Source organism: Cornus florida, unplaced genomic scaffold (genome assembly GCF_030987335.1).
Source record: "Cornus florida cultivar Cherokee Brave unplaced genomic scaffold, ASM3098733v1 CherokeeBrave_3.0.0_Hap2_Chr11, whole genome shotgun sequence".
NCBI classification, from domain to species: domain Eukaryota; kingdom Viridiplantae; phylum Streptophyta; class Magnoliopsida; order Cornales; family Cornaceae; genus Cornus; species Cornus florida.
This window is the reverse complement of record NW_026775581.1, coordinates 78,245,587-78,317,675: the sequence shown is the minus strand read 5'-3', so window position 1 is coordinate 78,317,675 and position 72,089 is coordinate 78,245,587. Positions and strand designations below refer to the sequence as shown.

At 37.0% G+C, this 72,089-nt stretch overlaps 2 protein-coding genes across 2 annotated transcripts; one reads left to right on the top strand and one right to left on the bottom strand.

Annotated features, from left to right (window-relative positions):
• The first annotated feature begins 27,871 nt into the window (after positions 1-27,871).
• LOC132284287 (histone acetyltransferase HAC1-like) lies at positions 27,872-40,329 on the top strand. Its single transcript, XM_059786379.1, has 14 exons — positions 27,872-28,026; positions 29,467-29,749; positions 30,398-31,497; positions 32,223-32,522; positions 32,601-32,879; positions 33,689-33,817; positions 34,292-34,492; positions 34,642-34,784; positions 35,144-35,450; positions 36,999-37,147; positions 37,951-38,029; positions 38,186-38,578; positions 39,509-39,741; positions 39,857-40,329. The coding sequence occupies exons 2-14, from the start codon at positions 29,494-29,496 to the stop codon at positions 39,885-39,887; spliced, it is 3,600 nt and encodes a 1,199-aa protein (XP_059642362.1). The 5' UTR covers positions 27,872-28,026; positions 29,467-29,493; the 3' UTR covers positions 39,888-40,329.
• An 18,597-nt stretch (positions 40,330-58,926) lies between these two features.
• On the bottom strand, positions 58,927-62,553 carry LOC132281353 (E3 ubiquitin ligase PQT3-like). The gene is made up of 10 exons (XM_059783067.1): positions 62,479-62,553; positions 62,131-62,363; positions 61,943-62,016; positions 61,599-61,658; positions 61,340-61,496; positions 61,102-61,250; positions 60,255-60,719; positions 59,961-60,002; positions 59,549-59,795; positions 58,927-59,093 (listed from the first exon to the last, which is right to left on the bottom strand). The coding sequence occupies exons 1-10, from the start codon at positions 62,551-62,553 to the stop codon at positions 58,955-58,957; spliced, it is 1,641 nt and encodes a 546-aa protein (XP_059639050.1). The 3' UTR covers positions 58,927-58,954.
• Positions 62,554-72,089: the final 9,536 nt, after the last annotated feature.

The following is a 72,089-nucleotide window of genomic DNA, read 5'->3' as shown; positions in this document are numbered from 1 at the left end:
GAAAAGAAAAAATGACATTCCTTGACACGAGTATAAACTATTTGCCCCAAAACAAAATTTCGATGATACTCCCTGACACGAGTATAAACTGTTAACTTAAAAAAAAAAAAAATGACACTCCTTGACACGAGTTTAAACTGTCTACCTGATGGAAAAAAACTGACACTCCTTGATATGAGCTTAAACTGTCTACCTGAAACAAAAAAAAAAATGACACTTCTTGACACGAGTATAAATTGTTTTCGGAAAAAAAAAAATGTGTCTTTATTAAACTACATGATGACTTGATCCCTTTCTCTTTTGAGGGTACGTAGGCAGCTTAGGATGTTATTCTAAGTTCAGTTCGACAAAAAAAAAAAAACTCCTTAAAGTTGCAAAATGGCAAAGTGTGCTCGTCACATGATATCAAAAGCGCTCGTCACAAATTTTCAACTTGGCTCGCTACCAAGATGTTGTCACTCATCATGTGATATCAAAAGTGCTCGTCGCACCCTGTCAACTTGGCACGTCACCGAATTGTAGCTGTAAAAGAAATTTTAGTCTGTCGCCAAATTGTAGTTGCAAGAAAGAAATTAGGTCCGCCGCCAAAGTGTAACTGCAAACAATAATTTTGATTCGTCGCCGAATTGTAGTTGCAAATGAAAATTTGATCCATCTGCAAAGTATAGCTGCGAAGAAATAAATTGGTTCGTCGCCAGACTGTAGCTACCTAGAAAATTCTACTCACCGTCAAGGTATTTCTGAAAGAGAAATTTGGCTATCCACTGAGGTGTCATTGAAGAAAACAATTTTGCTCACCACTGAAGGGTTGTTGAAAGAGAAATCTGGTTTTCCATTCAGGCACTGCGTCAAGGAAAATTCATTATTGTCTGATCCATGGTTGATGAAGACGTTCTAACGATGGCTAAGAATGCTGGTGGTATGACCTCTTGGAGTTTGTTCTTACTCTCTGAATGGTTCATCTGTGGGTAATGAAGTCTGCATTTGTCGTCGCTTTTTGGATTGATTCATGGCTGTTGACGACATTGTCTGTGCTGATCGCATGACCTCTCGGAGTCTGGTCTCGCTCTACCAATGGCTGCTGATCTCTGAATGGTTGATGTCTGATCTGTGGCTAATGAAGTCTACATCTGTCGTTGCTCTCTGGATTGATTTATGGCTGCTGACGACACTGTCTGTGTTGGTGGCATGACCTCTCAGAGTCTGTTTTTGCTCCAAAATAGTGATAGTACTAGATGTTTTCCAAAGGAACAAAGGGTCCTTATGGACTAGATGCGTTCTAAAGGAATAAAGGGTCCTTACGGACTAGATGCGTTCCAAATGAACAAAGGGTCCTTACGGACTAGATGCGTTCCAAAGGAACAAAGGGTCCTTACGGACTAGTTGCGTTCCAACGGAACAAAGGGTCCTTACGGACTAGCTGCGTTCCAAAGGAACAAAGGGTCCTTACGGACTAGATGCGTTCCAAAGGAACAAAGGGTCCTTGCGGACTAGCTGCGTTCCAAAGGAACAAAGGGTCCTTACGGACTAGTTGCGTTTTAACGGAACAAATGGTCCTTATGGACTAGATGTGTTCTAAAGGAATAAAGGGTCCTTACGGACTAGTTGCGTTCCAACAGAACAAAGGGTCCTTACGGACTAGTTGCGTTCTAAAGGAACAAAAGGTCCTTACGGACTAGTTGGGTTCTAAAGGAACAAAGGGTCCTTACAGATTAGGTGCGTTCCAAAGGAACAAAGGGTCCTTACGGACTAGTTGCGTTCCAAAGGAACAATGGGTCCTGACGGACTAAGTGTGTTCCAAAGGAACAATGGGTCCAGACGGACTACAAAAAAAAAAAAAAAAAAAAAAAAAAAAAGAAGAAAAAAGTTTATGGAAAAAAAAAAAAAAAGAAAGTAAAAAAAAAACGTGGAAAAAAAGGAAGAAAAAAAAAAACGAAAAGAGAGAGAAAAAAAAAAAATCAATTTCCAACAAGCGTGGAAAAAAAAAAAAAAAAAATTCAACTTCCAACAAGCGTGAAAAAAAAGTAAAAAAAAAAAAGACATACCAATTATTTGTGTGTGTTCAAGCAAAGGCTGCAATCTAACACAGTTTTCAGAAGTTGCAATCTGACAAGTCTTCAGAGGCTCTTAAAATTGATGTCAAACCCTATAATATTGGTGGTATATATAGGCAACCAAATATCTCCTATTTGTACTGGGATTTGTATAATTCAATTCAAATAGGAAAGTAAAATTTCAATCCAAAGTTGGATAGAAAAGCAAAAAAAAGAGAAACTTTACAATCTTATTTTACAATCCAAAGTTAGATAGGAAACCGAAAAAAAAAAAAAAAGAAGGAAAGTTGGATACTTCAAGTCCCACTTGAGAAAGGAGACAAGTCCTATCAAACTTGGGACTCGAAGTGGGGCAATTTGTAGACACTAAAATTTAGTAGGTTTTGGTTTTAATAAATGAACCTAGTAAATTTAGGCCTAATGTTTAATTAAGTTATTTAATTGGTTCAGACTTGGTCCACTTAAATTATTTACTTAGCCCAACCCAGATGATTAAATGAAAAGATAATTATTCCTAATAAAACATATTTGGAATAATTAATTTTAATAAAACCGGCCCGGCCCAGTTATTATTTTATCCTTATCAGGAGATGGCACATATTACCATCCTATGGATCCAAAAAGCCTATAAATAGAGGCCAGTCAGGGACAAAAAGTGAGGGTCCAGAAATCCAGAGACTCAGAAATTCAGAAGTTCCAGAAATTGAGAGAATCAGAAATCCAGAGGGCCAGAAATCCAGAGGGCAAACCTGAAGGCAAAGAATACCAAGCACATCCAAAGTCGTGCCATTCTTCACCAAATTCAACAAATTCTCTCCTCTCTAAAGACGAAGAACAACAAGCACATCCAAAGACGTGTCGTTCTTCCTCAAACAAAGGACACAAATTCAGAATTCAGAAGTCCAGAAATCTAGAGACTCAAAAGTCAGAGACACAAATTCAGAATCCAAACCCAAAAGCGAAGAACATCAAGCGCATCCAAAGTCGTGTCGTTCTTCATCAAATTCCATGGTGATCAACAACAAGCACATCCAACGACGTGCTGTTCTTCATCAAATTCCATGGTGATTCAAGAACAAGCTTGTGCAGCCCTTGGAATATTATTACAAAGGATTGTACTCCAAATTCACAAATTAATAAAAGTTTTATTTGCCCATATTTTGTTTCTATATGCTGACTTACAAAATTTGTGTGTACAAGCGCAAACTAATTCTACACATCTCTGTCAAACTAACATTCCCTATCTAACACATAGCTACACCATCACATATCGGTACAAGCAACCTCCAACCGCACCATTCGGCAATCATTACACTTAACAATCTCAAGATAGCTAAATAATGAATCTTTTAACAACTTTACAATCATGAGTCACCAATCAATAAAGCGTACTATCCTGTACCTAGGACTCAAATCCTCAAAACAAGATCTTCAATAATCAATGATTGTATCGCAAACTCCTTATCGGACACTTGGTCATACCTAACACACCATCACCTAAGACAAACCATCTAAATCCACCCTATCACACCGACACATTGCGCAATACTGTACTCTCACTATTTCTGACAAAGTAAAACAACCATGGACCTTTGACCTGACATCGTGCTAAAGATGGACTGACTCAGGAGAAATGATTGGCCAGGCCATTCTCATCATCGACCCGATCTTAACACAGATGTCGTTCCTGTCCTCAGGTCCAAACCTCAAACACAACCCCATACAGTCCACAAAACAACCACGAGATCCTTTCTTTAATCAATCCGCCACTTTATATAACCTCAACAACTATATAGTCACATACCTATCCTTATAATCTCAATCATACCTCAACTATATAACTATAACAAACAAAATGACAAGGTACCAAATGTCTCAATCATAGATCAACATCCAAGCTTCCTAATCTTCTCATAAAACCCATATCAGGTAAACAGCTCCATAACACCATTCGATTCAATTCTGACCTCGTTAAAATACACAATATGACTATCTCACGCCTGAAACCTCAAAACCACAGTCAACTATTCCTATTATTCTTCAATGAAACCCCAAAATCATTTTCTAGCTGCATGACACCCAAACAATACTAACACTTGTCCTCAAGATACTAGTCAAATCAAACATCTATAAAAACACTCGAGATATGATTCACATCACATTACCTAATCATCCTCAAACTTACAATTCACGGCACATCCCTAGCCATCACCGGTTTTACCAGACACCGGAAACACAATTCCTATTCGGTATCTCGTGCCGTCAAAACCACTCTTAAAATAAGCATTACAAAAACCAAAGACTATACCTTCCTTCGTGGGTGTGAGTTAACCCAGATAACCAAACCTTTACCAATGAACCCCAACAGCATAACAACCCACATACAGGTCCGTCAATCCGCGGTTGCGCACAACTCCTCAAAGGAGAATAAGACTCATGACAACGACGTCCTTGCTAGGACTAAAACAAATGGAAATGGTAACAAACCCCGCTCTCCCAAGAGACCAACGACTCACACCTAAGTGTACCCGACCACCTGTCACACGCTATTCATCAATCGTCCAACCATGGACACCCAATCTCTTATGATATGAATTGAACTCCTTATATATGAGGAGAAGAACCAACTTGAAAACACATACGAGACCATGAACATCGATTTGAGCAACCTCGCCATTAACGGACCATCCTATACAATTAACACAGAAACCTCGCACATACTTCTCCGCAACACTATGCTAACCGAAACTAATCAGATAAATGCACCAACACCCTCAACATACTAACACTAGGAACCATCATTATACGTTGGACACTGCATCCCATCCTACCCAATAATCTCCCAATGAGAAACTCTATACAATACAATGACACATGATCACCCGTTTCACCTCTACCCTTTGAAAGCGACACTACCTCGACCACCATGCACACAAGACCCGTGACCTCAGTCACAACAACCCACTGTGTAATGACCCGGATTTTCATGGATAATTTTTTCCGTTGTCTTTCCTTTCTGAGTTCGGTTTGTTGTCACTTAGTGTCATCTCGAGTGCTCTGGAATGATTTCTGAGACTTTTTTCTTTGGATTGAAAACTTCCTTTGAGGACCGAGTCATTTCCATACTTTCACTTTTTTGACACTATTCACTTTTCGTCCTTTTCCTTATTTCGTCCTTTTCCCTATTTTGTCTTTTTCCCGTTTGTCACTTTGTTGGCATAACCTCACTTCTTGTATTTGGAGTTAGTTTTTGACTTCACATATCTTCATTCTAAGTGGTTTCCACGAAATACGTATCTTTACTTTTATAAAAATATACTCTAATTACTCCAAGTGTCTATAGGGGTATGAATGCATAGTTCTTTGGAATTATTTTCTTCTCTTGGGGTATTTTTCATAAATATCTTTTGAAGATATTTTATTTCAGCGGTTTTTAAGAAAATATTTTTGGAAGATATTTTCGTTATGGGCCAGTTGTGCAGTTTTCACTTTTTGGAGGGGCCATTGTGCAATTAATGAAAGTTATTGCTAAATGCCTTGTTTTGGGCCTGGATCCTCGTACGTGATTCATTTTCACTTTTTGTCGAGTTGTGTACCCTTGAGATTTCCTCCTGGTCTTTGTTTTCCAGTTTTAGGGTTTTTGGCCCTAGTTAGTGCCAAACTTGTTTGGGGCATAACATTCTGCTCGGGATTCAGTTTTTGACGCCGTTTCTTCCGTTATTCATATTTTCTTATTTTGAAACTTTTTTGTTCATAGAGTTTTGCCATTTGAGAGAGTCTGCTCAAATTTTACTTTTTCGGACCCGGAGGGGCCCGTTCGGGGCACTTTTTGAGATTTCTATAAAAGGGTGATCGGTTGATCAACTATACATCAACCTTCGCAATAGCACGAATCATTGTAAAATAGGGCTATTGGTCGGGTAAGTCGAACCACTGGGACTGCGCTAATCTGTGGCAACCTAAGTGTCTAGAGTCATTTTAGAGTGATAAGGGGTGTTCATAGAGGGTTTGTTTTGGTTGTCACTAAACTACAAATTCAGAATGCATAAAACAATAAATTGAAGGAGATTAAAAGAGAAGATTTAGAGAAGGAAGTCTAGGGAAGTGAGTCCACTCCAAACCTCTACACAAGCTAATTATATGATTAATTTGGAGAATTAATGTAGAAATGACCTTGATATATAATAATACATGACTACTATAATATCTTCAAGAAATTCAATTAATTAAAGAGTAAGAACAACCTATCAAAGCTTCACATGGTTGAGTTACCTAAACTAAGATGCAACGCTAGACATGCTCACTAAGCTAGAGATTGTCAAACAGTTAATCAATTGGTGGAAGCACATGATATCAAGTCACAAGATTAACTCATCAAAAGAAATTCTTAAGCTATGGATTAACAAGCTACTCAAAACCATGCCATTAAAACCGTTCCATAATCTTAGTTCCACTGTCACTATGAAACTATAAGCTATACAACTATGTGATTAAATAATCTAAGACAAGAGTATGTAAATCAACATAGTCATTCAAACATTCAAAATCTTCATTACAATTTGTAACATGCTCTAGACCATGGAACTAGCCAAATATACATTTCATTCCCCAAAATAAATCAAAAACTAGACATGCTTACAAGGTAGAGCTTCATCACCTCCCTAGATGGAGGTTTAGTTACCCATAGGAGCAATGGAAGAAGGAAGAAGCTTGAAGACCTCCTCCATTTTCGTGCTCCCTTCTTCAACCTTGAAGAACTCTATCTCCTTGCTCTCTTCCCTCCCCAAAATCTGATCAAAACTTGCTTAATGATATGTGTGGCCTTGCTTCCCTTCTCTTGTATAGATAAGGCTCTAAAAACCCCCACCAACCAACATCTCCAACCAACCATTAAAGAGGGAAATTAGAATTGAGGAACCCAAGATGCAAGTGGCTGAAAATGGGCCATTCCCGAGTGCAATTCTGCCCTAATTTCGAGCACTCGAAATAAGGGCTCGAGCACTCGAAATTGGAGCAGAATGCTCCATTCTTGCCTTGCTCTGCCCGGACCTACTTTGATGAAATGGCCATAACTTTGTGCTCCGAACTCCGAATGACAAACTGTTTGAAGATTTGGAGAGCTAATTCAGAGCTTTAAATACTTCATGTTTTGGTGGAGATCCAATTATCAAGGATGGTTGGTCGAAAATGAAGATCAAGGCAGAATTGCATTGCTGCCAGGCAGTTCTGCGCACCTCTGGTAACAAGGCCATAACTCTCTGCTCCGAGCTCCGAATGACAAACTGTTTGAATATTTCAAAAGCTGATTCAGAGATCTAAATCTTTCATGTTATAAGGGAAGTCCAGTTCCCAAGTTTTCAAGGTCAAAATGGCAAGCAAAGTTCAGGATCCACTGCTGCCAGAAATTCAGCCTTGTGCCTTTTGATGGCCAAAACTCCACAAAGCCTTGATTTTGCTCCTTTTTTGGCAAATGGACCTGAAAATATATACATACACACAAATGAAGATAATCTACTTAATTAAACAAACGATGGACTTAACTAATGCAATTTAGGGCGCTTGAATATACAATATTCGGCGCTTATCAAAGGGGGATGAGATATTTCATTTTTCATCTTCCCCACTCCTCTTGCATGACCTGAAGCTCCCATGGCAGCCCAAGGGAGGCTGCCACCTTCTCTCTCCTCTTTTGAGCTTCATTCATTTGTCAAAACATAGTAGTGCCTTAGTGTTTGTTGCTCGTCTTGGCGGTGCGTATCTTTCATCCTTATTGGAACCCATTTCTGACCATTTTTGAAGTTTAGATTTAAATTCAAGTTGTGATTTTGATGGGGCTTCCTTGGGGGTTATGATCATCGTGTTGTCCCCGACAAAACCTAGTAGTTTCGTCGGATTCGGAGCTGTTCCATTTTGATGGCTTTTGAGATTTTCATCTCAAATTGAGGTAGGGAATGTTTTAGGATTATTTGTGTGTTGTATTGTGTATTTGCCATGATTATACAATATATATGTATGCCTTGTATCAAATCTAAAAAGTTAGTAATTTTTATTTCTTTGTATAAGATTTAAAATTCATGATGATATATAACTTTGATTTGAATTGTGGCATGTTAGAAAGTTTAGTTTTAATATGTTTGTTAACATATATTAAATTGGGATTAATTAAATAAGAATTGCACTTTCTATTTAAAATTTATCTTTTGTGAAAGATTAAATCCCATGGCCGTACCTTGCATGAAATTGACTTGTGATATGCTTTTAAGTTATGTCTTGGCATGTTGTTTAACATACTTTAATTTGAGAGCATTTTGACAAGTATGAAAATCTAGAGATTTTAGTTAAAATGATTAATTAAAATCTAATTAAGGGTTTCATTGGCCTAATTAAGTGTTTCACTTGATATTTGTGATAACTATGACTTATATTCTAGCATATGTTAATTTGGAACCATTTTATGTTGTTTTAGAAGTTAGGAATTTGATTATCATGATTTAATTAAATTCTACTTTATTGTTCTTATGGCCTAATTGAGTTTTGATGTGGTATATGTAATGATCGTGCTATATTGTTATTATGTATTAATTGGAGGCCACTTGATTGAGATTTGAAACCTAGGGAATTTAATTAGTTTATTGATTAAATTCCGTTTTTATTGTATTATTGATTAACTCATGTATTAGACATTGATAGTATGTTTAAAGCATGACTTTTGACTTATAATGAATTTATGAGTTTATATTTTCAATATTGGATTATATTGTTATAGCGTGTAATGAATCACACTTTAAAGATTCGACATTGTCATCCTCTAGTAGTTGTGGATTTAGAACATGTATTGTGTGGATACAATTTACTTGTGCATGGAAGGTGACTTAGTGCATTATATAAATTATGTATAAGTTGTGAACTTATTTGATTATTTTGGAGTCTTGGGACATTGTTACTGTGATGTGGCTAAAGTTCGGCTTTAGTGCGGGAGGTATGAGTTCTCCCTAATTGAGATAGTGCGCACTAGGGTGGTCTTTCCAGCAGGTTAATGCCCGAAATAACCATTTTGTTCTTGATTTAGTCCAAGACATGATGTCTAAGTCTTCCACTATTTGTTTTTGCATTCAATTCCAAGTTGACAACCAATGATTAATTGTGACTTGTGGTTTTGGTTATTGGCGATTTGATGTTGTTAAGTACATCCATACTAAATTGTTATATTTAGTTGTTTTCAAAATTTTAGATTTTAAGTTGATAACTTAGAGAATCTATGTCTTGATGTGTTGTATTAGAAATTCTATTTGTACTAAATTGTTATATTTAGTTATTATTGCATTTTAGATTTCAAGATGGTAACCTTGAGAATCTATATCTTGATACTTGTGTAGTATGCTTCTATGTTGGTTAATTGAGTAGATATTGTGATTTGTGCCTTGTTGTTCAAATGTAGCTTAGGAATGATCCTATAGATTCATTTGGAACATAGACGTTAGGTGGTATGACCACTTTTGTCGCTTTCGCATTTTAGATTTCAAATTGATGACTTTGAGAATCTATGTTTTGTTACTTTGAATAGCATGCACTTATTTTGTTTGAAAAGCATGAATGATGTGATTTATGCTAGAAATGATCTTAGGTAGCTTAGGATGCTCCCTGAGTCTCCCATTGACATAGACGTTAGGTGGAATGAACCACAATGATTAAATCATGCAAACTTGTAAAACGTAGATCGATGCATGCTTATTTCCTACGAGTAACTTTATGTTGCTCACCCCTACGTTACTGGGGCATATTTCAAGTACAGGATTCGAGATTGGAGTTTTGCACTCGCTTTGGGTGAATTACAGAGTTGAAGTCTCTTTAGAAGTATTCTTGCTTACATGCAAGGGTTAGCATGTTTAGTTTTGCTTATGAAATGTAATTTTTCTAACTTTGAGGTTTGACATGTCAAATATTGTAAATGAATTGTAATAAGGCCTTGGGCCATTGTAACATGTTTAAAATGTTATTTTTCACTTGTGTAGATGTTCACATCATCACACACTTGCATATAATGTAAATTGATCATGCTGTGGGGGATTCAAATGAAAACATAAGATCCATTTTCAGAAATTGTGCATAGCAGGTTCATTCTCAGTATTTCAACCTATTTCGGTCGACTGGTGGGTTGTTTCGGTCGACCGAACCTCCTCGAATTTCAATTGTTCAGTACAAAGTCCAATTCCAGTAGCCTTTTGCACTTCGAAGCTTATTTCGGTCGACCGGTTTGTCATTTCGGTCGACCGAAGTGAAGGTTCATCTCCTTTTTTTCTTGGTCCATTTCGGCAGACCGAAGCTCCATTTTGGTCGACCGAAATGGAACTGTTTTGTGGTTTTTGCTTGGTCGTTTGTTTCGGTTGGTTAGTTTTGTCTGTTGTTCCCATAGAACTTGGTTTATCTTGTTTAAACCATTTAGTGATGTACTTGGTCTAGTTTAAACTAGATCTTGTTCCTTTGGTTGTCATTGGTGCCATAGGGTACCATTTGACCTTTCATTCTAGTTTTGCTTCCGCATTTCGGATCCGCTTTAGGGTCATCTTTCGGTTCATCACTGACGCACTAGCCCAAAAAAATCAGGGTTGTCACACACTGACTATTCATAAGAAAAAGATGCCTACATGGCAACACCGCTTTCACTGGCTCTAAGGACTAAATCGTCTGCAATCGCCTCAACTAGAGCACAATCCCATCACATACCTGTTAGCACACAACAAACAACTCATAATCTTCAAGCCACATTCGGATCATACTTCAAATTGTCTCGCTCATCAGCACTAAACACCACACCATTACACCTTCACTGTCACTCATTCCAACAACAGTTCAAACCTCTTATCCCATCGGATCATCAAGTCACTACTAAAGGATTTTTCCTCGAATATCCTTGTGATAACATCACCGCAACAAAAGAACAAGCATTACTCTCGATACTCCCCACAACGATCACTGCATACCACTAGAAAAGAACCTCAATACGACAATACCATACCGATAAATCCTCAAAACAAAAATGAGCATAAAGCCCAGAATGCTCAACACCCAACTATCACCTCAATACCATCAATGATGCCATCAATCATTAACGCGTAACCGACAACTTAATCTACTTATTCTAAGGCGGTCTACATGTCTAAATGATAAAACCTCATACTCTAGGTTCAACGTCATTACCTCCCTTCATCATTGTTCCTTAGAACACTATTGACCCCGAAAAAATCAAATGGCCTACCAACTAAGCCTATAAGATCAACCTCGTTCCACTCATTCTTATTATCAGTCTACCTTTCCGGATCCTCAAACACCAAGTACTATCTCCTGATACATCAGACATAATTGAAATACAACTCGAATCCACAGCTTTCAAATTCTAAAACATAATTCATTTGATAACACCATACTCACCAGCTATTATTTTATCCATAAACAACCAAGCACTCCAATGACCCTATACTATCTGCCATATAGTGCAATCCTGCTATATACAACTAAAACTAACCACTCTACACCACCTCGAGACTCCCTAGACAGCCGTACCAACCCAAAACTCCGCTCATCGACCGAGCCATGCAATCGATTCATCGAGAGTCAGTCGACTCACCATTTTTTACTACGTTAATACATATTATACGTGTCATTCCGGGTTTATAAAAAAAAATAAGTAATAATAAATAAATAAATAATAATAATAAAATGAGATTATAGATACAAAGTATGTTAAAACGATCTACTAACCCATCGAACCCTGTGGAGGAGTGTCGTCCGCCACTTGCCATCCGTGTCCTGAAAAAATATTAAATATAAGGGATGAGCAAATTGCTCAATAGGTGGTGCCTAAGACACACCACTTGTGACCCCGTGAATCTACACAATGAATAGAAATAGGGAATAGGGATCATACTATGCCAGAAAGGAATACAACTATAATTTCAATTTCATGATAAACAATGTCGTGTCATGATATGCAATGCCATGTATGTCGCTCCCCATACTTAAAATTACTTCCATTCTTCACTTTTTAAACCATTAATGTAACCTCCTTCGGTAACCCCCGGCAACGAGAGAAGGATTGGCTACTGTCCCTGACCCTTGGTACTCCCGTGGCGTCATTTGGGGCCCAGATAGCTCAACCATGCTAGGGTAATCTCCCTAATTCCCTCTAGGCTACATTAACGCCACGAACCCTCGGTACCCCTTTGGCGTCCGGGTTTTCACAAAATTCTTTTCTCAATTTTATTTTATTTTATTTTATTTTATTTTATTTTTTATTTATTTATTTTTTTCCAAAAACCCCTTTTTCGTTTCAAAACATTTCCCTTCCTTCATGCCCAATGACATGCATGTATATCTCATGCCTTCAATACTATGGAAATGGAAAAAAATTATTATTTCACAATTAACATGCTTCTTCATACAAATTTCTAGCAAGTTAAAAAGCATCAAAGGCATGGAGAATTAGCACATAAAGCATGCTCTTTCAAACAATTCAATTAAATACATATACTCACATGCTTCATAAACACAATCAACTCAATTAAGGAGCAATTAACACAATTTAGCAAAATCAAACACAATAGGCATAGAGATTCACCACTTAAACATGCTTTTACATACCACATCAATTAATTCACATATTTGCATGCTTTAAATACACAATTAAGTCAATTAAAGGAATATTCAACACAATTGAGCATACTATATAGCAAAACACATAGAAAATCTCACAAATGAGCAAGAAGTTGTGGATTAAGAACCCCTACCTCTTATGATGCAAAAACCCTCAAAATGGGTCTCAATTTTGGGACTTCCTAGAGTGGCCAAAAACTGAAATTGCTGGTATGGATTTGAAGATCTCGTCGTGGGCTTCGATTTGCAGTAAAAAGAAAAAGAACAATAGAGGGAGAAATCAAAGTTTAAATTTGTAACAAAAAGAAAAAGAAAAATAAAACCAAAAGGGAGAGAGAAAAATCGTAGTAGAGAGAGAGAAAACTGATGGCCCGTAAATAGCCTTTAGGCCTTTTGTGATGGTTTAATGAAATGGTGGGGCCCACTTGTTTTTTTTTTTTTTTTTTTTTTTTTTTTTTTTGGTTTTTTAATTTACACCACACATATTCATATGCACACATTTAATTTACAACCACTTAAAACACAATAAATAAAAATAAATATAATGCAAATGGACCCAACTAGAATACCCGTATGCAACAATTCCGGTAGCGGGTTCCACACGGGACCTTCCGGCCCGAAAAACTAAAAAATACAAAAATTATCACCCTTCCATTTCAAAGAGTCCTGAACTCAATGAAATGCCCCAAACAACTCTCAGGCACAACTAGCACACCCCACAGTGTCCGGTTCGCACAACGTGAAAAGACAAAAATGCCCTCGCATCAACAAAATTTCCGGAAAAAAAATGAAAAATGGAGAAAATTGGAAACATTACAGGACCCGGGAAGGAAGTTGCGGACACTGAACCATCACAAGCTTAATGAGGACTAGAAATTTGTTTTTGCCACCTTTTGCGTAGTTACTAATCTTTTGTAAAGTCTATAACTACAGTAAAGAGTATTTATTTTGTAAACCATGGACATGTGTTGTGACCAAGACACTTGATTGTAATTGATGTAAATTTGAGACTATGGAAATACTTCGTGATGAATGGTGTAAGCTATGTATGTTTAAAATCTTGAATTGTTGTTTATTCTTTTGCCGTGAATTTGGACTTGTTGCAAATCAGGTTTATTATAGGTTTAGCAAGCATAAAGCACAGCCAGAATGAAATTCCAGTGAGTTGGGTTGTGCAGGACCTTGTTTCGGCCGACTGACACTCACCTTCAGCAAACTGAAACCCTAGGTTTGGTCGACCGAACCCCTTGTACTCATAAATTTTGTACTCTGCAATAAAGACAAAATATGGGCAAAATAATAATTTATTAAATCAGAAATATTTAGAGTACAATCCTTTATGACATCTTTTACAAAAAGAATGGTCCTCTGATTCGATCTCCTTTTTGTTATTGGTTGGATCCAAGGGCTGCACGAGCTTGTTCTTGAATCACCGTGGAATTTGATGAAGAACGGCACGTCGTTGGATGTGCTTGTTGTTGATCACCGTGGGATTTGATGAAAAATGGCACGTCGTTGGATGTACTTGTTGTTGATCACCGTGGGATTTGATGAAGAACGGCACGTTGTTGGATGTGCTTGATGTTCTTCATTTTTGAGTTTGGATTCTAAATTTGTGTCTCTGACTTTTGAGTCTCTGGATTTTTGAGTTTCTGGACTTTTGAATTCTGAATTTGTGTCCCCCTCTCCCTTCCTCCAGGCCTCTATTTATAGGCTTCTTGGATCCATAGGATGATGACACGTGTCCTCTCTGATAAGGAAAATATCATAACTGGGCCCGGCCGGTTATATTATGATAATTATTCTTAAAAATAATTATTCCAAATATATTTTATTAGGAATAATTATTCTTTTTTTATTTAACTATCTGGACCGGACTTAATTAAATAATTTAAGTGGACCAAACTTGGGCTAATTAAATAACTTAATTAAACATTAGGCCCATATTTAAAGGGTCCATTTGTCCAAATCAAAGTCCACTAAAATTTTAGTGTCTATAAATTACCCCCACTTCAAGTCCCAAACTTAACAAGACTTGTCTCTTTTTTCAAGTGGGACTTGAAGTATCCAACTTTTTTTTTTTTTTTTTTGCTTTCGCTTTCCAATCCAACTTTGGACTGGAATTTTACTTTCCAATTTATACAAATCCCATGTCTATATATACCACCCAAGTCATAGGGTTTAACATCAATTTTAATCGGCTCTGAAGGACTTGTAAGATTACAGCCTCTGAAGATTGTGTTATATTGCGGGATCTGCTAGAACACATAGGTATGACTGTTCTTTTCTTTTATTTTTCTTCTTCTTTTTTTTTTTTTTTTTTTTTTTTTTTTGACTTTTCTTTTTCTTCTTTTCTTCTTCTTCTTTCTTTTTTTTTTTTTTTTTTTTTTCACGCTTCCTGGACGCTGCTTTTTTTTTTTTTTTTTTTAGTCCCTTTGGGACCCATTGTTCCTTCGGAACGCAACTAGTCCGAAAGGACCCATTGTTCCTTCGGAACACCACTAGTCCGTAAGGACCCATTGTTCCTTCGGAATGCATCTAGTCCGTAAGGACCCATTGTTCCTTCGGAACGCATCTACTCCGTAAGGACCCATTGTTCCTTCGGAACGCAACTAGTCCGAAAGGACCTATTGTTCCTTCGGAACGCATCTAGTCCGAAAGGACCCATTGTTCTTTCGGAACGCAACTAGTCCGAAAGGACCCATTGTTCCTTCGGAACGCAACTAGTCCGTAAGGACCCATTGTTCCTTCGGAACGCATCTAGTCCGTAAGGACCCATTGTTCCTTCGGAACCCAACTAGTCCGTAAGGACCCATTGTTCCTTCGGAACGCATCTAGTCCCTAAGGACCCATTGTTCCTTTGGAACGCAACTAGTCCCTAAGGACCCATTGTTCCTTTGGAACGCAACTAGTCCGTAAGGACCCATTGTTCCTTCGGAACGCATCTAGTCCGTAAGGACCCATTGTTCCTTCGGAACCCAACTAGTCCGTAAAGACCCACTGTTCCTTCGGAACGCATCTAGTCCCTAAGGACCCATTGTTCCTTCGGAACGCAACTAATCCGTAAGGACCCATTGTTCCTTCGGAACTAAAATCTTCCATCCATGCTAATCCACACTTTTGATGATTTTTTTTTTTTAATTTTTATTATTATTATTATTATTATTATTATTTTCAGGTGCTAACCCCTTTTTTTTTTTTTTTTTTTTTCTTCAGGGAGTGCTAGTCAACCATGGTGTTTTTCAAGAGTTTCAAGCCCCATACTATCACCATTTTGGAGCAAGAGAACGACACTATAGAAAAATGAATTACTTTGGATGTCAAAACTTCTCTTGTTGGCCGCTTTGCACTGAAACCGCTTCACTCTGATTCTCTGTACCGTCACTTGCTTGAGTGGTCTCGCATAACATCATGTGAGCTCTCCAACCTTGGCTACAAACATAATAATGAGATAAGCTCAATTTCAAATGTTCTGATTTTACGCTTCGCACTTCACGAGCCAATAAAGGCGCCAGAACATTTTTCACTTTTGGGTCATATGATGCGTGCTAAAGGAACTAAATGGGGAAATTCCTTCAAGATTCCTGATTTATCCTATACTGATGGATATTGAAAATGGTCAGAGGACACCATGGGTCGCCATGCTAAATTCCTTAAAGAAAAAAGACTATATGGTGCAATATTTGCTTCTTTATTCACATATGATCGCCCTGGGCCTGTTTTGAAAGCTTTCCTTGAATCTTGGTGCTCTTCTACAAACACCCTCCATTGTTCAATAGGCGAATTGTCAATTTCTCTTCGTGACTTGTATGTGATAGGAGGTATGAAACTATGGAGATTGTCCACCTGTTTCTATACTGGGTGTAAAGTATTACTTCCTTCGAGCTCCAATCTTAAGAAATTCGGGGTCAAGAAAGCATATGCTGAATGGTGGGCCAAAGTCTATGTTGACCCATTTACACAGGAAGAAACTACCTCAAAGCAACCTAAACGGATGATTTCCCCACCAGAGAAACCAACTAAAATCAGGAAGGTTTTAATTAAGCGATTGAAGTCAAAACTCCCATCTAAGCCAATGCCAAAGGCAACCATCAAATCTCATAATAATTGTGATGTTGTTGGAGGGTCCAGTAGTCATTACCAGACAGCAGAAGATGTCCCACCACTAATCAATAACTGTCGCCGTCGTCAATTATCAATGGATTCAGATGAGGATGTGAAAGCTTGTGATGTCGTAACTGGAAGCATGCCACTGATAAGTTGAGACTTGATCCAGTACAGGAATGTGTTGCCACTTCTCTTGATCGATTTTTTAATGAAGTACCTAGCAATTCACAACCTATACAGGTAATTTTAATTTTAAGTTTAAATTTTTTTTTTTTTTTTTTTTTTTTTACCATCACTTTCTGTTCTTAATAGACAACAGGCAACGAGGGATTTCTCGGGGAAGATGTCGTCTTTGTTGCTAACCCAACATACAGTGAATAATCTATTTATGGACCTTTTGCCTAAGCGTTGGCAACTATGATAGGAATACGGAGGTTTCACTACAAAGAAGCAGAGCTATTCCACACTCGGATGTTTTGGGGGTTGCTGAAGTGACTAGTCAACCTATGGAGGCGGTTGAAAAGGTTGGTATAGATCATATGGCTAACCCTTACTTGCCTATAAGAGAACAGGGTCCACCCTTACATCATATTGCCCGCTCCGAAATGTCAATTTTCAATGCTAAAGAGGTCGTTCTAGATGTTCATTGCCGTGCTACTTTTTTCTTTATTGATTTCATAAAAGGTATCATCCACGATACTCCTATCGACAAAATATCGTCTCGAACACCTAAACTTCAAACACTTTATGAGGGACTCGCAAAACTCCCTGGAGACCATTCAGCTTTGAAGAGGCGAATTGACTCGTATACGAATAATGCGGCCAATTATGTTGCTACATCTTCTTCATTTGCTTGTATGATGACTTCAGACTCTCAATCCCAACGATTGGCCAGTATTGATACACAATTCACCAATGCTAGGTCTATAGAAGATAAGGATGCCAAGCGTATACAATCACTTCGGTCTAGTTTGAGTGAAACCGAAGTTAAAGAAGCCAAGTTAGTAAAGGAGTTGCAAAAAGTCAGGGAAGAGACTTAGGGGTTTAAAGTCCTCACATCGACGGTGGATGCAAAGTTATCTCAGAAGAAGGAAGTTGTCACCAAACTTTGGGAAGATAAAAAATTAGTGGAAAAAGCTAACGTTATCTCTAATAATGATCTTGAAGTAGTGAAGCAACTAGAAGAGACATTACGGCAAGAACGTGACGAAATCATAGCTATGGAATTTTAATATTGATCATCATTTTTTTTATTTTTTTTATAAAAAAAAACCCAAAAGTTGTAACTTTGAATCTCATCAATAAAACAACTTGATTTATTATCTCTATTTGTGTAACACAGATGTTGTCATTGTTTATTGATTTCGCCGTTCACAGTTTATACTCTTGCGAGCCAGGAGTATGCAGATTTTTTTTTTTTTGGGCCGTACACAGTTTTAGCTCATGCGGGCCAGGAGCATAGTGCAGTTTAAGCTCATACGATCAGGAGCATTGCCTTCATGGGTAATAACACTTCAGGAACTTGCCATTAATGGGCCCCACTCTTACTACGTCTTCATCAATAATGAGATAATGCACCGTTAGTATAAACTTCACGAACAACATATGGTCCATCCTATTTGAATACAAATTTATTCCCCTTGCGATTCATGATAATTAGTCTTTGAACAGCTAATACTAAGTCTCGAACTTGGAATGACCAAGGTAGAACTTTCTTATTGAAGGCTTTAGAAAGTCGAGCTTGATAACACTCTAGCTGTTATTGGGCTTCTAATCTCTTCTCATCCAATGCTTCCAGTTTTTGAAAATGTAAGATGGCATTTTCTTCACTTGTAAGACCTTCTTGTATGGCAATCCTTAACGAAGGGATCTGTTGTTCCAATGGAATAACTACTTCTACGCCATAGACCAGAGAATACGGAGTTGCTTGAGTTGGTGTACGATGCGTAGTGCGGTATGCCCACAATGCTTCTTCCATTCGCTCATGCCAATCTCTTTTTGTCTGGTTGACTACTTTCTTCAATAACTCACAAAGAGTTTTATTGAATGCTTCCGCGAGACCATTGGCAGGGGCATTGTACATGGAGGACTTACGTTGTTTGAAACCAAACTTCTCACAAAGGTCAGTTACCCAACTATTTTTTAAATTCGTCCCATTATCAGTCGAAGGACACCATATCGATAGATAATGTTCGACTTGATTAAATCAACCATTGTTTCCTTTTTCATATGTTTATAGGGTGCAGCTTCCGCCCATTTGGAAAAATAATCAGTGGCAGCTAAGATATACAAGTGGCCCTTTGAAGACTTGTCTAAAGGACCAACTACATCTAATCCCAATGCATCAAATGGCCATGATGTCACAGTAGGGTGCAACGGCTCCGGTGATTGGTGTATGAAGTTAGCATAGAATTGACATGCTTGACACCTTTTTGCATACTCCAAGCAATCTTTGACCATGGTGGGCCAATAATAACCCATTCTTTTGACACGAAAGTGAAGTTTTGGTCCAGACTGATAGGCTCCACAAATCCCAGAATGTGCTTCCTTCATTGCATGGGTGGCCTCATCATTTGCGAGGCAGCAAAGGAAAAGACCCTCATATGAACGTCTATACAACGTATCATTGTAATAGATGAATCGAGGTGCTCGTCTTCATATTTCAGTCTTATGGCGTTGATCTTCGGGAAGCTTTCCATGTTCCAGATAATCAATGATAGGGAGTCTCCAGTCTTCTTCCTCTTGTGTCCAACAAGAAACCAAATTACTTTCTTCAAATTTATCTTCCAAGATTTGTGGTAAGACCCATCATTGACATACAGGAACATCAACCAAGTCTTCAGCAGCTAACGCCAATGTTGTAGCTAAATTTGCCAAAACATCAGCTATCCAATTTTCTTTCCTCGGAATGTGTTCTAGCATGACGCTATCAAATCGTTCCAACAAACGAGAGGCATAACTTTGGTACGGCACTAGATCATCTTTCTTAACTTCATATTCTTTAAGAAGTTGGTTGATCACCAACTCAGAGTCTCCATATACTTCGAGATCCATGATCTTCATCTCATTTGCCATTTGAAAGCCGATAATCAAGGCTTGATATTCAGCTACATTATTTGAGCAGTTTTCAGTGAGTGCAAAAGAGTACGGAATAACATGTCTTTTTGGAGAGACAAACACTACTCCTGCTCCGACCCCGTCTGCTTGTGCTGCCCCATCGAAAAACATCATCCATGGAGGGAGGATGTCCACAAGGAAGACTTCTTCATTAGGAAAATCTTCAAAAATTTCCCAATCGGCTAGAATAGGATGGTCAGCCAAGAAATCTGCCAGGACTTGTCCTTTCACTGCTTTTCGTGGCACATAAACAATTTCAAATTCGTTGAACAAAATTGACCACCTCGCCAAGCGTCCGAAAAGGACCGGTTTAGACATGACATATTTGAGAGGATTAACCCTTGCAACAAGATATATCGTATGAGCCAAGAAATAATGCCTCAATTTCTTAGAGGCGAAGATAAGTGCCAGGCATGTTTTTTCAATTGGAGGATAATTTCGCTCCGTTGGAGTGAGTCTGCGACTTAAGTAATACAATGCATTTTCTTTATATTCTTCATTATTCTAAGCAAGTAAGACAACCAACGATTCTTCTTGCGCAGCAATGTAAAGTATGAGCGGCTTTCCAGGTACGGGTGCTCCCTATACCGAAGAATTGAGAAGGTACTTTTTGATGCTATCAAAAACATTTTGGCAAGATTATTCCCAGATGAATAGGGCGTCTTTCTTCATGAGTCGGTTAAAAGGTTGCCAACGGCCAGCTAAATTTAAGATGAACCTACGAATGAACGCAAGTTGACCTTGTAAACTTCGAAGCTCATGTAAATTCTTCGGCGGCGGCATATTTTGAATGGCCTCCACTTTATTAGGATCAATCTCAATACCACGATGACGTACAACGTATCCCAGGAATTTCCCTGAAGTTACACCAAATACACAGTTAAGAGGATTCATCTTGAGCTGAAATTTTCGGAGGCGATTAAAACCTGTACGTAGATCCTATAAATGATTCCTTCATTCTTTTGTCTTAACCACCAAGTCATCAATATAACATTCAATAATCTTGTGGAGTATATCGTCGAAGATCCTTTGCATGGCACGCTGGTATGTTGCTCCCGTATTTTTGAGTCCGAAGGGCATAACTTTATAGCAATATATGCCTTTAGGAGTGCAAAAGGCATTTAGTTCCTCTTCTTTTGGAGTCATTCTTATATGATTGTACCCGGAGTAACAATCCATGAACAAGAGAGCTTCATGCCCTGTGGTTGCATCTATAGTGAGTTCGGGGATGGGAAGAAGAAAATCATCTTTTAGGCATGCCTCATTTAAATCACGAAAATCCATACAAATTCGAATCTGTCCATTTTTCTTCTTCACTGGAACAATGCTCGAAATCCATGTTGGATATTTGACCTCACGAATGAACCCTACTTCAATCAATTTGTTAAGTTCTTCCTCTATCCTCGAAACTAGCTCTGGACGGAAGAAACGTTGAGACTGCTTAATCGGACGTGTCCCATGTTTGACAGCAAGATTGTGCACTGCAATTTTAGGATCAAGATCGGGCATCTCTTTGTATGTCCATGCGAAGACATCCTTGTACTCAGACAACAATTGAAAGTAATCAATTTCTTCTGAGGGGCTTAGGAATACACTAATGAAAACTGGTCTGGGTTGATCATCAGTCCCTAAGTTGATTTCTTTGAGTTGATCAACGGTAGCCTGCCCCCCGTCTTCTAGTGTTGGTGGAGCTTTCTCGATGTCATCTGGTTGTTCAGCATCAGGTTCCTCTTCAATAGTGATGTGGTATGAAGTAACACAAGATGATTCGCCAATGTCTTCCACTTCTTTTGCTTGATTAGTGAATACAACGGTTCACCTTCTATCTTTTAATGTAACATCATTGGTGACATCTACCTCTGTCTTACGTTTCATTCGCGAGGGCACTAGGCTCTGAACTTCACTATTGTTCACCACATCAATGCTTGTTTCCTTTGACTTCCCACTCTTGCTACTTTTTAGCGGTGCATCATTGATAGTACCAATTCGAGAAAATACTGACTTTCGAGGTTGAGGTTGTGGAGATTTTCTTCCTTGGTGATGAAAGCTCATTCTATTAAAAACAGAGGCACGAGGCAAACTGCTGACATGAGAACTTGAAACATTTGATTCTTGGCTTGACAACCTGTTGAATACAGATATTCGATCACATGGAACTCCAATACGGTCGAAGACCGATTTTTGATTTATAGTCTGTTGATCTTGTTCATCCTCAACTTCTTCAAACCCAATGTAAAAAGTGTTTGACTTCTTATCCTTTTTTGTGATGTGAATTCGAAATGGCTCAGAAGGTACGAAACTGATACCAGACTTGGGTGGAATAATTTTATGCCCTTAATCTTTCAACTTTTTCTGTGTCTCATTGAGGCCATGCATTTTCTCACCGGTGACCTCTGAATTTAGTTTTCCAAGGTTTACAGGATTTGTAAAATCATACCCCGACTTAGCCATGAGTTGGTATGCTTTAGGATCGAATCCTTCATCAGTCCTTTGTTTTGGAAGTGATCCATGATTGACCAGAGATTGAGAAGGCCATATGAACCCTTTTAACAGAGGCTTAGAAGGCAAAGACTTTTGAATCTTGGTGTGAGGAAGAGTTAACTCTCCTTTCAGCTTTTGCATATCTTCTTTCTCTTTGGTTTGTGTCATCTTTAATTTAAATTCCTTGGTTTCAAGAATCTCAATGACAGGTGATTGCCCTTCTTGTCGTTGAGATTTTGGAACATACTTTAAAATAGGTTTCGTCCAATGTGCTTTTATCGAGACCTTTCTTGTTTTAGCTACCTTTACAATGTCTGTCACTGAAACATCTAATGGATCACTTAACGCTTCTTTTGTTTCTGTAGATTGAACCTCTTGTGCAGATGGATGGCTTGGGATGGGCACTTCCGAAGGTGTATCAGGATCAATATAGAACTTGGCATCGGCAAAATGAGATTCTGCTTCTGTAAATGGTTTATGGCCCGCCACAACTATTTGTACGCCATTATTGTAGAATTTGAAGCACTGATAAAGAGTCGATGGAATGACACCATTACTATGTATCCAAGGCCTTCATAACAACAAATTGTAAGACGTCTTTGCATCAATAACATGGAATAAGGTTTCAGCTTGGAGCTCGCCAATAATTAGTTTTGCCCGAATCATGCCAATAGCTCTCTGTCTTCATTGGTTAAAACCTTGAATAACAAGACGGCTATGAGATAACTCGTCGACTGTGATGCCAAGATTTTTCATCGTAAATTTTGGCATGAGATTCATCGCTGATCCACCATCAACAAGAATTCGAGTAACTCTTTGTTCCTTTATGTAACCAGAAACGAAAAGAGGACAATTGTGCGGCTTCGAACCCAACTGAAGATCTTCGTCAAAGAAAATATTTGGTGCATAACATGAATCCAGCGTACCTCCAACTACTTCATCATCATCGGACTTTTCAATGAGGCAGCATCCTTGGCATGATTCTCCACAGTCTGGGCTTCATCTTGATCCTTGCTATTCTCACCATCAGGGCCCGTTTTAGTTGAAACCATGTAAGCTGTCACAACTTCGTCATCTAGATATCCGTCTGGAAAGAACTCTTGCAAAGTAATAGGCTTCTGGATCCTTTGGCTAATAGAGGCGTGTTTGGTTGACTGTGTCTTCTTGACCCATTTTTTGTTATGGCCAGACTGCTTATGGCGATATTGAGGTTTCTTCTTCCTTTGCCCCTTGTCAGAAAAACTAGTCTGAAAAATGTCAGCTTATTGCTTTCGTGGTTTCTTTCTTGTCACCAAAGTCCATCCTTCTTCATCATCCTGAGGAAAGACCCTTCCAAAGGTTGAAACGTCAAGTGCACTCCCTTTGCCAAGAGAGATGGGGATTGGTTCCAATGAGCCAAACTGGATGGTTGTGCAATATATCTCAGAAGTTGAAGGTTGAGAATGAGCACTCTCCACGACAGAGGTTGTCACAGTAGCAGTAGTATGATTTGAAGTTACAACTTCGTCCGTGTCTAATAAGATTTTTCCTTATTTTGCCAGGTTCATCACCACCTCCTTGAAGATAAAACACTTCTCAATTGGATGACTAACAATACGATGATATTTGCAGTATTTTGGATCATTGACACGTCCCATCTCTTGAGGGCGTTTGCATTCAGGGAGTTCTATAACTTTACTTTCGAGTAAACATTCCAAGATACCAAGGACATTGGAATCGGGGAAGGGGTATTCCTTCTTCTCTAACTTCTTTAGCATAGGACGCTGTCTTTCCCTCTCTTGAAACTAGCGAGGCTTTTTATCATCCTTCTTATTATCTTTAACAGATATTTTGATTGGGGTTGTTGAGATAGCAATGGAATCTTTAGCAGCGGTCTTTGACGACTTATCGCCCTTCTTCCAGTCTTTCTTATCCTTGCGTGGTTCTATGGCCACGGGACTTTTGCCTTCATAGGATTTCATACTGATCTCTATGTCATGGGCACGTGTTGCCAATTCTTCAAATGTGCGAGGTTTTATACCTTGCAGAATGTAAAGAAGGCCCCAATGCATTCCCTACATACACATCTCCACAGCAGAGATTTCTGACAATCGGTCATTGCAGTCAAGACTGAGTGCTCTCCACCGATTAATGTAGTCGATTATAGGTTCATCCTTCCATTGCTTCGTGTTAGTCAACTCTATTATACTAACAGTACAACGAGTGCTATAGAACCTGTTCAAGAATTCTCGTTCCATTTGGTCCCAACTATCAATTGACTCTGACTTTAGGTCGGTGTACCACTCGAACACGTTTTCTTTAAGGGAGCAGACAAACTGTTTAACTAGTAAGTCCCCCTCTGTTCTGGCATTGTTACAAGTCTCGACAAAATGGGCAATGTTTTGCTTGGGGTTACCTTTTCCGTCAAATTGCTGAATCTTCGGAGGTTGGTATCCTACATGCATCCTCATACTGTCGATTCTCCTTATATAGGGCTCTGAGTACATGAGAGTGCTCTGTGAGACGCCTCCATATTGGGCTCGGATTGTATTCGTTATCATATCTTGCAATTGTGCGACAGATAATGAACAGACTGAAGAAACATGATTGGTTTGACTAGCTGCCTGTTCTGTCACCGGCATCTGGTTTTGACTAGCCACCTGTTCTGTCACCGGCGTCTGTTTAGGGTCCTCCATACGAGTACCTTGTGCGGTAGAATTAAGATTCTTTGTCGGCATTGCTGTGGAAGATGTAGGATTCCCAGACGGTGGTGGTTTGAAAATTGCACGATCCCCGTTGGCGGTGTTAAAATTGCACGATTCCCCGTTGGCGGTGTTGTGGAAGATATAGAATACCCAAATTGTACTGGTGATTTACCGAAGGTTTGAACTTCCAATTTGTTCATCAGCGTAGCGATTTGTAAGTCCTTTTCTTCAACAGTCTTTGTGAGGTTCTCAATGGCACGAGACATAGTTGCTAGTTATTCCTCCACCGTAGCAGCTCCAGTCATCATAGCAGCGACCATATCTGAGTATGATAGGCCTTGAGAGTCAACGTTTCTTAAAGTGATTGAATACTCCGAAGTCTGACGTGGTGACTCTGGGGGTGAACCGACACTAGAGCGAGTAACATGGATGGAATGAGGTGAATCTGGTGGTGGAATCTCCTCTGGAACAACGTCAGGGTTCTTGACATGTTCGGTTTTCACGTTTGCCGGCTTTGCAGGATTGGTTTTCACCAAGTCTTGCTGATGTTTGGATGAAGCCATCGCCTGGGACTTACTACGTGTCACAGGGCCCGCCAAGGTACTTCCATCACTTGAATTGGCCTTCATGCCACTTTTCATGGTGGCTTTGGCGTCAACCTTTGTGGTAGCAATGTTCTTTTAGGCTTTCTTGTCTGTCTGAGTCTTAGGGGGAGTCATAGAGTTGGATAGAGAAGAAACTTGCTCATAGGATAAAGAGATTAGAGGCAAAGGAGGTCCACCGGGCGTGCCAAAAATTTGTATACACAAATTTTGTACTCTGCAATAAAGACAAAATATGGGCAAAATAATAATTTATTAAATCAGAATTATTTGGAGTACAATCCTTTGTGATATCTTTTAAAAAAAGAATGGTCTTCTGATTTGATCTCCTTTTTGTTGTTGGTTGGATCCAAGGGCTGCACGAGCTTGTTCTTGAATCACCGTGAAATTTGATGAAGAACGGCACGTCGTTGGATGTGCTTGTTGTCGATCACCGTGGGATTTGATGAAAAACGGCACGTCGTTGGATGTGCTTGTTGTCGATCACCGTGGGATTTGATGAAGAACGGCACGTTAATAGATGTGCTTGATGTTCTTTGTTTTTGAGTTTGGATTCTAAATTTGTGTCTCTGACTTCTAAGTCTCTGGATTTCTGAGTCTCTGGACTTCTGAATTCTGAATTTGTGTCCCCCTCTCCCTTCCCCAGGCCTCTATTTATAGGCTTCTTGGATCCATAGGATGATGACACGTGTCCTCTCTGATAAGGAAAATATCATAACTGGGCCGGACCGATTATATTATGTTAATTATTCTTAAAAATAATTATTCCAAATATATTTTATTAGGAATAATTATTCTTTTTTTTATTTAACCATCTGGACCAGGCTTAATTAAATAATTTAAGTAGACCAAACTTGGGCCAATTAAATAACTTAACTAAACATTAGGCCCATATTTAAGGGGTCCATTTGTCCAAATCAACGTCCACTAAAATTTTAGTGTCTACACCCCTCCATCAGCCGACTGACACGCCTATAGTAGCAAGTCCTGAGAGCATTCATCTTTGGCAACCGTTTCAGCCGACTAACCATGTAGGTCAGCCGGCCGACCAAGGGCTACAAGCCGACTGACCCTCCCTTCTTGACCTGTATATTTGACCCCCTCGTAAAACTGTGATCTCGAAGTATTTTGAGCCCTGGAGTGACTCGTGTGTCCAGTATTGACGTAGATAAGATAGTGTTGACCATAGTAAATCTTGAGTCCGGGTAAGGACCCGGTTAACGGTTTGGACCTTCGAATTCGGGTTGGTACAATTTCCAAAGTTCGAAAATACATATCACAACTCAGTTAGTTCAACATTTTGTGGGATTTGTTTAATTATTCACGCCTATTGTTAGATGACATTGATGTTAATTGAACAATCTGCCTTCAACAATAAAATATTTGTATCATTTTGTGTTTAATTGAAAGTATGCATTCAATTTTGTATTCCATCAAAAATAATATTATTTATGTGCTATGTCTAACATTAAATTTTTTATTCGACCAATAATAATATTATTTGTAGGCCACATCTAACATTAAGGAGACTTAAATTCATAATTTAACTAGTTATCTAAATTGAAATTTTACAAGTCATCATCATATGCCATATTGAAATAGCAATTTTATATGGAAATATAAATATTAAAAACTATAGTCAACAGTTTGTCGTTAGTAAGCAAAATAAGCTAACATGGAGTGAAAAAAATCTAAGTTGGATTATGCTTATGTTTTTTAGCATGTCTATGTAAATTATTTATTTAATTTATTTGCCTAATGTTTAATATTTAGATTAGAAAGTCACATTACCTAAATATAAATCTTAACTTTGCGCCCATTTTTATATGTCATCAATATTAACTGAACAATATGTCTTAAATAATAAAATATTCGTATCATGTGTCTTAATTGAAACTATAACTTGAAATCTTTATTCCATTGACAATAATATTATTTGTATGCTAAATCTAGTATTAGAGAAAGTTAAATTAATAATTCAACCACCTTATTTAAATTGAGATTTTACAAAACATCTCATCTATATAAACATTAAAAACTTAATTCAATAGTAACTAAAATAAGTTACCCCAACTGAAATTTGGATTAGGCTTAGTATGTCCTTGTAAATTACTCCTATTTATTTATTTTTTTTTTTTTGGCCTAAAGTTTAAAATTTTAACTTAACTCTTAAGATAACCAACCGACTGCCAAACAAATAAACCCAGGCCACGCACAACCCAAAAATCTTCCACGACCTTGCTATCGCCGGCTTCACAGTTCACACCGAGTAACCGACAACGAACCGACTTCTAAGTAATCAACCACAGATTCATCAATTTTTCAAATTCGGTAAGATTTATTTCAATTTTTAGGTTTTGTTAATGTTCTTCGGTTGGTAATTCAGATGTCTTTTGGGATACTGTTGGTTGTGCTTTACATGTTTTGGGGTTGTAATCGGGTATTCAGTGTTTTGGGGATGGTTTAATTGTTGGTTTGGTTTTGAAGATACTATGTTTTGAGCTTTTTTTCGAATTTCTTCTCTCATTGTCTGTTTAAGAAAATCAGGACTTGGTTTGGCCAATTACATGACCAATATTTTTGTTCTTGCTTGTGTTTTTATTTGATAAAGGTGTCTTTGTTAACTAAAATTATATTTTTTTTTGTTCCTGCTTGTGTTTTTAGTTTATGCGGTTTCGTCGCTACGTTGTTTTTTCTGTATATTTCTTTTTAATTCAAGATTTTAGCTGATTTTTGTATGTTTATCTGCTGTATATCTATTCTCCCTTTATATCTATATCAACTCCCTTCAAATTATTTCTTGGTTTGAGTTATTTGTGGTACTATTATTTGATTTTATTTATTTATTTATTTAATTTTTGTCGCGTTGTCTGTATATTTATTATCTATGTATATAATTAATTACGTAAAGATGAAGTCATTATACCTTTCACTTTCATACTGTGGTAGCCCAGCATAAATTAATTTTGACATTATTACAAACGCAGAATTACCTTTTTAAAACTTTAGGTGTGATTCATGTAAGTTTACATGATTGACCAGCGTTATGTCCTTGGTGTATATGTGGTCAATGATATTGCGCTTTGATTAATTGTTTTGAATGATGAAAATAAAATAGGGGCAAGTGCGATTTAGAGACTTTTGGGGAGGGGTTCTTGAATCAATAGGATTCAAACTTATTATAGGGGACATATTCTAGGAAAAAGTAAAAATACAAATGGGAATGTAATGAAGAACAAGGGTCAAGAGATTAACTTAATACAGCCTTTTTCGACTTCTCTGGGTCGTGAATCTTGTCTTGCCATTCTGCTCTAACGCCAATAACTTCATCAAACCACATGCTATCTTGTCTTTCCTTTACTCTTTTATATGGATACTTGACTCTTCTTTATTGGTGCAATTGTTGGTCATATAAAAGTATTCTGACTACCACAAATTTCTTGTGAATGACCATGTATCCTTCAAATTCTCTGTCCTTGTATAGAATTTTAAAAGTGCACATGATTGTTTTTTAAAGTAACATTTGAGTAATGTAACATGGCTTTAATCTCAATACACTACACACTGCACAAAATTTCATGGTTATCTTCTATTGAACAACCATATTATGGTGTTGTATCTGCATTTGTCACTGCAAAAATTGACATGTTTATCAGTCACTGTAACTTTGGAATTTGGGCATAATATGATCTCTTCTTCTAGTAGATATGTCATATGATGCTGTTGCTTCACCTGTAATGTAATTATTCAGCCTTTGATCTTGGTTTGCAGAATGAATAAACTCGTATAAACAACAAGATGGACATAAAAGCATACCTTAACAGATCTATCAAGGAGAACATAGTTCGACAGGAAATATGTGATGCTAGGCAAGTACCTTGCTTTCCAGCTTCCTCATATTCACCCATATGTATGACAAATTCAGCTCTGGGGATGTCCCTCGGCTTTCAAGACCCAAGTTCACTATCCCCTACATTTGATTGCTTTGTGACTCCCAGAATCGGACCTAATACATTGAGGACCATCAATGCTTGTGAACGCGACTTCTTTGAAGGTGAGTCATTCTTTATGAGTAAAGGCTGAAAATTCTTGTAATAGATTGTTCTACATATATTTGCACATTTTGGTTGAATGAAAACCTAATTTGATTCTCTATAATTCCCCAACTTGCAAGATTATATGAACATCACAAACATTGTCAAATATTACTAAACAATTGACAAAATATTCTTCTTCTTTTTCTACATTTGGACAACATATTCTTCTTCTTTATCTACATTTGCTCCCACGGACATTATTTTTTGACATTTTCTTTTTTCCTGAATATTTATTCATATATCACCTTGCTGGTCCCATACAATTAAGCATTTTAAATTTCCAAAGTTTCCAAATAACTCCTTACACCATAAAACCCCTGAAACCCGAAGCATGTCCTGAAATTGTCTATCTGGACAAAGGGTTGACATTTTGGCTCATTTTACCAGAATCTGGCAAAAACAATTCCTTCAAAATTTGGTTGACTTAACTCAGATGTTCTATTTGACTCCCTGTAGTAGGTTAAAATTGGGATTGGTGTCACCTTTGCCTTGCAGACGTGCCATCAATATTTTATGGAGTCTCTGGCTGAGATTGTATCTTCCATTCTCCACATGCCCAATTCTTTTTATCTTATATGCTCTCTTTACTTTTTCTTCTTGGCCAGGTGAATTGAACTACTCACACTATAGAGGTTTCATGGAGAATGATCACAATGTTTGTGATGTGGGTTTTGCATTACCGCAGGAGCAAAAATTGGAGTTTCCTTATTCAAATTTGCAGAACTCAGGACAGGGTACACAGTGGATTACTGAAGTCTCTGATATTTTGAATAATCTGATCTACAATCCTCCTAGATCAACGATTGAGGATTTACTGCAATTTCAGCTGTTGATGCCAAGGTCTAAAGAGTTTCATCAGTGGCACCATCAGCCTTATGTGCAACTTGATAAGCTGTGTGAGGCCCAGTCACAGTGTTACCTGGCTGAAGACGAAAAATGTTGTAATGAAACAGCAGGGCAAGAGGCATCTAAGCTGCCTGAGCTCCATTCAGAACAATCTCATGGTATTACTGGTGAACTTTACCAGGGATCTAGAAAACCAAATAATGGTCTCAAAAGGACTTTGTCTGATGGAGATCTTAGTGACACCAACTCTATCATTACAGAAGATGTTCTACCTCCTTCAAAATGTCTGAAGACAGAAAATTTTGATTCCTTTGAAAGTGGAGTTTGTCATGCAGTTGATCCTGCAATTAATCAACCTTATGCATTTGAACAACTTTCATGCATGATGCAACAGCATGAAACTCCAGTAGCTGATAGTTCAGTTGTGATGGAGGTGGACACGGAACTTCTAACTCCCATACAAGGCCCCTCAAGAACTAGTGTAACTTGGAATGATGCCTCAGATACTGCTCAGAGCTTGGACTTCAAGAGTACACCTATTCCTGCTGAAGAGTTTATTGGGGGTTGTAGACAAAGTGAGATAGAGGGTACATGCATAAGTGATAAAAGAAATGCTGTCGCAGAAAATTGTCACTCGGAAGAGCCCCTTGATAGTCATAAAGAGGAGGAGATACAAGTGAGGACCATGTTCGACCAGGCCAGCCCAGAAACAGAAGGTGATTTAATTGCCCCTACAGCCGATAATGAGTCTGCAAAGAAGTCAGAGGAACCAAATATACCAGTCGTGTCTTTTGCTGATTTTTTCACAGCAGAGCAAATAAAGGAGCATATCTCCAGTCTTAGGCAGTGTAATAATCAGGTTTGTAGATCAATGTTGAATTGCTGTTATTGGGTGATTTACTTTCACTTTATTACTTCTGATTATATACTCCTTAAAATGGTTTGTTGATGTAACAAGATTATAGATGTTATATACTCTTAAGTTTAAGTTGTTAGGGAGAGTGTAACTTAAGTATTTTATATACTCAACACGCTGCTCTAAAAGCTTAAATTGTTTGAGCTGGTGTAATTTAAGTATTTGTATACTTTGAAATTTATTTAGCTTGAGATGAAGTTATAGTACTTGCATAAGTTTGCTTCATTCTGCACTGGAAACAAAATACATTATTTTGGTTCATTGGCCAATCGGCTATCTTAGTGTTACTGGGGGACTTAGTTCTTCAACGCGAAGTTCCAATATCTGGTTTTTTTTTTTTTTTTTCCATCATGCAAATGAAATTAGAAAGTGTGTGGATATTTGACTAGAAAACTTACTTAAATTGCTCCTGTTAAATGAAGTGAAATTTTCTTAAAACTTCGACTTATTTGATCGATTTCTTGCAAAATAGGCTTGCGGATTGGAGTGTATACTGCAGTGATTTTTTATACAACCAACAATTTTGTGCCATTAATGCTCTCTCTCTCTCTCCCTTATATAGAGGGAGAGAGATATAACTTTTGTTCTAACGATGCATGTAATATTGACTTGCCTAAACACGATCTGATGTAAATGACTATTATTGCGATGCATTCCATTTGAAACAGAGTATCATGAAGGAAGCATCAGAAAATACAATCGCACATTCTGTTGGTGAAGGCTCGTGCCAGTTGTGTGCCATGGGAAAGCTTGCGTTCGCTCCGGCACCTAAGTATTGCTCAACTTGCGGAGCTCGTATAAAACCCAGTTTGTTTTATTATCACGGGCTGGATGAAAAGGGTGCACAGCATTGCTTTTGTCCCTCATGCTTTAGGGTGTCTCGTGGTGGTACCATCTCATTCCAAGGGGTTTCCATTTCCAAAGCAAATCTGTACAAGGCATGTAATAATGAGGAAAATGAAGAATCGGTAAGCTCTGTCATTTTGTCCGCAGATAAATCTATTCTATAAATTAGTTTTCTGACTCTTATGCTAATGCTACTGCAGTGGGTTCAATGTAATAAATGTGAACAATGGCAACACCAGATATGTGGTCTCTACAATAAGAAACAAGATTTGGAAGGAAAAGCAGAGTATATTTGTCTAAAATGCCGTTTAGAAGAAATAGAAATTAGACCGCAGATGCCCTCATCAAAGACTGCAGCATTTGGAGCAAAAAATCTGCAAAAGACTAGGCTTAGTGATCACATTGAACGAAGGCTCTTTAGGCGTCTCAAGCAAGAGAGAGAAGAGAGGGCAAAGGCTTTAGGGAAGAACTTTGGTGAGGTAAGAAGCAAACACTGTTTAATGAGTTGGAATTTTAAATGGCTTTAATCATCAAAACATATTTAATCAAAATTATATATTTAGATAAAAGAAAATTAATAATAATCCAGTTGGTGATGAATATATATTACTCAAATACTTCTGATTGATCCATAAAACTCTAGACTGAAGGATATAAAACATAAATTGTTGAAGTAGGATCAAATTACACCTGGTGTAAAACAACATTGTTTTACATCATATTTGTCCAAGCCCACCATTGGATTGCATACTCTTCCCATGCTTGCCACGCTAACCATTTGGCTGGTTGGAGACTCAAGAGTTTTTACATTTAGAGAATTTTCAAATAAGGTTTATTTATTTTAGTTAAGAATGAGATGGCTAAAGAAATGAGATCACATGTTATTCATGATGGAGGTACCCAATTTAATGATAGGCCTGGACAAATTAAGAATCCTGCATAAAGTTGAGTGGAATAAAAATTGTTATATTATTCTACAGGTGGAACTTGATCATACCTTCTGTAACTAATATTATATGGGATTCAACACATTTGACAATCACTACATAATATGCATTTTTATGTCAACCAATACACTTATATTTAAAGGTACTTATTTTCTGTAATTGCATGCTACTTATCCACTTTCTTTTGTTCTTTGTATCCAACATTTTTTTTCTTTTATTGTATATGAATAGCTCATACCATGTATGCTGCTTCTTTTCTTCCTTTTTGGTCTTAATAAGAGAATATTGAAATCTACTTCAGCTGCTTGATATTTCATGTATAAGTTTTGACCTGTTATTAGGTACCTGAAGCAGCTGATCTCGTTGTCAGAGTGGTGTTATCTGTCAAAAAACAATTGAAAGTGAAACAGCAATTTTTAGATATCTTCCAAGACGAGAATTATCCTTCAGAATTCCCATACAGATCAAAGGTGAGACAAATTTAAGTGATCCATAAATTTTTTTCGCTTTACTTAATCTTTCTTAGGGCAACTTACTGAAGATCATTTGAGATTCTGAAAGTACCAAGAAGCTCTCTTTAGGTTGATTAATATCATTGATCTTGTCTTAAATACCTGAAAGAATAATAAACTCTATTGAGGTTTTGGATTGACTTCTTGTTTTCACCGCTGACCGCTCCCTGTTATTAATCTTCAGTTTATTATTTTCTTGTTCTTTTCACTCTTTCAATGGACTTTACTATTATAAGGGCCAATACAATCAGTTTTTCATCATTTGAAAATTAAAGGATTGAAGTGAGTGTGTGTTGATGTATAGCCACGTGGGAGGTCATGTTATTTCAAATGCTCTAAGAAATGTCTGTTATTTTCCTGAAATATTCTTTTTTGTGGCTTTACCCATGTTTTGGCACCGCTGTTAACTATTTTTGTGGTTTTCCCAATCAGGTGATTCTTTTGTTTCAGAAAATTCAAGGTGTAGATGTATGCCTTTTCGTAATGTATGTTCAAGAGTTTGGTTCAGAATGCTGTCCACCAAATCAACGTTGTGTTTATATATCGTATCTTGATTCTGTCAAGTACTTCATACCAGAGATAGATACTGTTAATGGCGATGCTCTTCGTACCTTCGTTTACCATGAAATTTTGGTAAATACCTTTTTTTATCATAAATTGGATTAAAGAGCTTCTAAAGTTTCTATTTTTTTGATAGGAATATTTAAAATTTTTAATTCACACGTGTAAATAACAAGATTTGCTTCGTTTTTTTTTTTTTTTTTTCCCTGTATCATTATCAGATGGGATACCTAGAGTATTGCAAGAAACGAGGTTTTTCAACCTGCTATATATGGGCCTGCCCACCTTTAAAAGGAGAAGATTATATTTTATATTGCCATCCAGAGACACAGAGAACACCAAAAGCTGATAAGCTGCGGCGGTGGTAATTCCCTCTCTCTCTCTCTCTCTCTCTCTCTCTCTGTGTGTGTGTGTTTGTCTGTCTGTTCTGTCTGTGTGTTTGTGACTCACATCGACATATATATGATTGCATGAGTGCAATTAAGATATGTGCTAACTGGTAGCATTTCTTGTGCATCTTGTTCTTGAGGATTATTAAACTTGTACCGAGATCAGCCTTTTGGGTTAGGTGGCTGTTTCCATATGTGGTCATCACACACCAAAGCATTGCCTGAATAGTGAATAGTCCATTACATATGTTGATCTAGGTAGTTTGTGCTCAGATTCTGTGTCTGCAGCTTTTGCCTGTGTGCATGTCTTGACTGGAAGATGTTCCACTTGCAGGTACAAGTCAATGCTAAAAAAAGCAGCCAATGAGAACATTGTGGTGGATACCAGTAATTTATATGATGAATTCTTTATTTCTACTGGAGAAAGCCAAACCAAGATAACTGCAGCTCGTTTACCATATTTTGATGGTGACTATTGGTCAACTGCTGCTGAAAATGTGATTAGAAATATTGAGGAAGAAAGTGGAGGAGATTTACAAAGGAAGGTGAAAAAACTAACGACACAGAGAAATTTAAAAGCCATGGGGCATACCTCCAATCCTTCTGGTGATGCAGTGAAAGATATTCTACTGATGCATAAAGTAAATTTCTGCTCGACATTTTCCTTCTTTATTCATATAATGTTTACAGATGTCACTGATTTGTGTTATTTAGGGCTCTGATTAATTCTTCTTGTGCTATAGGGTGACATACTGTGCTAGGCTTTTAGTATATATCTTCGGAACTTCTATGGCTAGACAATGGCAACCAAATTTTAATAACAGTGATTACTTAATTTGGCCATTCAAGTGCCCCAAAGGTGTCAAATCAGGGCTCATAAAGTGTCCATGCAGTGGCCAAAAAGTTTGGAACAACTCTGGGTTGGATTAAATAAAGCTTACCAAGGTCTTAAGCATGGCCGGAATGGGTTCCCCCAAATATAATCTAGAAACCACCTTAGTGGCCTAAAAAATAATCCATGCCCCCGAGAAAAAAATATGGAACTGAAATAAGTTAGTTTCCCGTGTCACAGGTAAAGTTTCTCCAAAAAAAAAAAAAGGGAAAAAAAAGAAGACGACATTTCTCCCTATTATACATTGTGAGCAAATAGAACGAAAATTTTCCATTAAATATTAGAGGCTCTCTCTCTGCATGGGAGACTGGATCTTCAACAATGTCAAATTAAAGCAAAGACCAACTAAATAGACAGGATTAGCTGAAACTGCTTATCAAATAAGATTATTTATTTATTTCTATTTTTGATTTCATGTTTGGACTGCTTGCTGATAGATGACGTGTTGCGTGATTCTAAATAGCGATTAGAGTTCCTTTAAGCAGAAACTTCCCTCATTATAGACCACATAATTAACGAATTCTTTGCTTTCTCAAAAAAATAGAAAGTTACCTGTATAAATTAGCATAGGTTTATTTATTTATCTTTTCATGTGTTTGATCCTTCTCCCTCCACAACTTGTAAAGGATAACATGCCTCCTTCAAATGACATAGCAAGCTCCAAAAGAGTTTAATTAAAAAATTGTTTTATGCTCTTAGTTCAAAGGTTACCACCAGGCTAATAGGTCAGGTGGTATCTAAATTGGACTCCAACCTACGTGTCAAAGGTTCAAGTTTCTGTGTTGTCTTGAAAGAAAGAAGGTACCGAAGACACGATGTCATGCCCATTCTTGTAGTCACTTGGTTATGACTTCTTCTTAGTACCTAATACAGGCAAGGGATCCGGTGGATGCCTAATGGACACATTGATTTGCTACAGTTAAAAAAACTTTACCTGATACTGATAGCCTATCTAGCATCTTCAGTTTCATGTAATTGGTATAGCTTAATTTGAAATTTTTGTTCAACTAAATTTGGACCATGCTTGCATTTGTCAAAAAATTCTAAATCATCAAAGAATGATGATAAACTGAAATCTCTCCCTTATCTTGCGTGGTACCCTATGATATGTGAAACTTCAAAATTTGTACTAGTACTTGTGGGCCACAACTTGATATGGGACTATAAAGATATGGGATATGTATTTGATGCATCTAGAAACACATCATTTTGCATTATATCAAAAGCTATTGCTTTTCTTTTTATTTGATGAGATTTTAACAGTTTGTTATTGCTGCTGTTCTTTTTCCCTTGATAGCTGGGGCAAACCATCTTACCCCGGAAGGAAGACTTTATAATGGTCTACTTGCAATACACTTGCACGTGCTGCCATGAAGTGATACTAACTGGAAGCAGATGGATTTGCAATCAATGCAAAAATGTTCAGGCTGTTCAGCTATGTGAAAGGTAATTGCTGTGGTAAAGTCATGTTTTATTCTTCATCTTTTTCCCCTTTTGTTCTTCATCCTTACTAGAGATATACATCTTTCATTTGCTATGGAGTATGCCCTTATAATCTGGTTATTGTTAAATACTTAAATGCCTGTTATCAGTTTGTTAAGTTTGTTTTCCCTCCTGCCATCTCTTATATTTTTATTTTTATTTTTCCCCATTAAGTTCATCCCTTCTTTTTTCTTCTCAACTATTACATTTCTTGTAATAAATATCCAATTGAGTCTTTCTTACAGCCTTCCTTTAATTGCAAGCTTTGGTAGTTCTCAAAAGTCACTTCATCCTACGATTTAATATGATATATGAAGAAGTCAATGAGGAATAGGAAATTAGGAATTAGATCTTAAGTGGCCTCTTTGACATTCTCTTTTGGCTAACAAAGGTGTTACAAATCCATTTATTGTTGAGTCAAATTTCTATGGCTTTGACTCGTTTTTTAATATGATGTGCATCAGGTAGGTATAGGAAGGGTTCAATATGTAGGTATAGGAAAGGTTGATTATGAAACGTGGCTTAGGTCAGCTAAATGAATCCTACTTTTCCATTCCTGCTCTAATGCCATTACCTCAATCGGACTATTTATTGACTTCATGAAGTGTATTAACTGAGTCATCTTATAATACTTTATTTTTTATTCATCTCACCCTTTCATATATGCTTCAGTTGCCATGATTTTGAGAAAAATGTCAGTGACAATGTATTACAGTAGTCATCTTATAATATTTTTTTCTTTATTCATCCTTTCATATATGCTGCAGATGCCATGCTGTCAAGCAAAATGTCAATGAGGATGGAACGCACACTTCCCAGAGCGGGGGAAGACACTTACTCTCTCAGGTGAATCCCAAACACCAAAATTTCCAATCACCACCAATTGTCTTTATAAGAAGCAGGAATAATTTCTTTAGCACATGCTTTAATTTATAATAACTTTCAGTACCTGTTCATGTTTAAATTTTCTTCCTTATGCATATTGTTTCTTATACTTTTCAGGTGGTGGTGGATGATGTGTCTGCTGATACTGAAGACAATGACTTATCTTTCGATAATGATTTCTTTGAGATTAGGCATACATTCTTAAACTTCTGTCGGGAGAACAATTATCAGTTTGATACACTTCGTCATGCTAAGCATTCTTCACTGATGATCCTGTATCATCTCCGGAATCTGATAGCACCAAGTTCTGGGACCAACTGCAGCATTTGCCATAAGGATATTATGGTAAACCAGGGCTGGCATTGTGAGACATGTCCAGAGTTTGATGTTTGTGCTGCATGCTATCAAACAAAAAATGGTGAGTGTCGTGTTCATCATAAGTTAACTAGGCGTTCTGCTGCTGCTAATTGTGAGTCAAACAGTAACCAGACTCAGCCTCAGCAAGTAAAGGTATGGAGAAAATCTCTTATAAGCTTAATTATAATATTTAGATCCCACATGTCCAATATCTGATTCTTTTCACATTCAAACCGAGAGACATGGGTCATTATTTCTAAATTAAATATTAAAGCAATAAAGTGTTTTAGAAGCAAATTGGGTGTTCTACTTTTATTTGCAATTTTATTTGCCAGAGGTATTTAACCAATTATAGAGGAATGTATTTCCAAAGATCTATTCCTTGATCGCAACACTAACCAATACGGCAAGGACGTAGTCGTCCTTTTGGTTGACCAAGAAATGGAACTAGCTTGGAAACATTTTCAAAACACAATAATTATTGCAAAATTAAATTCGAAATGCTTGGAATATAAAGTAAAATTATATGAGTTATATAAGTGAAATAATTTAATACAAGGCCTGCTCGTCCATCTAAATGAGAGGAAAGTAGGAAACAAGGGTGGAATTGATTAGTAAATGCAAAAATATAAATAAATCATCAAATAATATAAACAGTACTTTACTGGTGAAAAACAAGCATAAATGATTTTAAAACTAATTTTGGCATGTAATAGTGAATCATTATAATCACATATGACACTTCCTTTTTGTTGGCTGTTGAGATAGTGTTGACATGGGGAAATTTTTTAACTGTTTCATTATTTAAACCATTCTTTTGTATGTTTCCAAGTAGGCAAATTTTCATAGAAACATGTCAATTTTGGATTTCCACTCGTGTTTCTCTTCATACATTAGGCTGTTTCTGTAGAAACAAAGTATAATTTGATCCTTTCTTAGTTTAATGTAATATGTTGTTTATTGATGTTTGCAATTGGCTTGTTAAGAATTTTTATAAGCATTTCTTGGCCAATATTTGCTCACACCCTGCCTGATGAGTATCATCGTGCGTATTTTGAACTTTTATGTAATTTGGTGGTGCAGTTGAATGAATTAGTGGATGTTCTTCCACATGCCTTTCAATGCCGTGCAACCCAAAGCAATCCATGTTCCTACCCGATGTGCCTTCAAATCAAAAGACGCTTAATGCATGCACGTCAATGCAGCAGTCTTTCTTTGGGTCGTGGGCATTGTAAACTATGCCATTCAACCAGGATGATACTGAAGTCCCACTCAAAAATTTGTAAAGATTCAGATTGCAGAATACCGAGTTGCAGGTGCGTTACACTGACAGCTCCATATTTCTTGATTTCAATTATTAATTTCTAATGGAATTAGTATTAATAATGCCTGCCGAAATCCTAACGAGCATTGTGTATTTTGAACATGCAGGGCTGCGAAGAGTAGGTTAGAAAAGGTCTAATTTCAGTCTAAAACTCGGCGAAGGGCTGCTGCTACGGGTCATGAAGCACCCGAGGTTGCTGGAAACAGTTGATTGTTTGAGTGTATAGTAATACCGAGGTTACTGAAACAGTTGATTGTCCAAGTGTATGGTAATAGATGGATCATCAACGACAACACCCGAGGTTGCTGGAAACAGTTGATTGTCCGAGTATAAAGTTATAGATGGATCGTCAACGACAGCAGCCGCTTATACTGATCAATACCATTCAAAGTAGTAATATTTGAATATACTGACTTGTTTCTTTTGATGGTTGTATAGATTACTTCACTGCACTGTGCAGTGAGTTCATTCAAACAGTGTCTCATTTGTAACTCCAGAATAGTAATCATGTGAATAAAAGGGGATGCCATTTATGAATAAAAATATCCGGTGATCGATTTTTACCTTCTAGACATGAAATCAGTGTGTGTGTGTGTGTGTGTGTGTGTGTTTTTTTTTTTTTCTTCTCCTCTCTCTACTGATAATTTGATTGTACCTTAACCAATTAAGCTTTTAGTGAAATTCAATCTCTTAAATTCCCTTGGTTGGGATTGGCGACGATCATAAGACCTTAATGGCTGAACTGGTAGCTTTGGTATTGTGGCCTAATGGAACATTTGGTTTGTATACTGTCAGCTTATAGTTTGTTTTTAACAAGTCTATTATTGGCTCAAGATGTAATATTTTTCAAACAGTTGAGTCTGATCTGATTTTGTTACTAGGTGATATGGGCTGTTTGTTGGGTTAATCACAATATGTCGTGGAACTTCGGCTTTATTTTAACATTTTAGTTGCACGTAATTGTGATTGGTTAAGGTATGGTTCTGAACTATTTAATAATTTTTCGTACTATATTGAGTGTTCAAATATCTTTTGAATTTCAACATCGATAGAATATAAGGAAAAGAAGAACACTATTATATAATATTCAATTCTTTTTTGTATTCAAATATACAAATGCTTTTTCAATGTTTTATATCAACAAATAATATTTATTATTGGTATCATTTTCAGAAAACAGTTATCATGTCCAAAGAAATTGAAAATGAAATTAATAATTTAAATTAAAATAATAGTCCACCTAGCACATCTTTTTTCTTAGGGAAAGCCAAATAATGCAATTTCATTTCAATTTACTTGAAATTGTAATTATATAATTTGAACGCATGGATGAATACTTCAGGAACATTTTTGTAGTAAAAAAAAAAACTAATAGGTGTAAATGCTTTCAAGTAAATTGAAAAATAAAAGATAGAAAATGAGGAGGGCTTTGATGTCTTGATGAGTTTGATCAAACCATGCCCTCAATCTCTCTCTCTAAGATCGCATTTTTCTTTGCATCTCTCTTTTCATATCGCATCACTGTTCGCAAATTAATCCAAAAAACCAATGAACAAAATACTAAAATAGTGGAACACTAGGCAAATCCAAAATCGACAATTTTGGGGGCATGGTTCTCATAAAAATAAAAATAAAAATTGCTAGTTTTAATATCTTTTGTATTATTCTTATTAAGATGTTTTTATAATAATGTTAAATTTCAAAAATCAATTGAGAATTTGAATCTTATTCTTATTTTAATGGGGTACAATTTTGAATAGATCGAGTCGGATACCTTTGCTAAATAGGAGTGATTATGAAATTGAAGTCTAGCTATCGTCTTCAGCTAAAATTTAAAATTGAGATTTACAAATCCTTAACACGTCTACTTCACTTGAGTTGCAATCCAATCTATAGAACATTGAGAATAAATACTAACATCTCGTATGTGTGTGTATTATCAAAATCTCGTGCATAAATTTGAACTACTCTTTACAAACTATATTAGAAAGAACAAAAATAATCCCAAAGAGTTTTGTTTTTCTCACTGTGAGTTGAAAAAATAAATAAATAATTTTGTTCACTAAACAAAGCTATCAAGTATCAACATACTTTAAGCATGTATGAAAAACACGAAGATAGAGTTTAAAATAAAATAAAATAAAATAAAATAATGTAATGAACATACGAATTTAATGATAATTAAATCTCATGACAATGAGTTATCCATTCGAATTTGTTTTTTATTAAACCTCCTCACTATTATTAATTATAAGTTCTCTACGACTAAGCTTTTAAATTAAGGTAATTAAAATTGGTTTCACAATCAATACCTCTCAAAATAAATAGTGAGGGATTAAATATCAACAAGGGCAAATAGGGAGATGACCTATATGTTCACTTCTTTTCACAGTAGCAATGAGAGTTCGATTTCCAACCTTCGCACCTACTAACTTATCATCTAACTATTCTTATCATGGATATATATATATATATATATATATATATATATATATATATATATATTGACCTCTTTCCTCAGATGCTTTTCTCCTCACTGGACTCCTAGAGACTGCAATTGGGTGGCCCACGTCATTAGCAAACGGGCCCTCCAAATTGATTTGCAGTGCTAAACCTGGCCCTGCTGGCTTGTCCAATCTGTAATTGTTTAGGCCTCTGGTCTTGTTCCTTTTGATTCATATTTCTGTGCTCATTCTGTGAAAAATGAAATGGGTATGTGAGAGTCCTTTAGTTTTTTGTTTTTTTTTTTTTTTCTAATGACTTTCTCTCAATATTAGTTAGACATATCCACTTGCGTTTGGACAATAAAAAATAAAATAAAAAAATCTAATCCGACAGTAGGAGAAAAGTTGAAAGAAATGATTTATTTTTATTTTTTATATTAGTTTTAATTAAAATCCTTTTGAGAACATTCATAAATATGGTACTATAGTAGATGATTTGAATTTCTTAGGTGCAAGAGTCGACTTGGGATTAGATAACATTGTTCTGGTTAATAAATTATGTAAGAATGGTTTGTCAATTATCATGGAGATAGTTTATACCATCAAAAGGTCAAAAAAAAAATGATAATAAATAAAAATCAAAAAATTTTTACAACCGTTTTGACTTGAAAAGAACCATGTACAAGTATAATAGAACAAACATCAATACACTCTAATTTTGCTAGCGATGTATATTGTTTTATGATCAAATTTCATTGTTTACATAAATGAAGTTTATGTATGTTGTTTTACGATTAAGTTTCATCAATACACACTAATTTTATTAGAGATGGTGGTCTCGCGATTCCTAGTGGGGTGTTACGGCGGAGGCTATAATGATCAGCTCTGGTTATTTGTGAGATAGTGCTCTACTCCATCAAGAGAAAAAGGAAAAAAAGAAATCCATCGAGTTAGACTCAACTAGTTTGAAATTTAACATTTAAATTTAAGTTTTGGGCGCGATTATTACTATTTTGGACTTTAAATAATTTACTTGCCATTGCATTTGAGAGCATGAAAGTGGAGATGAGGATTTTGAATTGGAGAAAATGATTTTCTACTTTACTCCAATTCATCTCCAAAACACTAATTCCATAGTATTAAAATGTGCCTGAGATGGATCCTACCAGAGAAGCTGTTGAGGCATTAGCATCAAATGTGTAGTTTGTATTAGGTTACAAATGAACTGAGATATTCATAATTCGGATTTCACTCTTTGAACCTAAATTTTAAGTCGGTCATTCAGAAGCTCATTTATTGACAAGGATTTTAGCCTAGCGAAAATATATATATATATGGCTTCTTTATTTTATTATTATTATTATCGGTTTTGTTCAAAATGGGCTTTTTTATTTTATTACCCTTCCATAATATAGCCCATATCGAACCAAACTGGACTCAGTCCGTAAGGGCTTGTCAATACAAACTTTTGTAGACTGGCTTTTATAAAATTGTACATGCACATTGTTGGTTCTCAAATCATTTTTTAAGAGACTCTACTTACAAGTAAACTTGATAAGTAAATTAATTAAAAATGTTTCATTGATAATTTTTTAAACACGAATTCAACCCAAGTCTATTTCGTAATTTAATTTTTAAAATGTCACAATTTGGATGTGAGCCCGAGATAAGCCCATATACGAGCGAGATCGAAAGAGAGATTTGGCAAACCAACTTCAAGCAAGAATGAAGAGAATAAAGATCTGAATATAACTGGAATATTATTAGATACACTTCTGCTAACAAAGGTTCTCTCCCCTACTATCACGGGGCATTTCATAAACAATAGAACCTGAAATTTGAATACAAAGAGAGTGAAGTGGTATTGTACATGTAGAGAGGGGTATGGACAAAACTATCCTAAATGTATGTGTGTTTTCTGTATCCACCTCCAATGGCGTCAATCTCTTCTCCTATCATTTTTACTCTCTCCACGAGCGTCCTCTCTTGAAATGCCAGTCATCATCACTACTCGAACCATAACCTACAGCACCAAAACCACTACTCTTCCTGTGATGATGATGACGACATCTTCGTGATAGACGGCATTTTTAGTTGCCCTGTGATGATCCGACAAGAGCTTTCGTTTCTTGGAGACCAAAGCTTCTTCCTTTGCAAAGCTGAAGTTGGAGAAGACTCTAACCGTCTGTTGCTCTAGGTGGTCTGCTCTTCCTATTCTGGCACTTGATTTGGGTGGTGTTGCCGATGGTGGTGGTCTGGCGTTTCCTAGTGAGGTGTTACGGCGGCGGCTGTGATAATCAGCTCCAATTGTTTGTGAGATAGTGCTCTACAGCATCAAGAGAAAAAATGAAAAAAGAAATCAATCAACTATTTTGAAATTTAACATTTATATTTAAGTTCCGGGCGCGATATACATATTATTACTATTTTGGACTTTAAACAATTTACTTGCCATTGCATTTGAAAACATAAAAGTGGAAATGAAGATTTCGAATTGGAGAAAAACGATTTTCTACTTTACTCCAATTCATCTTCAAAACACCAATTCCGTAGTATTAAAATTTGAAATATTTTTATTCGTAATGAAAAGACAATTATATATCAGCGAACAACGAAACTACCCATGGAACTGTTGGCACCAAAACTTGGCAGCCACTTCAGCAGCGACGTGGACCAATGGGAAGCCGATAAGGGTTGAGCATGTCCAAGAATGGATCGGCCAGTTTGAAGATATTAGGAGCAAATATAGAAAGATATATTTCAGCCATCTAATGATATGGCAGTTGCTGAAATATAGCAACTCACATTTGACTTTTTTCAAAATGGGATGTTAACAGAAAAGGAAAAGGCTAGAGTTTGGATGAAACTCAATAACTAAATTCCTATAAAATAGAAAGTTTAGTTTGATGAAAGAAGGAAAGCTTTGAAGACATGGCGCTAAAGGATGGGCCACTTGGGATAGAACACGGCTGCCAAGTTTATAAAAGGAAGTTGCTAGAACTTAGCAACTTTTCAGCAACTTTCTAGCAACGTTTTAGCAATATCTCGGCAACTTACATGTGATTAAATCGAGGAAGGTTGTTTTTACAGAGATTTCCTACTGAAACAAAACAAGAAAGGAAGCAGAATAACGATAGGATTTGACTGAGTTCAAATTGTAAAGAAAAAAGAATCAAAGAAGGAGAGATTTTCTAGCAATAACTTAGGAAAATAAGTTGAGATAGAACTTCTATAAATAGAAGTATTGTATTCCTATTCCAATTCGTCCAGCACCACCACAAAACATGCATTTCAACTAAAAATGTTTTCAATTGACTCTACGTCATTTTTTCCTATCAATTTCTTTATTTCAATTTAATGGCAATTGATTAGATCATTGTCAACTATTTCAATTCAGCCATTTACTTTCTTTCAATTTCAATTATGCCAATTTTAATTACGCAATTTTAGTTAGGCTTTTAATTCAATGGCAATTGATTAAATTCTTGCCATTGAATCGTAGTGACAATTGATTAAATTCTTGTCATTACTTGGCTGATGGCAATTGATTAAATTCTTGCTATCACGTTTCAGTGGCGATCGATTAAATTCTTGCCATTGTGTTTGGCTGATGGCGATTGATTAAGTTCTCGCCATCACGTTCGGCCGGCGATCGATTAAGTTCTTGCCGCCTGTCTTCACTCGGCTTTTCTATCCATTCAAACATTCATCAGCCGTTACATTTCTTTAGACACTCTAAAAAAGTCCTTGCTACAAACAAGGCATAAAAGAACCTTGCTGGGAGTTCTTACTAGTCTCTCTCCCACACAATCGCCTGAGATTCAGCCATCGGAAAAAGGGATAGGCTGGTGTTCAATTACATATTTTGGGAATTTTGTACAAATACTCTGGCACGCCAGCGAAGAGTCCATCGACCGGCGTAGGAAACAAAAACCGCGCGAACACGTTTTGGCACGCCCGGTGGGACAACTACTAGAGTGTTATAAAAGAGGCAAATATGCCGCGGCCCACAAAAAATTCTAAGGCCGTGGCTACTGATGAAGATTTGAAGGAAGGCGATCAGCCAGTACAGGCTGAGAACTCTGCAGCAGGTCCTACTGATGAGTTAGCCGTACTTCAGGCACAGGTTAGCTCCTTGGTAGATGCAATGGGAAGGATGGGAGCACGCTACAACGACTTGCATGAAAATATGTCCCAACTCTCAGCCTTTATTTTGAACAAGCCGACTCAAGCTAGCAGCTCCAACAATCAGGAATCGGCTTCTCAGCCGAATCTATCCCAAGCTGCTCGGCCAGAGAGGGCCATTGAAACATCACAGCCATGGCCGCCAGTAGTGACACTCCAACCAGTTGCAACATCAAGTCAGCCGGTTCATACGCTACTCACCTGGGCAGAAAGCTATCCTCAGCCTACGTTGGCAGGTTCTAATCAGCCACCAGTAGTAGTTTCGCAGCCACAGGTAATTCTACCAAACCCTCCTCAGATGCCTTTGAACTCGGGGGGCAATCAGATCAGGTGGAGGCCACCGAACCCACTGTATACACATGTGCCGCCACAGGTAGGGCTCGGGGGGCAGAATATGGCTAATCAGCCACATGATTGGCCGAATTGCTATCAACCAGCGGCTAATCAGCCGCCAGTTTTTAATCAGGTACCACCAATATTAAATCAGCAACCTCAAGTCATGTTAGATAGAAGACAATTAGCTGATTTACTCACAGAAGAATATGGCCTGGAACTTAGAGGTGCCGGCCGACCAATTTATAGAACTCCTTATCCAGAGGTGGTAAACCAAGTTGAGTTCCCTAGAGGATATAAAGTCCCTGACTTTGTAACCTTTAGTGGAGAAGGGAATCAATCGACCGTGGAACACATTGGCCGATTCACGGTTCAATGTGGAGAGGCCAGTGTTAGCCCGTGGTTGAAATTGAGACTTTTTCCTAACTCTTTGACAGGGGCAGCTTTTTCATGGTATATTCGTTTACCTCCTAACTCTGTTTTTAATTGGCCACAGATGGAGGAATTATTCCACAATCAGTTCTACCGTACGGAGACAGAACCTACTCTGGCCGATTTATCCAGGCTAAGTCAATTGCCTAGTGAATCGGTCGAGACATTCATTGCAAGATTCAGGAGAGCAAGATTAAGATGTCGTGTACCTCTTCCAGAATAGGAGTACATTCGTTTGGCTTTGAACGGCCTTGATTTTGAACTTCGGAAGAGGTTTGAAGGAGTTCCATTTCGTGACATGTATGACCTGGCCGAGAAAGCTACCAGGTATGAATTGGTTCTCAAAGAGGAGAAAGAACGAAAAAATTCCTCTAAAGGTACGTACTATAGGGACCCCAACTATGAAGTTTATTCAACTGATATGGTTGAAGAGGAAGATTTTGAAGCTAATTTGGCCGAAGTTATTCTAAAGAAACCTTATGTATGTGACGCTTTAACAAAACCAAATGTATCCACCAGTGGTACTCAGCCATCGACTACATCGGCCAGGAAGGGTACGGCTGATACTGGTAAGGTTTATACGTTTAATCTGGCCAAAACAGAACAAATTTTTGATCATTTGTTGGCCGACAAACAAATCGTTTTGCCAAAAGGACACAATATACCATCGACCAATGATTTAAAAGGAAGAGAGTTCTGCAAATTTCATAATTCATGGAATCATACTACTAACAATTGTTATGTATTTAGAAATGTATTGCAGAAATCTATCGATGAAGGTGTATTGAAATTCCCTGAAAAGAAGCCAGATGTAATGGGGGTCGATGGCGATCCATTTCCTAATATTGTCAGTACCAATGTAATCAGCCTGGCAACTGAAAAAGCCGCTGATAATGGTAGACAGGAAAGATTACCAAAAGTTCTTGGTAGTTCATCGGCCAGTAATGATGAGCAGAAAGTTAAGGACTTGGAAACTCAGTTAAGAGAAGCTCAAATTGCCCTCATCAACCATGGTTGTTGTCCAAATTGCAAAGGCCGAAGGAATGACTCAGACAAGAGGGGCTATTTCCAATCAACCAGAAAGCGCAGTGTCCATGAAAGGTTAGGCCATCAGCCTAGACAGAATCACGAAGAAATCAATCGATCAATATTTAGAGAAAATGGGCCGAGGGCAGTGAGAATCATTCGGTCATCGGTGGCCGATAGAGTCTTGCCAGAACAACATTTTTATCCTAGCTTCAAAAGGAAACCAACAATTCAGTCAGAAATATGGGTTCAAAAAGGAGAAGAATCTAGTCGTGTAAGAACGGTTAGACCTCCTTTGGTTGACCATGGCAGATGGACTCGAGTAAGTCACCCAAAGTTTCCTAAGCAGCCTCCTACACGTACCCAAAAAAGGAGGATGCAAAGGAAAAATGCAGAACTCAAAAGGAAAGAAGACAAGATCGACCATGATCAACTAGAAAGAAAAAATGAACCAGTGGTGGCTGAAGACATGGAGGTCGCTACATCATTTGAGAATAAGGCATGCTTTTATGAAGAAAAAGATGATCAGCCCGACCAGGATCCAAAGCATGCGGCCAAGTACAGAATTCGTTTTGGTTCTCTCCCGGATAAGGTAAATTGTAACATGGTATTTGTTTTGCCTTTTGTGTTTGAAGCAAGGATAGAACCAACGGTGAACAGGGATGTTGAGTCAGCCAAGCAGGAGGAAAAGGCTGAATCTTCAGAAATTAAGAACGATTCGACAAGTTCATCGGCCGGGATAGGATTGATCTCTCAGCATCAGCCATCTAAGGCCGATAAAATCATTTTTGAAAAACCACCTTTGTCCATGACACAGCAGTTGAGGCCGTTGTATGTTAAAGTATGGGCTGAGGGTCAGCCAATCAATAGGGTTTTGGTTGACAATGGTTCGGTGGTGAATGTCATTCCATCAACTACTTTGAAGAAATTGGGTAAAACCATGGATGATGTAGTTCCAACCGACGTGGCCATCAGTGGTTTTAATGGAGGATCTAGTAACACCAAAGGTATTCTACCTTTGGAAATTACTATTGGCGGTAAGACATCCTTTACGGCTTTCTTTATCATTGATTCAACCGCGGCCTACAATCTCCTTTTAGGCCGAGATTGGATTCATCCTAACATGTGCATCCCATCAAACTTGCATCAAATGTTGATTTTTTGGGACGGAAATGAGGTAAAAATTGTTGAGGCCGATAACAAACCCTTTATAGCTAGGGTGTATTCGGCTGAGGCTGCACTTTATGATGAAACTGTTGTACCTATCAAATTTGTTGGCATTAACAGGATGGGACGACCAGCAGCGGCAACAATGAAGAAGAATTTAATTAATGCTGATATTAAAGAATTATTGTCAGAAGCAGCTCGGCCGAAAATTGATATTTTCAGGTCGACCATCAAGGACATTGAAGATGTTTCTGATGGATCACAAAACCAATGAAGAAAAAAAGCGGCAAGCTTTCAGGGCCGCTTGCATAAGACTGAAAGCATATCTGGCTGAGAAGAGACTGGCCAGAGAAGAACAGATATATGAAGAGGTATCGGCCAGCACGGCCGATATAATTGAAGAAGGTTTCGAAAAACTGGATGCAATCCAACTTGAAGATTTGGAGTCAGCCCCTTCCAGGATGGAAGATAATAAAGCAGAGGTGCAAGATCCTTTATTGGAAATAAATGTTGGTACCAAAAAAGATAATCGGCCATTATTTGTTAGTGCTTTGCTTGAGCCTAAATTCCAGGCCGATTTGATTAAATTATTAAATGAATATAAGGATTGCTTTGCTTGGAGTTATGAAGAGATGCCTGGCCTGTCTAGAAAATTGGTAGAACATAGGTTACCGATTAAGAAAGATTTTCAGTCATATAAACAACCACCAAGAAGGATGTCTTCGGAAGTAATGCTCCAAAATAAAGAAGAAATTGAGAGACTTCTTAAGGCAGGATTTATTCGAACAGTTAGGTATGTTGAATGGTTGTCTAATGTTGTTCCTGTAATGAAGAAGAATGGCAAACTTAGAGTTTGTGTGGATTTTCGCAATTTAAATAATGCCACTCCAAAAGATGAATATGCAATGCCTGTGGCCGATCAACTTATTGATTCGGCCGCTAAGCATGAAATATTGTCTTTTATGGACGGCCATTCAGGTTATAATCAAATCTATTTAGCCGAGGAGGATGTTTATAAAACGGCTTTTAGATGTCCTGGGTCAATTGGTACTTTTGAGTGGATTGTGATGCCATTTGGCCTAAAAAATGCCGGGGTTACTTATCAAAGGGCAATGAATTCTATCTTTCATGATATGATTGGCCGATTCATAGAAATTTATATAGATGATGTAGTTGTGAAATCATCGGCCAAGAGACAGCATTTGGACCACTTGAAAAGGGCCTTTGAAAGGATGAGGATTCACAAATTGAAAATGAACCCATTGAAGTGTGCATTTGGAGTTTCAGCCGGGAATTTCTTGGGGTTCTTGGTACACAAACGAGGTATTGAAGTTGATCAGAACAAGGTCAAAGCTATTATAAATGCTAGGGCCCCAGCCAACAAAAAACAAGTGCAAAGGTTCCTCGGCCAGGTAGGTTTTCTTAGAAGATTTATTTCTAACCATGCTGGCCGAGTGCATGTCTTTTCGACTTTAGTGAAATTAAAGTCACATGAGAAATTTCATTGGGACGAATCCCATCAGAAGGCCTTTGACAAAATAAAAGAGTATTTGGCAAACCCCCCGGTTGTAATGCCTCCAAGAAAGAAGTGGCCGTTAAAGCTTTATTTATCGGCCGCAGAAGAATCAATTGGTAGTATGCTCGCACAAGACAATGAACATGGAAAGGAGCAGGCTGTCTACTACTTGAGTAGAGTACTAACTGATGTAGAATGCAGATATTCCTCAATTGAGAAGCTTTATTTATCTTTGTACTATTCAGCCATGAAGTTGAGAGTATACATGCGGCCTGTTGATGTTTACATTCTTTGTCAGACTAACGTGATCAAGTATATGCTATCAAGGCCATTGATTACTGGCCGAATAGGTAAGTGGGCTTTGGCTTTGATGGAATTCAATTTTATCTACGTCTCACAAAAATCAGTAAAAGGAAGGGTTCTGGCTGATTTTTTGGCCGATCATCCTTCAACTGATATTGATCCATGGGTTTATGATGAATTGGAGTCATCAGCTATATTCTTGACTCCTTGGATCTTGATGTTTGATGGATCAAGCACGGCTGATGGAGCAGGAGCAGGTATTGTTATTATTTCGCCAGCTGGCAGAAAGGCTTCATTCTCTTTCTTTTTAGATTTTAAATGTTCAAATAACCAGGCCGAATATGAAGCACTTATAATCGGCCTGGAGATTTTAATTGAAATGGCTGTTAGAGATGTAAAGATTTTGGGAGATTCAAACTTAGTCCTTAGCCAAATTTCTGAAGATTTTAAGTGCCTAAGTTGGCAATTAAGGCCGTTTCATTCTCTGGCCACTTCATTAATCAATCAATTTGATAATGTTCAACTTAAGTTCTGGCCGAGAGGGCAGAATAAGGAGGCCAACAGCATGGCTCAAGCAGCCTCTGGAATAAGAGTACCCGCCGGAATAGAAGATCAGTTGATAAAGATAACACGAAGATCTTTGCCATCGGCTGAATTGAGAAATACTATGTTTGATACTTGGACAATTGATGTAGAAGATTTGGCCGACGATGACTGGAGGATACCATTTATAATGTTCCTTCGAAATCCAAACATCAAGGCTGATAGAAGTATTAAAAGAAAAGCGATCAACTTTGTGCTTCTAGATGGGGATCTATACAGAAAAGGGTTAGAAGATGGGCTCTTACTACAATGCATAAGCAAGGAGGAATCACTTCAGGTTATGGTCGAGGTACATGAGGGCAGCTGTGGGGCTCACCAAGCTGGGATTAAAATGAGATGGCTGATTCGCAGATATGGATATTATTGGCCGAGAATGAGGAAAGATTGCATAGATTACTCAAAAGGTTGTCAAGCTTGTCAAAGACACGGGCCGATTCAGAATGTACCAGCAAAAGAATTACAGCCAATAATCAAACTTTGGCCATTCAGAGGTTGGGACCTTGACCTTATTGGTAAAATTAATCCACCATCAAGCGAAGGCCATCACTGGGTGATTGTTGCCATAGATTATTTTACTAAATGGGTTGAGGCCAAGGCTTGCAAAGCGGTTGATCAGCAAACAGTGATTAATTTCATGGAGCAAAACATCATCCACAGATTTGGGATTCCAGAAACACTTGTTTCAGACAATGCAACAGTATTTAGAGCAACTGATGTACTACAATTCGGCCACAACATGAATATTCATATGTCAGCCTCTACGCCATACTATGCTCAAGCAAATGGCCAGGCCGAATCTTCAAACAAAATTCTAATTGAGATCATTGAAAAAATTATCAAAGATAAGCCAAGAAGGTGGCATGAGACTTTGTCTGAAGCTTTATGGGCCTATAGGAACTCAAAAAGAACAGACACAGGAGTTACACCATACATGTTAACTTATGGTCATGATGCTGTTCTGCCTATGGAGATGAAGGTTAAATCAGCCAGAGTTGCTTTTCAAAATAATCTAACTCCAGCTGATTATACTCAAGCAATGTTGGTAGAATTGGAAGATTTGGATAAATTTAGAAGGGATGCCTTGGATCATATCATAGCTCACAAGAAGAAAGTGATGAGGATCTACAACAAGAGGGTAAAACCTAAGTCTTTTGCTGAAGAAGATTTGGTTTGGAAAGTTGTTTTGCCAGTGGGTAAAGTCAATAGGAAATATGGGAAGTGGTCCCAAAAATGGGAAGGGCCATACTTGGTCCATCAAGTCTTAAGTGGAGGAGCATATAGGCTGAAGTATTTCAGTGGTCGATTACATGACTATCCCATTAATGGCAAGTACCTTAAGAGGTACGTACCGACAATCTTTGAAAGGGAAAATTAGTGTTAGCCAGTACTTATGGCTGACCATGTGTACCTTTATGTAATAAAAATCGGCCTATTTTTCTAGGCTGATTTGGCTATTTTAATAAATTTTTTCTCGCTAAAATGTTGATGCTTGTTTGGAGTAACAAAAGAGGCCATTTATTCATTGAAGTGTAAAAGATTACATCATTTAAAGATCATACACTAAGATGGCCACAAAAGGAAGCTAATATAAAAAAAAAAATTCATATGTTTGCAAATTTTTCCTTGAAATCGGCCCAAATAACTAAGGACTGATTGAAGGCCACCATGGCCTGCCTCTTTGACTCTTCCAATTGAGGTAATTCTCCACGAAGATTTGCATGCTCGTGAGCAAGGTCTTGAGCTTCAAACTGCAATGTGGCAGCTTCAGCAGACAAGATGGCCTTACGAGCATGGATCTGGTCGATCTCTTTCTGAAGGACATGTTCTCTTTCCTCAAGGCCGATGAACTCTGTATTCACTCTTTCAAAGGAGGAAGCTTGAATTAACAATTGGTTAGCAAGGGTATCCTTCCTATTTTTACTCTTGTTGAATTGGTTGATTGCTTCATTGGCTTGGAAAATATCATCGGTCAGAGTTGGTAGCTGGCCTTTAAAGGTAGCAATAGTGGCTTGAAGATCAACCGGAAAGTCTGGGTACTGGCTGAGTGTAGAAAGCACTGCTGTGAGTTCACTTTCAAAATTAGGAAGATCAGCAGCATCTCTTTTTAAGATCTCAAGTAAAGATTTTTTGGTCTCTTCTAAGGATTGTATAGGGATATTGGTTGAAGTGACTGGGGTGGCTCCAGAAGATTCACTTTCTTTCTCTTCGGTCACTGAAGCCACCACATCCTTAAAAAAATTGCTCAAAGCCAATAGGGATGAAGCAGGAACTTTTTGTGGAGGAAGTAAAGGAATAATTTGAGTTTTCTCATACACAACCTGACAAAATGAGGAAAGATTAGATCTTAAGTTTTTTTTTTTTTGGGACATGAGATAGTCAATACCTTAGATGATTCGGCTATGTCTGTCACTAAGAGTGGCTGATGACTGGTTTCTGGAGGAGGAAATTCTGGCTGAACCGCTGTGCTATCTCCCTGGGATGAAGTTTTAGCAGGAGTGACTTGAACATTGAAGGGCACCTCAATGGGATCATGAAAATCCTTCAGAGGGCTGAAATTTCTAACTGGGCTATAGACCAAGTCAAGAAGAGGAGATTGCTGCAAAAGAGAAGAAATTAAGGATCATATTAATTGAAAAGTTTGGAAATTTCAAGTACAGTTATCTTTACCTCTTTTTCATCTGAGGAATGATCAGAAGGAGTGTCAGTCACATTAATTACGGGATCATCGGCCACGTCTTCTGTAGGATGAAGGCTTTCTAGATTTTCTTCCACTTCCTGTTTCTTACGTTTGCTCAATCTTGTTCTTTTTAAAGTGCCATGAGCAGTTGATTTCTTTCTTTTCCCCTGGAGATGGAAGCTTTATTAAAGTTTGTTTCGGCCAATAATAGTTGTGGCCGAGAATTAGAAGTCAATATCGGCCAAGAATTTTAATAATTGGGCCGATTTGATTGTCTTCGTATGTTAATAGATAAAAACTTTTACCTTTGGAGGAACTGGAGGAACATTAGGGATGATGATTGATTCAGTTGTTGTAGGCTGAGGAGGTTGGCTTGAGGAAATTTCATCATCTTGGGGCTCAACGTTTTCTAGATTAGGCGAGGCTGATAAAGTTCCACTGTCTGAATCTGCAAAAAAAAAAAAAAGGGGGGGGGGGGGGGGGGGGTAAGAGAAATTCAATTAAAAGTTTATATATATATATATATATATATATATATATATATATATATATATACAAGTAAAGGAAAATTGTACCCTTGAGGAGGCTGACAGTGGCTTTGGCCTTGGCTTTTCTCTCTTTATTGGTCCTTGTTGGAGCATCTATTGGCTGAGAGAAAGGGAGTTTCTTGGCCGTTTGTTTTTTATCTTTGGGAGGATCTTTTTGAGGCATCTTCTTTAGGGTAACGGCCCAGGAAATTACGAATGCCCCTTCAAAGGCCACAGATATGAACTTAAAAGATTCCAATATTTTAACAACAAGGGACTGGCTATCAGCCGTCCTTGTAGAAGTAATGTAAGAAGACCACCATTGATCAAAACTAGAATCTGAGGCTGGGTTTTTGATGAAGGGTTGGAATTGGAACCCGGCTTGCAGATTTGAGAACCGGGAGGACACGTTCTTTACATAGGAATCATCTGGAAATACCACACGCCTATGGAAGTTTTTGTTGAAAGAGAAATAAGGGGGCATGGGGATCATTTGAGTCAGACCAAATTGCCTAGCAAGTTGGTTTGGATTGTAGAACTCAACTCCAACTTTTGAGTTTACTGTGCCTAGAAGGCCAGTGTTGAAATGAAGGTCTCTTGGAAGTAAGAAACTAGCCCACATGGCCGAATGCTTATCAGCTGATTTTTTGGTAGACACTCCTTGAGGAGGAGTCAGCTATCGAGGAGCTTGTGAGCAATGAGAAAATGGAAGGAATTGGCTGATAGTCCTCTGTTCACAACCGGAGTAAAAGAAATTGAAGCAATCTCCAAACGAATGGGATTTAGGTACGGCTGATGCGTAACTTACAGAAAGTAATGGGTCGTTGGCCGAAGGCCTTACCATAGGTCCGAGTTCAGGAAAGTACACTTGAAGCCAAATTTGAAATAACCAGAGGGGACCACCATAGCGTCCGAAGTTGGAGGTAAGCAAGTCATAAATCCCTCTATATAAATGAGAAAGCACCAAGGGGGCAAGAGCAAGGTGTTTACCTCTTGAAAGAGCAACGGCCACATGAATGAAATCTTTTGTGACTTGAAAGGCCGGTACGCATAGAAGAAACTTGTTCAGCCACGCCAACAAGAAGGCAATATGCTCAGCATCATTCACAGGGACGCGAGGATCCATGGTGGAAGTTAAGTATTTGCCATAAGAGGATTCAGATGACTTGGTTCCAGTTTGCTTTGAAGGGAAGATAAAAGGAGAATCCTCTTCTACCAATAAGGTACTTACATCAATCCCAAAGGGTTTGAGGCCGGTTAGATAGCACACGTCTTGAATGGTTGGAGCCATCATGCCACACTTCAAGTGTAAGGAGTTGGTGGTGGTCGACCAATTAAACATGGCTGCTATCATCAAGGCCCTGTCTTGGGCGATGTTAGTTTTACTTAGCTGAATGGCATCATATATGCCACAATCCTTCCATACTTCTCCCTTTACAGCTCCAACCCGGTCGACCCAATTGATCCAAGCATCATTTGGAATATGCCATGTTCTAAAATGAAAGTGTGGCAAACTGCCATTTTCATTAGGAGGGAAGGTTTGAAGGAATGGAAGAACGTCGGCCGAAGGATAGAAAGTTGAGATTGATGAAGGAGCTTCGTCGAGGAAAGCAGGACCTAAGCCTTTGAAGTCAGTACGAAGATCGATAAGGGTATTGAGACAGTATTTGTAAGGAGATAGAGTTTTTAGGGATTTTTCTATGATGTTGCCATGGGTTGAAGGATCGGAAGGTTGAGGGATAGAGGTGGAATCAGTTGATTTAGTTTTCTTAGGAGCCATAGAAGACTTCAGGAATGATTTTGCCGAGAAAGAAGTTTCAGAGATAGAAAGTTTAAGGGAAGAAGAATGATTTTAGGGATTAGAGGACATCAAGCTAAATACTTGTTGGATGTAATAGCGGATTAGTGTAGTCGCCGCTTTAATTGGGAAAGATAACCATTAAAGCAGGTGGTTGGGAAAAGGATTTATTACTAAAATTTGAATTACAATTTTAGGCCGATTCAAATTCCAAACGCTTCGTATCATAAGTGATAAAGCCTTTGAAATTCAGGGGGCATTTGTTGGCACCAAAACTTAGCAACCACTTCAGCAGCGACGTGGACCAATGGGAAGCCGATAAGGGTTGAGCATGTCCAAGAATGGATCGGCCAGTTTGAAGATATTAGGAGCAAATATAGAAAGATATATTTCAGCCACCTAATGATATGGCAGTTGCTGAAATATAGCAACTCACATTTGACTTTTTTCAAAATGGGATGTTAACAGAAAAGGAAAAGGCTAGAGTTTGGATGAAACTCAATAACTAAATTCCTATAAAATAGGAAGTTTAGTTTGATGAAAGAAGGAAAGCTTTGAAGACATGGCGCTAAAGGATGGGCCACTTGGGATAGAACACGGCTGCCAAGTTTATAAAAGGAAGTTGCTAGAACTTAGCAACTTTTCAGCAACTTTCTAGCAACGTTTTAGCAATATCTCGGCAACTTACATGTGATTAAATCGAGGAAGGTTGTTTTTACAGAGATTTCCTACTGAAACAAAACAAGAAAGGAAGCAGAATAACGATAGGATTTGACTGAGTTCAAATTGTAAAGAAAAAAGAATCAAAGAAGGAGAGATTTTCTAGCAATAACTTAGGAAAATAAGTTGAGATAGAACTTCTATAAATAGAAGTATTGTATTCATATTCCAATTCGTCCAGTACCACCACAAAACATGCATTTCAACTAAAAATGTTTTCAATTGACTCTACGTCATTTTTTCCTATCAATTTCTTTATTTCAATTTAATGGCAATTGATTAGATCATTGTCAACTATTTCAATTCAGCCATTTACTTTCTTTCAATTTCAATTATGCCAATTTTAATTACGCAATTTTAGTTAGGCTTTTAATTCAATGGCAATTGATTAAATTCTTGCCATTGAATCGTAGTGACAATTGATTAAATTCTTGTCATTACTTGGCTGATGGCAATTGATTAAATTCTTGCTATCACGTTTCAGTGGCGATCGATTAAATTCTTGCCATTGTGTTTGGCTGATGGCGATTGATTAAGTTCTCGCCATCACATTCGGCCGGCGATCGATTAAGTTCTTGCCGCCTGTCTTCACTCGGTCATTCCATCCATTCAAACATTCATCAGCCGTTACATTTCTTTAGACACTCTAAAAAAGTCCTTGCTACAAACAAGGCATAAAAGAACCTTGCTGGGAGTTCTTACTAGTCTCTCTCCCACACAATCGCCTGAGAGTCAGCCATCGGAAAAAGGGATAGGCTGGTGTTCAATTACATATTTTGGGTATTTTGTACAAATACTCTGGCACGCCCGCGAAGAGTCCATCGACCGGCGTAGGAAACAAAAACCGCGCGAACAGGAACACATCAAATTGAAGAATTCAGGGCGATTTTCTTGGCCACACCCAGAGCATTTGTTTCTATTTTTTTTTTTTTTTTGTAATGCAACATTCTTAGACAATATTCTTGTATCCCAACGTATCTAATAGTCATTCCTTCACAACATAAAAATCTAAAAAGTAGAACATTATGAAGGAGAGAAAATAGGAAAGAATGGGAAGGAAAGAATCGAAGTAATTTGTGCAGTAACAGTTGCAATGGAGAGGCCGAAGTGGCATCAACAAACTGATTAAGTTGTGCAAACCTAATTGAGTTGTAAATTCTTGTATATTCAGCCCTACTTATACTCCATTTCTCTGCAGCTAAATTTGGAATAATAATAATAATAATAGTAAATTGCAAAAGAATTGAACTGGTTGTTATAAAATTCCAGGTTCTAAGCTCTTTTCATGGAGCATGAAGCCAGGAAAAAAAAATCAATACAATTTTAAATGTATATTGGAATATATCCAATCCCGAATTAGGAATGATACAATTTTCTTCTTCCATTTATTATGGAGAAGTAGGCAAGCATTCTAATGCCGAATTGTCTTTCGGTCAAATAGGTCCTGCCAATTATTGCTTCTAACCATGAACATTTATCTGCTCACAATACATGTATAAAGAGAAGAGAGGGAAATTTGAAAAACAAAAGGACATACAGGTTTTGATTTCAATGAGGGAACATCAGGATGGCTGCTCACTTCCCTACTGAATTCCCGATCTCTGGACAGATCCCTGAAGAAAGAAGATGGAATAGAATTTATAATCAAACAAGAGGAGTATAACAGTGATTCGCTTGTACAAAGCAAAAGATTTTTAAGTAACAAAAAACCTAAAACCATAAATAAGTAACAAGAAGCAAATGGAGCTGGAACTCATGAATAAGAACACTAAATCCACTTCTACAAAAACCTGAACTACACAGCCTTTCCAAAGTTCACGGTTTCGTGTTCCAATATATATATATATATATATATATATATATATATATATATATGTATATTTAGGCATGGTTTTTCCTTTTGCAACTAGACTTGTGTCAACTATAATAACCACCTTAAACCACAATTGACTTGGCAGTAATCATAGCATGCCACCAAGTACGGACAAAGCTTAGTGTTGTGTCCTACCACTTGGCCGACTATATGAAAGGGAAGGGAAGACAATCTTAAAAAAACCATGAAGCATACCTCTGAGGTGGGACAAAAGGCAACATATAACCATGTGCTCCAAATGAATTTGGAGGTAAGACACCCCAGAATGGAACATTGAAAGAACTAAACCCATAGCCCATAGAATCAAAAGCGCAAGAAGCAACACAGCCTTCCATTCCAGCTTGCATGCCAGTCCAGTATGAATTATAACAGGCGGAATGGTCAAACATCATATAGTTCTCGGCAGCAAGGTCTTGAGAGGTTCCCCACTGCATCTCTACAGCTGCAAGACATCAAAGACTTGAATGTTATGGCGTCCAATCACCGAGACCAGAAAACCTCACACCATTTGAACATATTATATTTTCCAAAAAAAAAAAAGACATTCAGAAAGAACCTAACTATTCATGTAGTCTCAAGAGGTATCGAAAAAAAATCACAAACGTACCGTTAAAAGGTAAGCAAGTTTTCTTCTTTTTCTTTTTATTCCCTGAAAAATGAAAGCAAGAAATAAGAAGTTGCATGTGAAAACAGGATTATTTCTTGTAAATGTCTCTTGTGCAAAGTCCAATTTGGCATGCAAGTACCACATCAGACTCCATATGGAAAAACGACATAAAACCAGGGAACAATATGCCTTGGAATTTTCAGTATCTAAGGAACAGATACTTAAAAAGCATTTTAAGACAAAGCCGGAATTTGCAATCAGCTATAAAGTATCACAAGTATCAAACAAGTTTACCTGCCTCACCAGAAACTGGCTTCTGATGCAATTCCTCGTCAGCCGATGGGGCGCTCCCCTTTGATCCTGATTCCCTCACAGTAATAGATTCAGGCATGGCTTTAGAAACATCTGTGACTCTTACAGCCCTCACTTCCTCCAAAATTTGCTGCGATACACTAACAGTTGTACTCTTCTCTGCAGTTTCCTTAATATTTGGAGTTTCCTCGTTTGGAGTCGGTGACACTTTCTCTCCCTTTGAGGCCGACAGCACAGGGGATGTAATCTTAGGCTGTGGACAGAATGCAGGCTTCATATCTGAAATACAACCTCGAGCACTGCCTGAATTTTCTGTACTGCTGTTATTGGATTCCAAAATACGGTTGATAGTAACCCCGATTGTTTTGTTGGGCAAAAGATCATCTGCAAGTATATTTGTGGCCCCACAAACACACGTTGATTTGGAAATGACGTGATCTCTTATACCTGAAGAGAAAAATCTAGTCATCAGAATTTGAATATCCGAACACTACAAATGTGCCAACTAACAGCAAAGATTTCAACAAATAAACACGTAAGGTAAAAAATCCTCATGGTAGTCAACCATGAATTCACTCAAAGAAGAAGAAGAAAAGAATGTAAGGCACCCACTAAGTTCTAATCAACTATAATGGATAAGAACACTCAAGGATCAAGCTCAAACATTTGCATTGCATACATACTTTTGAGAAAAACAAGAAACACCATAAAGGAACTGTAGACATGCCAATTTGCACGATCAGAACCCAAAGTATCATGTATGGAAAATATAATAGCATTAAATCTTGCATTTATCACAAGTTTTCCATAAAATAGTATTAAACCTTACATTTATCACAAAAGCTTTTGAAGCAACACTTGCTCGTCAACATAGCATCTTTCGTTACTTCTTTGCACAGTGGACAGTGAAGTTCTGGTGGAAGATTGACAATAGAACGAGAGGAAGGCAGCCCCTCAATTTCTTTTTCAAAAATAGCTCTGTACAAAATACAATGATTAAAAAAAAAAAAAAATTCTCAGCCAAAAGCGAGTCTCTTTATAACAATACAAATAAAACAAGGGATTACTCATTTGGCTTCAAAACAGCAACAGCACCACTTGGTAATGCATATGAACCATCTGGGGTTTCCATTAACATAGACCTTGGAATACCAGTAGGAGGTCTCACTCTTTTGATATCAAAATTATGATCACCATTGGTAGGGCAGTGCTGAATAAAATGTCCTGAATAAAACAAACAAAAAAAAAACATTTTTGTTGGACTTCCTAATATGGTATATTTTCACTACATAGTCAAATTCAAAACCAGAAAAAACATTTTCGTACCAGGCTCCTTGCATCTGTGACATATGTAGCCGTGAGGAGGTATTTTCCGCTCCAACAGTCCTTAAGAAGTAAAGCACAATTTTAGTATTGAATGCATAATTATTAACTAAAATATTTACATGAAAGTATAATAGCAAAGATTTATAACTAAACAAAAATCCTGGATTTGATTTAATGGCTATTCCATCAACACAACCAAAAAGAGAAACCACCTCGAGAAAATAAAAACACCAGTAGAACAGCAAAGGCAATAGAGAAGAACATTGAGAATCATCATGTTATACATATTACATCATAAATAGAAGATTTACATAAAGAGACATGTACAAGAAAATCACCAGAACTATGTCCACCCCTCATTCTTCTGGACATATCCCGTCCAAAACCTCTACCAGGACCAAACCCATTGGAAGCTTGACTGAAAAATCAGAAGAAATACAACAGGTAAGATTCTAAAGTAGACCATCAGCAACGACAAAAAACCTTTCATCACAATATTTGGTACAACAACAAAAGCAAGAAATTAACTCACTGCTGCCAATCCAAGGCAGGAGTATCAACTAAAGCCTTGATCTTTTTGTCCTCATCAGCATCACTAAGAGGGGGAGCATCCTGAAAAGGGTTTTTGCGCTGAACAAGCGGAAGAGGGGGAGCATCCTGAATTGGGTTGCTGCACTGAACAGGCGGAACTGGCAGGACCTCAGGAATAGTATATAAATCATCTCCAAAATCGTCTCCAAAATCGTACCATTCTGAATTGTCAGGCTACAAAAACCCACAACTGAATAAATTATTATTCACATACAACACAAGTAACACTGAATTCCATAAAACAAATACATTATCCATGCAGATAACCAATATAGCAACTTAGACTTACACATCTCATGACAGATGAATGAGTCCCTACAAAGTTACTCTTTATTGATGGAGCATCCTCAGATTTATTTTCCATCTTTGGCCTGTAGGACACAACACACATTCCAAAATCAGCCAAGCAATCACAATTTGTCTTAAAATGAATGGTCACAAGACATAGATGGGGCTTTTTTAGGCTTAAAGCACCACCAAGGGCGGATCCAGGATTTCTCAATGGGGTGGGCTAAATCAAAATCTATCAACCAAAATCAACCGTTGTATATTTCAATTTTAGTTAATTAACAACGTTTCTTTAGACAATTGACTGATTAAGGCATAGAAAATCCTATTTGGGTAATTAATAAAAAAATTACCAATTTATTTATGAATAATTCACCACTCAGTACCCTATCTCTTCTTTTGCTAATCCTATTTGAGAATCTACTACTGGAAGCAGAGTGTGTGGTAGTTCGTGGCAAGCCCCTTCCAACACTACGGATTCACTCAAAAGCATGCTTTTTGTAAGTATTTTAATTTTCAAGGAGTAACTTTAGAGCTTTACCCTATATTAAGTACTTTTGCTTGTCAAAGTTCTTGTTATGAATTTTTTTTTTTTTAGTTCTGAAAAGATTTCCATCTTCAAAAAGCTTGGCATGTTGATAAAAATTGTTTCAGATTCAATCTCTGCAGATTTCTAATCCAATTCAGATTCATTTTTTTTTTTTTTACATGCCCAGATACAAATTTTCTTGTAGACATAATTGAAAAATAAAAAATAAAAATAAAATAAAAATAGAAGTTATAGAAATAAAAAATATATATTTGTTTTTTTGAAATAAAATGTAGATTTCGGTGATTACCTCAAAATGCAATGCAAATTTTGTTACTTTATATTGTAAAAAAAAAAAAATTATATAAAAAGGATCATAAAAAATTTCACCAAATAGGATTTAGTTTGCAAAACAAGAATTACAGACCTTGATTAGTTGATTTAGAAAAAAATTAAAACAAAACCCATTCATACAAGTAAGCAGTTGCAGAGAGAGAGAGAGAGGGGGGCAAGCTTGAGAGTTGAGAGACAGCGGGCCAGAGGCTGAAGCTTGCGAACGGCGAACCCGAACTGGAACAGCGGGCGATGGAAACTGAAAGATATAGGTTTTGATTTTTTGAACAATCTGAAATGATATGCCGATATGCTCCAACCGAAGACGCTCTTATGGATGATGTTCTACAGAGATTAAGCCAATCTCTTCGTGAGAATGCAATAAGCGGCTGCTCGCCGCCACCAGCAGAGTCCTCGTACGCCGGTATAGCAAAGCAAAGAAATGACAGAATTCCGGCGATCAACACCAACAGTACCGACACCGCCTCTATTTTAAGAACTAATTTATAGTGAGAGGGGTTGGGTCTCAACTCTGCGCAATCTCTCTCTTATCGAGATCTCTCTCTATTTTCAAGAATGCTTACTGGCCTACTGGGTATGGAGTGAGATATGTATATATATAGACACACATAGAAACCTGTGAGGAGTGGGAATAGGATCGATAGTTACTTGGGCACCAATTGATAGTAGATTTCTTTAGGACATCAAAAAGGTTAAATATGTTTTGATTAGTTTTAATTATATATTATTAATAATTAATTTTAAGCTTCTTATTTATCCAGATCACTAATAGTATTCATTCATAATTATATACATATATGTATGTAAATTTCCTTTTTTTTTTCCTTTTTTCATTTTTTTTTTTGTTTTATCCTGACCAACTAGGGAAGAATGGACTCGAACAGTCGAACATATATCATTTTTTTTCCTTGACAAATTAAAAAAAAAAAAAGAAGACTCAAAAAGGACTCATGGTTACACCTACCGCTTTACCAAAAAGGGCCAGGAATGCCCAATCTGCATCTTATTCGATGATAAGAGAACTGAGGATTATTATATTTTATTTTATTATGATTCCAAACTTTTTCATTTCCCCTGTTTTCCCGACCTACCAAATGACTCACGTATGCTAATTGGTGTAAAAAAATAAAAATTAAACTCACGTGTGCTAATGGAATGACCAATATTGACTTAGCGAGTCAACAGAGAGACCACGTTGTACTGCGACACACTAGATAATTCATATATTATTTTAAGATTAATGATCTTAATCGGATAATTTTGAATTTGTAACTATTAGTATAAAATTTATGTGAAAAAAAAAATTCAAAAATAAAAATTAATGGTCTTAAATTAATCGAAATTTTTGAAATTTTTAGGCTTGGTCTGGTTAAAAGAAAATTAGTAGTGGTTATATTCTATATTTGTTTAGCATGAATTTTTTACATTGCCTAATTTTTTTAATATTATTTCTTTTATATTAGAGAGGATATTAATGTCTTTTTATGCGAACACGGGGTAATTGTACCAAATTGATAGTATATGGGGTTTTAAATCACACAGGGACTGTTTTGCACTATATCGATAGTAGATAGAGTTCTTTGCACTTAACCCAAGGGCAAAATAAGGTTTTTGAATTTATTTTATGTCAATTTTGACCAAAAAGTGGTCAGCGTGGCTTATTTGCACATTTTTTTAATTTTATGTACTAAAATGCACATTTTCAAAAAGTATAGATTATTTTTGCACAAACCCTATATATCAAGGGTTTTTTTGCACTTAACCTTGTAATTTTTGTTAGTTAAGATTTTATTTGAGTGTTAAAATCTCATGTTGATAAGCGCTGAAAAGTGTGCTTTTAAACCTTTTAAGTTTGAATATTCTAGTACCTTTATCTATCTTATTTTCCCGTTTTAGACTAATTTCGTATTATTTCCCTTTTTAGGTCAATAAAATTAAAACGAGCTAAAAATGGTATCTTAAGGCCTTTTTGGAGTCAAACTAAGTCTTCGTGAGGATTTGGAGCAAAAGAAAGCTGATTTGGAGCAAAAGGAGGTTAATGCTGAAAAACTGCCAAGTTGGATAGATCCAACTTTTCTGAGATCGATCGAAGTTGGATCGATCCAACTTTTCTGAGATCGATTGAAGTTGGATCGATCGAGCTTTTCTCAGATTGATCGAAGAAAAGTTGAATCGATCGAAAATGTGCTGGGAGCGAGCTGTCTTATTCCCGTGCTGGCCCAAAACTCCACCTACCACATAGTACGGGATTATATATTTTTAGGGCTATATTTCTAACATAATGGCTAAGAAAAGGACCTTCTATATAAAGGGAAGTGACCCATTTTTGTAAAGGAGCTTTTTATCATTTTACTTTTACATTGTAATTTTATATTCTCTCTCTAGAAAAGTTAGAGATTAGGGTTAGAAGAAAAAAGGAAAGTGGAGGCTCATCTCAAGAACCCATCTCTAGATCCACACACACTCTCTCTCTAGAGCTTCAAAGAAGAATAAGAAGAAGAGGAAAAAGAAAATGGAGCCATGTTTGGAGCTTGCTCTTGAGGGTTTCATGACCACATCTACCTCCTCCATGATTGGCTAAATCTACACTTAAGGCTTGGATAAGCCCTAAGTCTTGTGTAATCTAAACCCTTGTATTTCTATTTTTGGGGATTTATATATATTGTTGTGATTAGTGTTCTAACCTTGTGAATTTAATGAATCTTGGTATATTTCTATGATTTCTATGGTTTAATTCTTCCTATTAATTCTCTAGTTTATTTACATGTCTATGTGTGATTAAATTGGGATTTATATCTCACATGATTCATATGGTTTAATTCTTCCTATTGATTCTCTTTATGATTACATGTTGTCTTATGTGTGATTATTTAGGAATTGATCTCTACACTATTTTTTCTATATTAATTGCATATCTATGTGTGGTTAATTGAGAATCTAGTGATGGCTAGACATGGGTTTTCATTAGATGGGTTTGTCAATTAATTTGATGGATTATTCTTATGTTTGATGGGTTGTTCTACAATTTAATTCATGCTTGTAGGTAAGTAGACAATCTATACTTGGTTTGATATTCCATGACTTATAATTGCAAATTCCATGATTCTCTAGATTGATGTGTGCTACAATTGTTACTAATTTGATGAGTCATGCTTAGAATTGATGGGTTGTGCTACATTTAGTTTATTTGTTGGTTAGGAAGACAATTTATACATGAATTTGATGGTCCATGCTTAATATTGCAATTGGTAGTCGCATTTTGTTCACAATAATGTATTCCCCATTAATGGAAAGCAAGTGGTTAATTACATGAGTTTAGTGGTGATTCCAAACACCCTAAGACCTCTCTTCATATCTCTTAAATCCCTATCTTAATTTATTTTATTTTAATTGCATTTTCATTAATTGAAGTAGTTTAATCATCTTATCAAATCTCTTTGCAATCTTGTGATACATTAGAGTCAAAGTTAAATTCCAACACGTATAATCCCTTGAGACGATCCCTACTCACTCTTGCTACGTTAGTAGTAGTGGTTTTTATAAATTTAAACTTAACCTAAAAGGCTTTTCTTGAACCGCACATTCACTACATTATTTTGGCGTTCACAAGCGGCTTCGTCACATGTATCTTGATTGAATATTGGTTTGATGTTCTAAACATGATTGGTCGCTGGAGTTGCATGATTTATTTCGGTTAGGGTTTTTATGTCTTGGACAGTCTCTAGTGCATAGCTTGGTTATAATATAATTTATTTTTCTTCTTTGTTTTTATTTTTGACTTCATCAATTTTAATTTGTTTTTAACTTGGCTTTTAATGGAGTTAGTTGCATCAAGGTATGAGGTATGCATGTTTACCCTTTTTACTTTGCATGCTTGGTTGGATGTTAAGGGGCCATTGCTCTGGTAAAATGCTAAGGTTGTCAAGTGTGAGGTGTTAGGTTTTAATCCAATAATTTATGTAGCAATTAACAATACTTTAATTAATTGAAGAGGAAAATTTAACCATCATGTCTGATTGATGATTAAACCACCGAGTTTTAAATATTGGATAAGATCTTTATAACCTTTGAGAATTTCCTGCAAAACATTAGAGCGATTTACCCCCTTTTGAGAGTTGACCTCGATAGGGCTGAATAATTTAAAACCCTTATATATAATAACAATAGGGGGAAACGACTTCTCTACAAATAAACATATATAAGTCTCCCTTTCTGTCATGGAAACTTAGATATCAATGGTTAGAATTAAATCATACCAAATAAGTTGAAAATCACAATCCAACTCTATAAAACCATACTCTCAATTAGACCACTAAATTAGAAAGTACAACCCAATCCATCAAGTATCAATAATCACATTGCAATCTTACTTTAGAAAACATAATGTGTATGACCATAAAATAATTTTTCTTATCTATATATAAAAAATTTCAACAATCTCCCACTTGTTCCATGCACTCTAAGTTTTATAAAAAAAATGACACTATGGATTGCAACACACTTTAGGAAAAGTTGAGTGGCCATTCATTTTATTTTATAAAAATACAATTATCAAAATAGATGGATTGATACTTTAGAACACTTTCCTCCATAGACTTCCTCAATAGTGGATCATAAATGCATAGACAAGTAATATATTAGTCTAAACAATCACATAATCTCAAAACCGATTCCATTTAGGATTCAAGCAAATATAGTGGTTTTTACTGTATTTTATGAGATGTGCAAATTGTATGTGGTTTAAACGCACACCTCAATATCCGTCCTGTTTCATACCATCACGGTATGTCACCTGAACGTATTATAGTAAACCACCAACTTCTGTTCAGTGTGAGTGTTTACCGATATAGAGTTAATCCCTTATTTAGCCCCAGTTATCCTCGTGGAGTGTGAAACACTCCCACATGCAAACTTAAAAATTTATGTTTGGATTTACCAATGTGGTGTCAAACTCACATCTAATCCAAACAACCTCATGAGTGAAATAACATTCTGAGACAAATCTTATATTTGGATTTACCGATATGGTGTTAATCTCATATCTAGCCCAAACAACCTCATAAGTGAAACACCACTCTCAGAAAAACATAATATCACGTGAATAAACCATATATATTGAGATAATGATAATGATGTATCATAACTTTATTTTTCATGCAAATAACTGTCACCATAAGGTGTAAATTGGAGAAAAAATAACTATCACCACAAAGTATAAAGCAACTAATTGAAATGTAATATATATAAAATAAATACTGGACATCATAACATAACGACTCTCAAATACCTATCTGAATCACCTGTTCTTTAAATACTTTATTATCTTCGGCTGAAGACCTTTAACAAGAGGATCTGCAACAATCTTTTTGTAACCATATGGAGAAATCTTAATGGTACTTAACATTTAACATTCTCACGCTTGAAAATGTACTTTATGTCAATCGGCTTACTACGCTTGGTCACCCTTAATTTTTTTTCATATGCTTAATTAATATAAGTCTTTAGAGAAAATCCAAGTATTCGAGTAACATGATCTCTATGAATCCTAATGCCAAGGACATACCATGTCCTACATGGCAAACACTTTACATAAAAATTCTTAATATCATGTATCACATGAATGTCATCGTTACCTTGCAAAAAATCATTAGCATATAGGATAAGGAAAATAAAAATGACTTCCATTGAATTTGAGGTATATGCATTTATTCATAACATTCTCTTTGAACCTATAATTAGGAATCACTGTATCAAAATTCAGACACCACTGCTGCAAAACTTGTTTAAGCCATAAATAAGCGATAATAAAAGAATGATTCTTAAAGAGTCCTTTAATGAAGTTGGAGGGAAAATAATAATAATAATAATAATAATAATAATAATAATCAATACTTAACTTTTGCTTAAGCACTTAGCTATCAATTTTGTCTTCTATCCACCATAAACCTCAAATCACCAACTACAACACACTTCCAAGCTCTAAAAGATCTCCTAAACTTAATAGACTTATGAACTAGATTGGAAATTGAAAGAAAAGCCTGCAAAGGAGAAATAACTGAAAGAGTGGGAATATGAGTTTTAACTAAAACCACTAAAGAAAATGGAATGAAGCTTGAAATAAATGAAATAGATATTGAAAATTGCCTAAGAAACTATAATATTTTAAACTCCCATTGGATTCACCACTCTCATTAAATTTGCATGACATATTCCAATAATCTCCACAGGTCTATTGGATAGTAAAATCTTGAATCATTTAATCTTTCAAGATGCCCAATAAAATAGAAAGTGATAATATGAGTATCAAGCTCCTTGATATCTGCATTATATAACTTTGCCTCTCTATAAGGCATCCCCACACTTATTTTTTTCTTTTTTCTTTTTTTCTATAACTTTATTCTGCTTAGGAAAACTAAGAGTGGTGTACTGTGGCACAATGCCCTACTCTTTAAGTATGTACTGAAAGTACTACAATTTATACCCTCCTTGTCTATTCTCCCATCATCCTTACCACCTCTGTCTAGTTTAAAAAAAACCTTAATCCATTTGCCTAACTACTTTCAACTTTAGCTTGATAGATTTACACATATCAAATGCTTCGAACTTCTAGTGGCTTAAGTACACAATCATACCTTGAAATTTCATTAATGAAAGTAATAAAATACCTTTACCACAAACGAGCTACAATAAGAAATGGACCACAAATGTCGGTATAAATATAGTCTAAAAAACCAAATGACCGACTAGCCTCAAAAATTACGTTTCTCTACATCTGTCATTTGACATAACCAACGCATAAAATTTGTGGCCTAATAATCTCATCCTTGACCAAGCATTCAAGTCTCTTTTGAGAGACATTCCCCAATATCATATGCATAGCATAGATGAATCCTCTCTAACCAAAGCACAATTTTATTCGGAAGGTATTGAGTCTATAAAAAAACAAGAAACAGGTAGGATCACACTCGAATCCATCCACCATATCTATACCCATACTCACCATGTGAGCTAATAACTTCATCAAATATGATTTCCTACTACCTTAGATCATTAACCAGCTTGCACATCTTATAGATGTATTCCCTTATTGTAACGGCCCTGGTTTTACAAGCCAGTGCGTCATGTGATAACCTGAAGGTTGATCCGAAAACGGATACCGAATGCAGAAGCAAAGACATAAACACGGCCTTTAGGAATATACATCATCCCTAAAACATCAAAGTGACCTTCCTTAAAGTCACGGAACTCAACAAAAACGAAAACGGATGCTTGGGTTGAAAATAAACCAAGTATGGCCTCGAGGGCAAAATGATCTTTTCACCCAGAAACAAAGTCTCTAGGGATGCACGTCATCTCTAAGACACCAACATAACTTCCTACGAAGCTACGGTACTTAAAAGATATCAAGATGCAGAAGCGACATTTTAAAAATAGACAAATGCAACTCTAGGGGTAAAATGGTCATTTCTAAACAAAAGTGGGTGCTACCGGGCACACCATTGGATAGACAACGAAAAATTAACGAAGTTAGACTGAAGAATCACTTAATTCGGAGTCCGGACGAAGGAGTTACGGTCAAATGAAAACAGGGCATCAAGGCTGCCAAGAAGGGCACCATAGGCGCCCACATTCGCACGCCGCGCGTGCATGCAGCTAGCACACCTTACAGCAACCATAGGGCATGCACAGATTTTGGAAATTCAAATGGGATTTTGAGGGTTTAAATAACATTTTTTGAAAAAAGTGTTATGAAGTGAACCCTCCCAAAATCATGTTTTCTACATGACCATGTCAAGAGAAATCCTTATTTTTGACATGAAATCCCCAAAATGCCCTTAAGACCAGACTTTTTTTCAAAGAAACCTGAAAATGCATGCACCAGAAAAATTAGACTTGACGCGGGGTTTTCGAGACCGAAACGACATTTTTTGGAAAATTGTTGTGAAGAAACCCCCCCTAAAATCATATTTTCTGAGTGACCATGTCAAGGCCGAAGCTTATTTTTTGAAAGAAATACCCAAAATGCCCCTTAGATCAGATTATGCAAAAACATATAAAAATATGCTACTCTAAGTGTCTTATTCACCAAAGATGGTGTTGTGTGCAAAAACGATCATTCACGCAAACATAATATACCTATTTAAGTGTGTTACAATGGCCTATGCCTTAATACATGTCATATGTAAATTATCATACCTCAAACCTCAATTTTCATCATTTTTATAATTTAACATGAAATCAAAAGTACTTAAAAGTAAACTTAAAGGTTATTGGCCCTTGGCCTCATTACATACATGTCAAATACAACCCAAAAGGTGTACTTAAGTACACATTATATATTTCAAATAAAAGATACAAGTTTTGGCATATAAAACCAAAATAAAGCATAACATGCTAACATGTGCATGTACATAAATACATAAACAATACTCCATGCCATCAAGCAAGTCTAGGGATATGCATCCCAAAACAATGTTTCCTTACCTGTAAAATATCACAAACCACTAGGGTGAGTAAACTAGTTACTTGTAGGAAGGGAACATGCGTATAACCTAAAGTTTTAATCGTTTTGCGAGTTAACATAAATCGATCTATGTGGTTCATACCACCTAACGTCTATGTCCACAGTGAGATTGAGTGATCATCCTAAGCTACTTTAGACATCATCTACATAAACCACAAAGTTAACCAAATTAAACCACATTGGGATATCCAATACAACACAACAA

Coding starts and splice junctions, on each gene's coding strand:
- LOC132284287 (XM_059786379.1), top strand. CDS start 29,494: ATGGACATAAAAGCATACCTTAACAGATCTATCAAGGAGAACATAGTT. Junction 34,785..35,143: donor GCTGATAAGCTGCGGCGGTG/GTAATTCCCTCT, acceptor TTCCACTTGCAG/GTACAAGTCAATGCTAAAAA. Junction 38,030..38,185: donor GAAGACACTTACTCTCTCAG/GTGAATCCCAAA, acceptor TATACTTTTCAG/GTGGTGGTGGATGATGTGTC.
- LOC132281353 (XM_059783067.1), bottom strand. CDS start 62,553: ATGGAAAATAAATCTGAGGATGCTCCATCAATAAAGAGTAACTTTGTA. Junction 62,017..62,130: donor CCTGCCTTGGATTGGCAGCA/GTGAGTTAATTT, acceptor CTGATTTTTCAG/TCAAGCTTCCAATGGGTTTG. Junction 61,659..61,942: donor AAGAATGAGGGGTGGACATA/GTTCTGGTGATT, acceptor TTACTTCTTAAG/GACTGTTGGAGCGGAAAATA.